The 72,089-nt window shown below is 42.4% G+C and overlaps 1 protein-coding gene and 1 long non-coding RNA gene across 21 annotated transcripts; both read right to left on the bottom strand.

Moving 5' to 3' along the window:
• Window positions 1-6,900: 6,900 nt before the first annotated feature.
• Window positions 6,901-15,840, bottom strand: LOC135526569 (uncharacterized). Of its 16 annotated transcripts, none has more exons than XR_010453311.1 (19): window positions 15,574-15,653; window positions 15,184-15,249; window positions 14,650-14,810; window positions 14,094-14,211; window positions 13,739-13,807; window positions 13,569-13,599; window positions 13,341-13,397; window positions 11,719-12,835; window positions 11,528-11,629; window positions 11,215-11,440; window positions 10,658-10,830; window positions 9,666-10,015; window positions 9,418-9,535; window positions 9,249-9,340; window positions 9,027-9,142; window positions 8,598-8,702; window positions 8,322-8,492; window positions 8,022-8,195; window positions 6,901-7,909 (listed from the first exon to the last, which is right to left on the bottom strand). It is a non-coding gene; the product is annotated as an uncharacterized LOC135526569 (long non-coding RNA). The 16 variants fall into 16 exon arrangements; XR_010453307.1 differs by having other exon boundaries at window positions 13,580-13,599; XR_010453317.1 differs by having other exon boundaries at window positions 11,719-12,113; window positions 13,580-13,599.
• A 15,199-nt stretch (window positions 15,841-31,039) lies between these two features.
• Window positions 31,040-63,955, bottom strand: LOC135526567 (NXPE family member 3-like). Of its 5 annotated transcripts, XM_064955065.1 has the most exons (7): window positions 63,622-63,955; window positions 59,557-59,699; window positions 46,396-46,472; window positions 43,666-44,438; window positions 39,087-39,154; window positions 38,413-38,619; window positions 31,040-34,678 (listed from the first exon to the last, which is right to left on the bottom strand). In XM_064955065.1, exons 3-7 carry the CDS (start codon window positions 46,459-46,461, stop codon window positions 34,146-34,148), a joined length of 1,647 nt encoding a protein of 548 aa, XP_064811137.1. In that variant the 5' UTR covers window positions 46,462-46,472; window positions 59,557-59,699; window positions 63,622-63,955; the 3' UTR covers window positions 31,040-34,145. The 5 variants fall into 5 exon arrangements, with proteins under 5 accessions (XP_064811137.1, XP_064811136.1, XP_064811134.1 ...); XM_064955064.1 differs by lacking the exon at window positions 59,557-59,699; XM_064955062.1 differs by lacking the exons at window positions 59,557-59,699; window positions 63,622-63,955 and adding an exon at window positions 63,179-63,272.
• Between the last annotated feature and the right edge of the window lie 8,134 nt (window positions 63,956-72,089).

The raw sequence follows: 72,089 nt of genomic DNA, 5'->3' as shown, positions 1-72,089 counted from the left end.
GAGTGACCCAGACGAACTGCTGCATAAAATAAAAAGCGTTGCCCCCAACACTTTTAAACTAAAGTCACCGTCTTGGACAGACATCAGACAAAACTCATCCTTGGCCCTGGTTAAATTTAGTCTTTGTTTGCATCGGTGGAAGGGTCTATTGATTCCATAGAAACTCCTGCAGTATCCTTGCTAAACAACCCGGCGCTGAATTGTGTCTTGAGAGTGTCTTCGGAGTAGTTGAGTAAACACTCCATGATGGCCCTATACAGGTATGTGGCACTGATTTGACTGATTAGGCGTTAACCCAAAGTCACATCCTCTTGGGAGAAGATGGTGGCCAAGGGGTAATTACTGAGGCTCACTTTGGCATCGTTTGCAATATTAGTACCATCTCTTTTGGTCACTTTTAGACGTAAATGCAAGGTGTTGTTGAGGTCCAGATAGTTGTCACTGTGGCCTGGTATGAAAAATTCTATAGGACCGTTGTCTGAAATGGCAGAGAGTGGGGCATCTCCACATAACTGGACCTCTCTACTGAATGTTGGGTTAAGGGGGTCGTGAAAAGATCAAGCTCTGTCTTTATAGCTTCAGAGGACATGCGGTGTAAAAGAGCCATGTTGCTTGTTCTTTTAGAAAATACTTCCGAGTATTCTTTTTGTCCAGACTTCCTCACTTTACTACGTCTTTGACTTTTAACGGTTAACCTCAGCTTTTTAGGGGCTGGCCTGCTCCTTATACCCGGAGGTCTCTTTTTTGGTCTTCGAGACAACATCATAAGCCCCGAGCCTTCTTGATGCTCGGCACCTTTCTGGTCATAGCATTGGCTACAACCTCACTTACTATATTTTTAGCCGCTGATTTTAAATGTGGATTGGCTATGCTGAGGCCTCTCTTCATAAACGGTAAAACCATCCTTTTTATTTAACTAGGCAAGTCAGTTAAGAACAAATTCTTATTTTCAATGACAGCCTAGGAACAGTGCCTGTTCAGGGGTAGAATGACATATTTGTACCTTGTCAGCTCGGGGGTTTGAACTTGCAACCTTCCAGTTACTAGTCCAACGCTCTAACCACTAGGCTACCCTGCCGCATCCTAAAGAGGTTACGAAATATACCGCCTATCCCCGAAACGTACATGGTCGGGGATCCATAATAGCCGGGTAACCCATCACCCACTTGATCAACATAGTATGAAACATAACGGTTAGGGTCGAGATGGTGGTTGTGTTCCATAACCATTTTAATTTATTTGTATTATGTTTATAGAAAATAAAATATATAATACGAATAATATATTATATATGTAGAGAGGTTTTGGTGGGTCTAAAGTGGAGTTTTGCAATCGTTTTACCATAAGTAAATTTGATGTTTTCGTTCTGATTCTTTTTAAGCTCAACTAGAATGTTTTCAATATATTTCTTGTTTACAGGTACGTAGTGTGGCTTGTCGTAGTTAAGTGACTATATCGCCATCCTTTCCCTCTTTATAAACTGTTCTCAGGAGGGGCATACACCTGTCTCCTACCCTTTGATAGGATATGATGTCGGTATACACAAATATGTTGTAAAACCCTGCATGTATATTGTTACGGATACAGTTATCCTGTGTGTGTGTGTATCCTGTGTGTGTGTTTCTTTTCTCTCCTTCTCCCCTCTCAGGTGAAAATCATCACTCCCCAATCAGTCAACAATCAATCATCAATCAGAAGACACACCTCCTCCTATTTCCTGACCTATCACAGTTCCTTTCCCATGGTTTAAAAACCCCATCATTTGTTTGTTCTAGAGCTCAGCTCAATCTCTCTGTAAATGTCATGTCTGTAGGTCTCTGTGTTTCACTCTCGCTTTGTGTCTTAACCTCTCTTTTGTTTAAGCACCTCATAGCACTTTGTCATCACCTGTGAGTATTGTTTTTGGTTATGGTGTTTGTGTTTGATTGCTGGTGGGAAAAGGGGGAAACCAAGACAAGTCGCCCATGGGCATACACTACCCGTAGGTGAACTTTGTTAAATACACTAGTTAGAACTGGGCGGACCACCCACTGTATTTTTGGTTAGTTAGCTGTTGTTAAAGTAGGCTAGTCTAGCTTAGGGGTGTTTTTGAATACTTATTGTTTCTTTCCTTGGGTCCAGCTCAGCCCCTTTTCCTGCTCCCCCCATTTACCGTGTTTTTATAAATAAACCTAGAGTTTGACGGTAGATTTCTGTTGTCGTGGTTATTTCGTTCACACTTTTCCTTTGTCACAATAATAATCTGCATGAGTTATGTTACGGGTCTCATTACCATCCCCCCTAGACTGTCGGGCCAAAAGGGATTCGTAACATATATATAATTTTTCACATACGTCCCATTTATTAGGACCCATCCCCAACATGTAGGCTAAATTACCGCTGGTCTTTATACCCCATCAGCATTCCCTGAGATTTGTACATGTTTATGTATAGGGTTGTAGATCAAGAGTATTTCCATATTGTTCAGGGTTAGGAGTTCATTCAACTCTGAGACAATCCTGTCGACGGTTCTATAGAACCCTTTTTTAAGCTTAACTTCTTGACGCTACCCATCCCGTTAGCGGGATCATTTTCGTCAGCAGCCACTGAATAGCATAGCACCACAGTCAAATAATATTACTAAAAAAAGATTCATATTCATGAAATCACAAGTTCAATATTGCAAAACACAGCTTAGCCTTTTGTTAATACACCTGTCGTCTCAGATTTAGAAATGATGCTTTACAGCGAAAGCAATTCAAGCGTTTGTAAGTTTATCGATAGCATATCATAACATTATGTACACTAAGCATTAAGTAGCTAGCTCATGAAAATCAGAAAAGCAATCAAATTAATTGTTTACCTTTGATCTTTGGATGTTTTCACTCACGAGACTCCCAGGTACACATCAAATGTTCCTTTTGTTCCATAAAGATTATTTTTATACCCAAAATACCTCCGTTTGTTTATCGCGTTATGTTCAGAAATCCACAGGAAAGAGCGGTCACCACAACGCAGACGTATATTCCAAATAATATCCGTAATGTCCACAGAAACATGTCAAACGTTTTTTATAATCAATCCTCAGGTTGTTTTTAAAATATATATTCGATAATATATCAACCAGGTGTGTAGGTTTTTCAGTAACACCGGGAGAAACAATGGCCGCTTTACTTGCTCACAATTACATATTGAATGATTTATGATCTATTTCTGCTTAAAAACATGACATTCCTTATCTTTTCTTTCTTGTCTTACAGTGGCAAGAAATGGGACGATGACTGGATCAAGGCCGAGGACCGCGTTTCTCCAGTTTAACCTACTTTATGCACAAATGTATTCCTCACTCTCCCTCACATGTATCACTGTCAATCATAAGTGGTTGGCCAACTTCACCATGATTTACCATTGAAGCATTCATGGAGCATCAGAATGCCAACCATTTGATCTTAATCAGTTTCATGACAATGTGCATTTAGATATTCTTCATATAAAGTGAGCTACAAACGTATTGCAACTGTGAGACATTTGTTGCTGTTTTGGCTCTGTACTCCAGCACCGTGCTTCTACACCTGCATTGCTTAATGTTTGGGGTTTTAGGCTGGGTTTCTGTACAGCACTTTGAGATATCAGCTGATGTACGAAGGGCTATATAAATACATTTGATTTGATTTTGGATTTGAAATGATATAATTACTATGATGCTGAAGTGCAGACTATCAGTTTTAATTTAAGGGTATTTTCTTCCATATCTGGTGAACTGTTTAGCAATTACAGCACATTTTGTACATAACCCCCCCATTTTGGGGGACCAAATGTATTGTGATAAATTCACTTATGTGTATTAATGTAGTCAGAAGTTGAGTATTTTTGTCGTTTATGTTTGTACTGATTCATTTTACTATGTTATTAAATATTTGCGTTTAATTTCACTCATTTTTTACCTTTAGTCTGCCTATTTCTATAACACAATGCACATAGCTGATTATCTTATGGAGTAGATAGTTCATTTTCATGTTTAATAGTCTATTTTTCTCCAGATCAAATGTGTTGGTCTTTCATTCAAAGCACCCCATACAGAAGCAATCAGTTGATATAATAAAGAACAAACATAAAAAATCAGGCTATATGATTTGAAATGCCAATGTTTACAGTAAGTAAAAATCATTTTGTGGTCTTCATTTTTGTTGTGAGTGACACTCTCCAGTCTCCACTGCCGTGGTTCTGAACTCGCCACGGCATACCCTGCATTTCTGCCGCACTAGCTAACAGTAGCTGTCTGTGGTGCTGAAATAAAACGCAGACGCACTATTAGAAAAGGCGCACAGGTTAACATACACAGTTTTTCATTTTACGTGGGCCATTTCCAATATGGTAAAGCTACAACATTCTGTTTGGAACAAATTAATGCAAATCTGAGATTTAAAGGTCACTTGTTTCCTTCTGTCTTTCTACTGGAAGAATGCTAGTTCAATGGATAAAGGAACTGGATCATTTCTTTCCAAATGCCACCCTATTCCCTTGAAAGTGCATTACTTTTGACCAGAGGCCTTGGCACATAGTACAATGTTGGGCCTAGGCACATAGTACAATGTTGATACATTAGATATGAGCAGTGGATTGGGCTGATCAACTTTAGTACTTAGTGAATGTCTCAGTAATTGAGAAAAGAATCATCAAAAGTGATGAGAATGTTGCATTTTGGCCGACTGACGATGAACTTCACAATTCATATCCAAGTTTGTTATAGGCCCATATGCTAGGCTATATATATATATATATATATAATACATAGGCCTACGTGTAAATCAACATTGATTACATATATAAAGATTATATATACAGTATATATAATCATATTACATATATTACTTTACCTGCATTGAATGGGGCGGCAGGGTAGCCTAGTGGTTAGAGCATTGGGCTCGTAACCGGAAGGTTGAAAGTTCAAACCCCTGAGCTGCCAAGGTACAAATCTGTTGTTCTGCCCCTGAACAGGCAGTTAACCCACTGTTCCTAGGCTTCATTGAAAATAAGAATTTGTTCTTAACTGACTTGCCTAGTTAAATAAAGGTAAAAAAAAACATGTTGGATATAGGCCTATGCAACATGTTTAGTGCATGGAGGCAGAGTGTTTATCTGCTCTGTCTCTAGGCTAGTTGTTAATGGAAAACATTTAATGCACCCTTTCTTCATCCCCACTGGTTAAGAGTAGGTGATAACAGCATACTCAGAGTTTTGCTCATCTTCCTTGAGAATTCTCGGGGCTGAACATGCAGTCTGTCAGCTGAGCGGGAGACCTGCAGGTGGTATCCAATTTGTAAGTCGCTCTGGATAAGAGCGTCTGCTAAATGACTTAAATGTAAATGTAAATGTGAAAGCCAAATAATTTCACAACTGCTTTTTTTGAATAGGCAGGAATATGCTGTGCCAAGGACCATGGCAATAGAGGTGCGGTTATGCGGCCTTGTGGGTATCGGGGTTGAAAGGCCACATATAGAATGTTGAATGTCTATTTTTGAACTTCTGGAAGCGTCAATATCGATGTAGCAATGTTTAAGCATTTCTATACATACACTTGTTTTCTTCCATGAAACTTTATACATCCCTAGGAAACCTTTGGAAGAGTTCAACTGGTCATAGAGTCCCCCCCCCCCCCCCCCAATTATTATTATTTTTTTTTTAATTTTGTAGCTTAGATTTATGGCTTGGCACAAATAATCCTATGCATGAACTAAACATATTTATGCAATCCCATACCCCATGGCCATGGGGTGCTCAGTAGCGCCACCAACAGTTGACTTTTCTCCAAACTTTTATGATTTATTTGATCAACAATAGATTAACATATCCGAACGTTATTTGACATGATGGTTTAGTAAGGGGTCCTTATTAAATCAAAAGAATCACACGTCAAACTTAAATAGTTATGACGAAAAACATATTTCAGAAAGTGCACTACTTCAGACATTGAATTGGCATGTGCTGATGCAGTACAGCGTTATGCATGTCCTAATGAATGTATAGATCATTCTACACACCAATTGGAATGATATTGGCGAAGATATGGATAAAAACAAACTGGTTAGGGTTAGTAAAAAACTACAAAATGGCGCCACATTTGGTTTCTGTAACGTAATAATTTATCTGTTACATCAACTATTTAATAGAATCCTACAATGTTTACGACATTCAAATGAAAGTGACATTGCGCAAGAATAATTTATGAATAGTTTAAAAATGTAATCAGAAAATTTAGAAACATAGTCTATTACGTCACGGGCATTGCGACGCACATAACAAAAACAAACTCTGACCGAACGACCAAACCGAAGACGTGGCCAAACGCTGTGACAAAACAGATATATTTACGTGCATGTTCACAATTCTCCCACTATGCCAGACCTGCCTGCATAAGTTTCATTTTTTCACCTAATTTCAATAATACGGTGTTGCTAATAGTAGCGTTAAGAGTATGTCACTTGCAACTGGCCTGTTCAGGATGGGACAACCCCCATTTCAATAGGAACATTCCCAAGTTTGCAGCTTAACAGACAAGGGCTATGCATTATTCTTCCCAAAATATGTAATGGGTCATAATTGGGTCAGCATAATAAAATACAATAATCACTTCAATCATTCTGAGTTCACACTTTTGATGATTCATTGTGAGTGCCTGTAGATTCTAGGAAACATTTTTCAACTAACCGGTTTCATCTGCAGCTGATGGGAGTCAGTTCTTGTACTCAAGTACAAGTCAAGTAGCCCCCTCGAAAACTCCTTGAGAGTAAAGAAGTTACTGGTCAAAGTACTCAGTACTAGTTAAGCATTTGTACATCTCATACATACATAAGGAATCATTGACTTAAAAGCCCACGACTAATGTAGCTCCATCAAGATGCACACGATTACTTGAAGACAAACCTTTTTTAGTTTTTTATTAACTAATAAACACACACAAGCACAGTACATTACAGTTTAACAATGTTTAAATCGGAAATCACCAGGTGAAACAATAAATCCTTCTCCCTGCCAATGGTTCTGTAAAAAGCAGAGGGATGGGGCTGGAGAAATGGAACAATAGTTTAAACCATGTTTTGAGGCTATAGTCCAGTGGTGCCAATCTCATTCCACGGAGAGTCTTGTGTCTGCTGGTTTTTGTTTTTTCCTTTCAATTAAGACCTAGACAACCAGGTGAGGGGAGTTCCTTACTAATTAGTGACTTTAAGTCATCAATTATGGGAGGAGCGAAAACCCAGACAGACACTTGGCTCACCCATGTGGAATGAGTTTGACACATGCGAGTGTATGTTTACATTAACTTTGTTTACAAACAGAGTAGAACAAAAATATATACTTTGGGGTCTGATGGGGTACGGCAGGTGAACTATATTCATGAGGCATTTATAAATTATATTCTTCAAGCATCCAAAAGTGAATGTCTCAACTGCAGATTGGCCATTTTAAAGGGGTGCATCGGACCTGGTCATGTAACCGGGCAAAAGCTGGAATAGCGCCCTTCTCAAATCTGTGCCACATGATCACATTGTCAACAAGGAAGAAAAATAAAAGTTTATTTTCCAAAAAATGCTCAAACTATTTTTCCTTACGAAGGCAGATAAAACACACATGCAAAACAAATGGAATCACTTTTTACCCAGTGCAAACTGCACCCACCCAAACAAACACCTTCAGTCTGTGATAGATTCCTCGTCATCAGAGCTGTAGTGGATGCTGTCATAGATGTCATCTAGGTCCTCTTCCAGGAGGTCATCTATGAAGTTATTTTCTAGGAGGGAGGTGTCTTGGCCCATAGCTTTGCTGTATATCAGTTTGACAGAGTCCTGGTAACTTCTGAGGCTGCTGACTCTCCTCTGAAGCATGGAGAAGAGACCTCTGCTCCCAGCTACTGACTGATTCAATTGCCAGCCTAAAACCAACAATTATAATGTGTAGTGTAAATACAATGAAGTATTCCTTAAATACAATAGCAATTACAGGGTACCAACATCAATTGTACATATTGATGAACGTTCCCCTACTTTGCCTGCTTAGGTCAAGTGCCACATGTGAAGCAAGGTCTTGCACATTCTCCGATTCCCTCTTTAGGCTTTCCCAGTGCTGCTAGACTTCCTTTAGGACAATTAACTCTTCGTCCTCCAGCTGTCTCAGGAGCATCACCCGGTCAAAGGCTATTGTCTTTGTGAGTAGATCAGCTGTAAATTCATAAGAATGCAATGTGGATTTGTAACTTTGGCAGTGCTGTCTGTGTTTGCGCAACTGAACAAACACAGATAGCAAACAGAAACATAGTTATTGTGACACACAAACATACTACTTACTTTGTCCATGCAGCTCCCAAGGCCATGCATGAAGGTCTGCGGAAAGGATCTCATCTGCAGATGGTATTGCTGAATCTGGTACAAGGGTGTTGTACTCCTCTATGGCAGCTGTCAATTTGGCCTTTTCTTCCAATATCTTTCTGCACCGAGGGTGTCTTTTCTTGTGTCCTTCTGTCATCAAAACAAAAGGAGAATGGAATTATTTGTTAAATTGCATGGCTTTGAAATGAAAGAAATGAAATGTGTGTAATTCAATATTCATGAAATATAACAAACCTGTCTGACAGTAGAGGTTCTGTTTCCTTTGTTTGATGCTAAGAAACAGGACTTCAATTGTTCTATGTAGTACCTGATGACCATCCATGCTCTCATTTGTTTCCTCTGAAATACAATAAATCTATAAATGAACAACGTATCTCCAACGGTGCGTAGTTGCACTCACTTCTTGGAGGAACATAGGGCCTGTGAAGATTTCTGGATCAAATTACTGGTTACGTGGGCGGTGAGTGAGCCCCAACCTGGAGAACCAGGGAATGTTTAGTCTGCCTCCTACCCTTCCACCTGTCCGGCTTGATTGCACCTGCCGATGGAAAACACCCTCTGAGGGTTAGCTCTCAGGGTCATTGGAGTACATGCAAGCCTCTCCACTACGTCAAGGAGACAGTCCAGGAGAGCTACATTTACATTTTTTTTAAATTAATTTACCTGTATTAGCCCATTGCAGAACTTCCGTTGTCCAGTTGTACAGAGTCTCATCACCTACACCCAAATCACTCCTAAACTTTTCGAGTCTGGGTCTACTCCTGGATTTTTGCTGTTGTCTGAATATTATGACAAAAACAAAACAGAATAATTAATTGTTTTAAAATAAATTAAATGCATAGATATAATACTTCTAAAATAAATGTATTGATCCACACAATACACCTTCAAGTATCTTCTGGACAATACTCTGTGCAGGTTCTTTTTCTTCCTTCTGTTCCACCCCATAGCCTGGATGGTTAGCATGTTTGTTCTTGCTAGAATAGCCAAACAGAACTCCTTATTCCAGATAAGTAACATAACTGAATAGAACAACCTTAAACAAAATGTTTACCTCCTTTGGACATTTGCTTGGAACAGATTGCAGCCCTCGACAAGAAGCTGTTGCCTTGTTCCACTTCCTCCCCTAGAGTTGTGTCAGCTCCTTCCTGATTCCGACCTCCCCACTTAATCTTCATTTACATTTAAAAAAATATTGACTTAATATTGCAATTATGTGAATAACAAACATCTAAATGGGAAGCCTTGTAAAGGACTGAAGCTAGAAATTCTCTTTGACCAGTTTAATAAAGAAACACTTACCTCACATTTCAAACGATGTGCCTTTGCATGCATGACAGAAAGAAGTGGCTTCATGTCTAGAAGAGTGGCGAGCTCTGGACAATGAAGGGCAACTTTGGTCAGGTATGGCCAAAATTTGCAGATCACATCCGTACACATGAATTGTATGTTCAGGTTGCCAGACAATTCCTTCTGCAAGAACAATGGGTACGCAAATATCTCTCCACGCATCGTGTTGAGGCTCCTTAGAAGTATTCCGTGGCGGCAGACGGCAACTTCGAGTCCCTCTTCAACAAGTTTGCTGTTTGTTTTCCTTGACGACTCTTTAGCTGCTGACCACTGGGATGCTCCACATACCCCTTTTCCATAACCTTAGACAATGAAGTAGAACAGTATAGGTCGAAATAATGTTTTCGGGGGGGGAAGTGTTAACGGGACAGTGGTTAGGTTTTTAAAATCTAGCTGGGGCGCTGAGGTACCCCCTGTGTTCGCTACAATGGAGATCAGAAGTTGGAAATTGACTGTCAAAAAGAAGCACTTGTAAAGTGTATTGCATTTCTGAACAGAGGGAGTGGTGTAACGACCCTGGATTTGAAGAGAGAGGATTACCATCTCTCCAAAATGATGTGTTTTTATTGGAATAGTGTATAACGAGTCTGCCTTTGAGGCCAGTCCTATTTCACAGATTAGACGATACACAGGAAACGTACATGTTTAGTCTTTGTATGGACATAGTTCACAAAGTCAGACACATCCTCATCCTTGCAAATAAATACGTAAAATACATTAAATATATGACATATGAAATAGCAATCAACCTCAGTAACTGATTGTGGGACACTTGACAATGTTGATAATTCATTTCATTACAAACTCAAAACATTTAAGGCAAAAATGACCTCAACTGCATTTGAAAACGTTCACACTAGACAAAGAAAAGGCAAACCTTGTTTGGATTGTTTAAATGATATAGAGTACGTGTTATTTGATAAATTATGAATAGTTTTACATACCCTTTTTTGAATCGATACAGCTTCTTGTTCCCGTCCACTGACACTACAAGCATGCTGGGTGAACAGGCTGGGCAGTCAAAGTACTGTATATCACAGACCTGATCAATTTCAGAGCGGCAGTACGTCCACTCAAAGAAGCTTTTTTGAAAAGTGTCCCCACAGATCATTCCGTTCTGGTAAGGGAAAAATACATAAAGCAAATATATTAAATAACTTACAACAATAGTATAAACAAAACATACTATAATTCACTATGGCTGACTGGACTTGAGTTAAAGTAGGGCCAGTACATAGTGTTGACAGCAAAGCAGGTGAAAGTCAATGCAAAAGTAAGACGAGTACTTATGTTGTAAACAGCAGGAAATATTGGATGCAAGAGGGGCACAGATAAGGTGCATGGCAGGACAGTGGTGCAGGAGGCTAACACATACTGTAGCAAGAGACCTGAAGTTTAAACATAGTTATAGTACTGGAATTAAAGTTATGTTACACAAAGTGTTGTAACATAGTTAACCTGAAGTCATACATTGGTAAAGCTGAGTATAATTGATTGTTACCCTGCCAAAGTAGTCAGTTCGCTGCTCCAAAATCCGCATAAACGCTAGACGGGACATTCATGGGGCTGACACTTTCAGCTACTCAAAAGGGCTGAACAGGTCTACATGGTGTCACAGTTGACAGTGGCAGGCCAGTACTCATTCTTTATCAGATCTGCCAAGTTTGCTGTCCAGGTGCTAAGACAAGTTGTGCAGGTAGGCACAGGCACTGTGACATTGTAGCGACCTTGAGGAAAAAAATGTAGTCTGAATTAATGTTGTTTTACATTGCATTGCTACATCACTGTTCGGTTCTTGTAGATATTGCACATACCATTTATTCCTACGAGTATTATATGTTTCCCAGGGCCAACATGGATGGTGCTCGTCAGTCAACCACATATCACCTCTGGTACGTCCAATGGTAAGAAACAATCTAGGGACAATATTTATATACAACAATAAACAAGAATACATTTGAACTTTGATTTAATACATTCAGCCACAAAAAAAATTAAAACACACCCTGTTCATGAAGTGCATATTTGCCATCACTGTGGAGAGATATGGCTGTAGTTGGAGGAAGGGGTGTGTAGAACCCCTCGATCATGAACTCTCTGTTGTGCAGGGGGAACTTTGCATGTGTAGAGACATCACAGTCTTCGCAGTAAAGCTGTTTCGGCAGACAGTCTCTACATCGCAGAATAGCCCTTTTCACATTGCATGACTGACAGATCTTCTGAGAAGCATGTTCTGCAGCCAGCAGAGAATCTACAATCTCAGGCCTGGACTCCCCCACCTATCCTGTGAGAGTTCCTTCCTCACACTCCAACTCTGTGATGCACCAGGCACAGCAGGATTTGAACACTCAGGGTCTTCTAAGTCAGCTAGGAGGATGTTAATTTCTCTATGAAGTATTGCTTTTTTGAAAACACAAAAATGGGAAAATGATTAAATTAAGAATATTATATAATTAATCTATTAAAACACACATAGGGCTGTAAGTAGGTGACATCAAATATATCTCTGCACAATCTATGGTGTGACAAGCCAAAAACATCAGCTTTGATTCTACAGTAAATTCAATTACATGGCAGACCAAAATGTTGAGTAAAGTCTAAATTGGAATATCAAACAATATAACTTGATCCCATCATCGAATAGAAATTCTGAATGTTCTGAAAACAGCAACAACACACTGAGTACAAAACATTCTCTTTCCCTGACAGACTGACCAGGTGAAAGCTATGATCCCTTATTAATGTCACCTGTTAAATCCACCAGTGTAGATAAAGGGGAGGAGACAGGTTTAAGAAGGATGTTTAAGCATTGAGACAATTGAGACATGGATTGTGTATGTGTGCCATTCAGAGGGTGACTGGGCAAGACAAAATATTTAAGTGCCTTTGAAAGGGGTATGGTAGTAGGTGCCAGGTCCAACGGTTTGTGTCAAGAACTGCAACGCTGCTGGGTTTTTCACAATCCACATTTACCCGTGTGTATCAAGAATGGTCCACCACCCAAAGGACATCCAGCCAAATTGACACAACTGTGGGAAGCATTTGAGTCAACATGGGCCAGCATCCCTGTGGAACGCTTTCGACACCTTGTAGAGGCCATGCCCTGACGAATTGAGGCTGTCCTGAGAGCAAAAGAGAGTACAACTCAATATTAGGAATATTTTGTACACTCAGTGTATTTTGACTATAGAGTAAATTCTCCTCAAAGGCAAATGCTTCCCGCTTTCACAATTACAGACAGTGGTTACAAAAGGAAAGACACTGTGTAAACATTCCAATAGTGGATTTGAATGAATTCAACGAAGACTAATTCCATAATGTGGAATGGCAGATTGCTTCATATTAAAGGAAATGTGGAGGAAAAAGCTCTGCCAGGATGTTGTTATTGCCCTCCCCTACAGAAGTACCAGGATGTTGTTATTGCACTCCCCTACGGAAGTAAAAATACCCTGAAATAAAAGGTGACATTCTGTACTGTAACCTCATATCAAACATTTGATCTCAAATCCGAAATTCTGGAAACACATTTAAAAATGTTGCATCACTGTCAAAATAAAGATGTCGTGCTTTATAATTCAGTTACACCAAGATGACCCCAATTTTGAAAGTAAAACAATTTAAACATACCTATTTATTCATCAATGTTTAAAACTGGAGTGGATTCCAATCTACTGGTCCTCATCTCTAAAATAAGATATGCAAAAAAGGAAAGGATTAGACTTAAAGGGACATTCGGAAGTTGATAAAGCCATTTTTGGATTTATATTAATGCTATATGGTTAAAACTATTATTTTAATAACATTGATGGTAAGTTATTGCAATAATAACTCTGTCAATAAATTGAAAGTGGTTACATTTCGCCAACCTCATCACTCAGCTTTTAACCTAAACAGGGGAAGGGAGTGTGCTTTGTTATTGTTTCAACTATCAATTACAGATTTAATAAAAATACAATCAATTAATTACAAGGCCACTGAATAACATGGAATGGTATAGATTAATATATTCAATCGCTCATCAATACCTGATTCTTCCTCAGTGACTGGCCCAAAATGTTGCACTAGTCTGGCTCTTGATGTATTGGCCCTTGGAGCTGAAAAAAAATTGGTAATAAAAAGGTTTTTAATTCAAAGGGTTTGCTGGAATTCTGACTCTCCTTTTGTTAAATATATATTTTCATCAGAGACAGACAACAGTTAGAGACAGGGAAAGGTGGGATCAGACTTGCATGTAATATATTATGTGCTGTGGGTAGATGTTACTAGACTGGCCTATGGCACGGCAACAAATGTTTGATATGCTATGATACAGTATGTTTGAAAGGAAAAAGTCAGATCAGGGATCAATAAAATTAAACACCTAGACGGGATGAAACTTACCAACAGAAGTGGATGTAGTTGCCTTCCTGGTTTGAGAAACAATCTGTCCTCTCTCATCCCTTTGTCTCCATCTGAACCTAATCCCTGGAGGCTTGTTTGTCTTTTTCTTCTTCTTTTCCTAAAAAGTGCATTTCAATTATCATGGCTGGCCCACTAATAAAAGTCTCCCACAAGCATGGCTTGCTTGTGCACATATGGAGCACAAGCAACAATTTTATTTTCACATAAGGTGAAGTGATTTGTCAGCTGAGGAAAGGCACCTGCAGTAGAACCATGTTCTGGCTCACTCACACTGCTAACATGTGTAGAAGTTCACAAGGATGCTAACAAGTGCACCCTTGTGCCTCATGCTCAATGGGCAATATCATTGATGCCCGTGTTTCAGTCATATCACGGAGTCTATGTTTACATTTGCGGCATGTGGGGTCTGCTTTGACAAACAAAAAGCAATGATAAATCATAACGCTGTGGTGCTGGAGGTGTGTTGGGAATATTTATGCACGTATGGGAGCTGTAGGGGTTACTTTAACCGGTAATGTACGACTTGTTACATTACCCGTTTTGGGTTGAGCTCCTCAGCCAGTCTTTTTGCCTCGTTAACGGCCTCGTCCAGTTGGGCTTGTGGGTCCTTCTCTTGGTTGAGCTCCTCAGCAAGGCGTTCTGCCTTTTTAATAGCCTCATCCAGTTGGTCTTAGGGGTCCTCAGAGGCCATACCATCTCAAAAGAAACATAAAGAGAAAACTTCCAATCCTAACACATTCCTTCACATAGTAACCTCCCCCGTCTATGAGAAAAGCTGCATGTCATTGATAGCGTGTGTGTTTTACTATGTCCTGCACGTCACTAAAGGTTGTCATCCTCCTCCACACACAGACGGACTGATCTACAAATCACTTTGCATAACAAATACATATCTATTGTTACTTGCAGATCAGTCAGTCTGTCACCATTTACCAACAATGCACTATTATTCTGTCACTTCCTTGTTCATGTTGTTCTATGGCCTGTGTGCAACTCCTGTCCTTAAAGGCTACAGTGTCTACATGTTTTGATCAATGTAGATCATTGACTAGTTAGGACCTCTTCTCACCTGATTGTCTGTCTTAACAGGATTTCATCAACTCCTTTACGTCCCTCCTAGGGCCCCTCTCTCCTTCTTCCAAGGAGAAGTCACAAGAAGAATACAGATTAAGTGGCAATGTGTATTTCTTTGAAGATGCAAAGAGGAAAAAGGGGAATATATAGCCTAATGTATAGGTGGCTAAAATAATAAGTGAGAATGATATCCAAATATACGCAAGTAATGCAACAAAAATATCCACACATTCTATGTTGTGAATGCAACTTTCTTTATTCACCTTAGTTACGTAACCTTCCTTACTGATTTAACACGTTTTTTAAACCAAACACTTTAACAAACACAAAACAAATGTGTATGCATGCTGTATTTCTGACAACAAGGGACGAACTGGCGACCTACTTGTTATCTGTCCAGGGTCCAGACATCTGGTGTGAGCGATAAATCTATAAACAACAAGTGTCACATGGCCGGATAAGGTAACTAACCTTGTTCCTCTTGTAACTTTCCTGCAGGCTTGAAGCTTTCCGGTGTTTTGCTGCTCGACAAAGGCCGACGCAGGTATTGCACATGATGTATCGTTCTCGTAACCGTAGGTACAGCCAAGTGGAAATACGAAAGCTTTCTAGCTATTTCGCACTGACGGTATTTTGAACAAAAAAAGTTTATAGTGAAAAGGTGCTTACACTGTTAGAGTTGCGTAAATTCGAATCTGGTATCAGGATAAATATAACAATGAGTCACCGATTTTATACTATGTATTTTTTATTAGCTAAGTAATAAAGGGCAAATGCAACTTTCGTATATACGGGCTCACTGTAATACCACGCAGGGCAGAACAGAGAACTGACAAGATGTATGTAAACAGTATTCTTATACTGTGATAGACATTGTCCCAACCCGTCTGTTGGCCTATCACAGTAGAGACTGGGCCTATTTTGACTGTTGTCGTATGCGCCGGTACCAGCCCCCGGGCGCTCCAGTTGATAGATGTAACTTGCTGTGAAGAATATCTATGCGCTCATGCTCGATACCGTTATCTCGCACCTGGCTCCTGTTATCTAACAAAAGACCGCTTGTTCTCGCAACACCCCGCTTTGAATGTCCCCCCCCCCCCCCCAACTCATTGAACAGTTCCTGTCTTCATGCTACTCTGTAATTTTCCATCATGAGAAAGTACCATGGCCCTGAAACTGTTAACAATGTTTCAAATCAGCTATGTTGCATAACACATACATACATCCACACAAGCCAACAGCAGATAATATTCAATCATATATATGGTAATGGCTATAATGTAAAACACAGAATCCAACAATCCCCATTTTTCACACCTCCAAGGGTGTGAACAAAAAGTCAGCAATTAATCATATAACAGTTACAAAGTTCCTCCATTCGATCCCACTATGTACTAGATTGGCTACCAGCCACCTAGGAACTTAAAACCCTCATGTCAAAAGAGAACAACAGCTCATTTAAAAACAGAATAAAAGAAAATGGTGTTAAATTTAAGTCCCCCTTTTGACACCCGCCAGAAAAATCATCCAAGAAAAAATACAAATCAACAAGTGATATATGCTTTTGTCTCCCCTTTTTGACAAAAACAGGATAAGAGTTTACTGTTTATTGACATGTAAGATACAACTTTGGTCATGGAAAACAGAGTAAAGCAGAGCAAAGCATTATTATAAACCATCTGGTCCTCTCAGCACCAGGTGGGCACCATGCCACCCAGGGACTCCAAACCTTCACAACAGGGAGAACAAACATACTGGAAAGAAACCTTATCATAAAATAATGTAAAACAAGGAACTGTGGTGGTGTAATATTTATTCTACTACCTCACCCACAGCATACCATGGGTCATCCTCAGTCAGTCCCATCCTCCCCTGAAAGCATGATTCAGTATCAGCATCTCCAACTGGAGCATCAAGCAAAGGCATCATGCCTGAAGCCTTCACCACATCTGTAACAGACTTCTTAAAACACGGTATGATGCAAGCAGCACAACACATCAATAATAAAAATACAAGAATTAGGGTCAGAAATCCAGTAACCACCATACCAGTGTACTTACCAAACCAGGCTCCCAACCAGGAGAACAGTCCAGACTCCTCCACCCCCGCCATGGTCCTCATCTCAGCAGATAGTACATCAAGCCCACTAAGGGCCTTAGATATACTACCATCTGGACTGGTGTTATTAGGAATATACGTGCAACATTGTTCACCGAACATCTTGCAGACACCCCCCTGACTGGCAAGAAGCATATCCAAAGCAAGTCTATTCTGTCTGGCAACCCTAGATGTGGCCTCAAGCTGTTCAGACAGACCAGTGAGTGCATCACGGGAGTAATTCACAAAACGCTGTTGATTATAGTAGATATAATTAATCCATGTAGTCTGTCTTACATCCACTACGGCTGGACCTATAATAGGTAGTAAGTGCCAGAGTCCATCATTCCTACCCAAGGCCTGAAACTCATGAGGAACCCCCACTGGCACCCCCAACAGGTTAGTGTGTATGTCAACTACATCCTCTGTCCATGGAGTACTACAGCTACAGTATGTCTCCCATGGGATGGAATGTTTTCAGGTCCCCTGGATACAGAGCCCAACAGCTGTTCAGCAGTAACATCAACAATGGTCAGTGGAATTATCAAACTGGTCAGAGACATTTACATTTAAGTCATTTAGCAGACGCTCTTATCCAGAGCGACTTACAAATTGGTGAATTCACCTTCTGACATCCAGTGGAACAGCCACTTTACAATAGTGCATCTAAATCATTTAAGGGGGGTGAGAAGGATTACTTTATCCTATCCTAGGTATTCCTTGAAGAGGTGGGGTTTCAGGTGTCTCCGGAAGGTGGTGATTGACTCCGCTGTCCTGGCGTCGTGAGGGAGTTTGTTCCACCATTGGAGGGCCAGAGCAGCGAACAGTTTTGACTGGGCTGAGCGGGAACTGTACTTCCTCAGTGGTAGGGAGGCGAGCAGGCCAGAGGTGGATGAATGCAGTGCCCTTGTTTGGGTGTAGGGCCTGATCAGAGCCTGGAGGTACTGGGGTGCCGTTCCCCTCACAGCTCCGTAGGCAAGCACCATGGTCTTGTAGCGGATGCGAGCTTCAACTGGAAGCCAGTGGAGAGAGCGGAGGAGTGGGGTGACGTGAGAGAACTTGGGAAGGTTGAACACCAGACGGGCTGCGGCGTTCTGGATGAGTTGTAGGGGTTTAATGGCACAGGCAGGGAGCCCAGCCAACAGCGAGTTGCAGTAATCCAGACGGGAGATGACAAGTGCCTGGATTAGGACCTGTGCCGCTTCCTGTGTGAGGCAGGGTCGTACTCTGCGGATGTTGTAGAGCATGAACCTACAGGAACGGGCCACCGCCTTGATGTTAGTTGAGAACGACAGGGTGTTGTCCAGGATCACGCCAAGGTTCTTAGCGCTCTGGGAGGAGGACACAATGGAGTTGTCAACCGTGATGGCGAGATCATGGAACGGGCAGTCCTTCCCCGGGAGGAGGAGCAGCACCGTCTTGTCGAGGTTCAGCTTGAGGTGGTGATCCGTCATCCACACTGATATGTCTGCCAGACATGCAGAGATGCGATTCGCCACCTGGTCATCAGAAGGGGGAAAGGAGAAGATTAATTGTGTGTCGTCTGCATAGCAATGATAGGAGAGACCATGTGAGGTTATGACAGAGCCAAGTGACTTGGTGTATAGCGAGAATAGGAGAGGGCCTAGAACAGAGCCCTGGGGGACCCCAGTGGTGAGAGCGCGTGGCGAGGAGACAGATTCTCGCCACGCCACCTGGTAGGAGCGACCTGTCAGGTAGGACGCAATCAAGCGTGGGCCGCGCCGGAGATGCCCAACTCGGAGAGGGTGGAGAGGAGGATCTGATGGTTCACAGTATCGAAGGCAGCCGATAGGTCTAGAAGGATGAGAGCAGAGGAGAGAGAGTTAGCTTTAGCAGTGCGGAGCGCCTCCGTGATACAGAGAAGAGCAGTCTCAGTTGAATGACTAGTCTTGAAACCTGACTGATTTGGATCAAGAAGGTCATTCTGAGAGAGATAGCGGGAGAGCTGGCCAAGGACGGCACGTTCAAGAGTTTTGGAGAGAAAAGAAAGAAGGGATACTGGTCTGTAGTTGTTGACATCGGAGGGATCGAGTGTAGGTTTTTTCAGAAGGGGTGCAACTCTCGCTCTCTTGAAGACGGCAGGGACGTAGCCAGCGGTCAGGGATGAGTTGATGAGCGAGGTGAGGTAAGGGAGAAGGTCTCCGGAAATGGTCTGGAGAAGAGAGGAGGGGATAGGGTCAAGCGGGCAGGTTGTTGGGCGGCCGGCCGTCACAAGAAGCGAGATTTCATCTGGAGAGAGAGGGGAGAAAGAGGTCAGAGCACAGGGTAGGGCAGTGTGAGCAGAACCAGCGGTATCGTTTGACTTAGCAAACGAGGATCGGATGTCGTCGACCTTCTTTTCAAAATGGTTGACGAAGTCATCTGCAGAGAGGGAGGAGGGGGGGAGGATTCAGGAGGGAGGAGAAGGTGGCAAAGAGCTTCCTAGGGTTAGAGGCAGATGCTTGGAATTTAGAGTGGTAGAAAGTGGCTTTAGCAGCAGAGACAGAGGAGGAAAATGTAGAGAGGAGGGAGTGAAAGGATGCCAGGTCCGCAGGGAGGCGAGTTTTCCTCCATTTCCGCTCGGCTGCCCGGAGCACTGTTCTGTGAGCTCGCAATGAGTCGTCGAGCCACGGAGCGGGAGGGGAGGACCGAGCCGGCCTGGAGGATAGGGGACATAGAGAGTCAAAGGATGCAGAAAGGGAAGAGAGGAGGGTTGAGGAGGCAGAATCAGGAGATAGGTTGGAGAAGGTATGAGCAGAGGGAAGAGATGATAGGATGGAAGAGGAGAGAGTAGCGGGGGAGAGAGAGCGAAGGTTGGGACGGCGCGATACCATCCGAGTAGGGGCAGTGTGGGAAGTGTTGGATGAGAGCGAGAGGGAAAATGATACAAGGTAGTGGTCGGAGACTTGGAGGGGAGTTGCAATGAGGTTAGTGGAAGAACAGCATCTAGTAAAGATGAGGTCGAGCGTATATTGCCTGCCTTGTGAGTAGGGGGGGAAGGTGAGAGGGTGAGGTCAAAAGAGGAGAGGAGTGGAAAGAAGGAGGCAGAGAGGAATGAGTCAACTGGTCAGAGTACACATACCTTGCCAGTCTCCTCTAAGAATGGGTCTCAGCACTCTTTTGGGTCCACAGATCCACCACACATCAGCCAGACCACTAGTTTGGTTTAGGCCTGCAACTGGCCAAGTGGCATTGATGGTTATGTTACTACTGTAATCAGCTTCAGGCAATCTCTCATAATCAATGCCATTACCTGTACCCGTGATGCAACTGTAATTGCCCCCATATGCCTTAACACCCCAAGGGGCCCGATGAGGAGGTACTATAGGAAACACAAGGCTCAAAGAGGAACAGAGAGTTGAATTGGGCTGAACCTGGTAAAAACCTCTCAGAATACACAACCACCCCTCTCCTTCTCCTATAGCAAATGGGTGTGTAGCCAGAACAGGTCTAGCATTACCACAGATAATGCAGTCCTTTCTTTTCAGGGTCTTAGCTGTATACCTCATATAAGACAGCCACAAATTGTCCCTTCCATCAAAACCAGTCTCAGTGCCTAATTGATCAATAGCTGAATAGTCTCTAACGTTAATTACCTGAATGAGATTTGACACAGTGGTGGTGGGTGGTAGGCTCGGTCCAAGGGTGGTAGAGGAGAGTGTCTAGCTCTGGTTCGTCTAGGACCTCTGTGGTTTTGGCAGCACCTTAATAGAAAACACACCCATCGTGTCTGTCCCGGTCCTTTGTAGTCCGAGGGTGTAAGTGCCTGCATCAGAGAGCTTAATGGTTTTGATGGTTAGTAGGATTTCATCACCTTTACAGAGTTCAACAGTGCTCCCAGATTTCCCCATAACATGGGGAAATCTATCCACCTTTGTGGGATCCCCTATGCTACAAGGATACCCTCTTCTCCAATCCCAGAACTGTCCCAAGTTGGCTATCATGCAATCCCCATACGGACACCCTCCCCCATTACACAGGTACACTGGCACTCCTGTACACAGGTGTTAAAACCAAACACAAATATCTCAATTTCTTCCCTGCCCTGTTGGCTCAAAATATGTCCCAAATAGTTAACATGAGTCTACCATCATTAAAACGTATCCTAGCTAATTTTCACACCACATTCATCAGAGAAAATATAATGACACTATAATGTAAATTTCACTGCCGTTTTGTATTAAATTACCTTAATATCAGTATTACAAATGACCCTAGATTCTCCATCCAAAATGGCTTTCCAATGAGGCTGATCAGACCACAAAGGAAAGTTACAATGGAGGTCATAAGTCATACTGTAATATTTGTGTTGTGGAGGAATGACCAGGCAGGAGACGGGAGTACAGTTAGTTTTCGTTTAGTCAAAACCCCTCGTGCTCTACAGTTCCCGGCACCCCAGTGAGCATGTGCATTTCCTATTAGGTGTAGTAACGTAACACTGCCGTAATGCATTACTGCTTAGTAACAGCACCGTAACTAATATAAACAGATGTAGATCCCAGATACTACACTTCCTCCCCCATAGTGTTTAACTCCCAGAGAACAAGGTAAATATGTTAGGTAACTACTAATGCAATATCTGAACATTTTTCAACTACTGGGTTGAAGCAGACTTTTCAGAACCCAGCACAAATCCAGGGGATTATTCTGCCCCGAAGATGGAGTTTGTGTCCTAATAACTAACCCAGGTAATGTCCTTTTTCTTTCCTTTTATCTAGGACATATTAAAATGTTTGTTTTACTGTCTGTTACCTCCTTAACCAGCTCAACTCACAGGTCAAGCTTTTGAGGTGCCCTTCGCTGTCGAATAGGATATCTCCGCTCCTCCTGGGCTTCCTGTGGTGGGCCAGGTTCGGGTGGAAGTTCAGGCTCTGTCTCTCCCGTACGTCCACAGTCAGGAGAATAGACCTGGGGGTCGTTATTGTTCTTGTTCTCTCGGCATGTCTCTGCTGGGGCGTTGGACCGTAGCAGATGATCCACATGAACGTTGACCTGGCGATGACCAATTTGGACTTGGTAAGTCAAAGGTACTCTGCGTTGTAAGATCACACCTGAGTTCCGCAGGTTCTTAGGGTGTCTGAAATCACGTACCATCACCCTCTCTTCCTCTTTGAATTCTCTGACATTCTTTGAGTGTCTGTCATGAGCTTTCTTCTGCTGTAGCTGGTGCTTTGCCACAGTGCTTGACAAGTCTGGTTTCAACAATGTCAGACGGGTACGTGGTTGGCGTTTCAGAAACAGTTCAGCTGGTGTACGTTCCGTTACTGTGTGTGGTGTGTTACGGTAAGTAAACAGGAACTGAGGAAGCCTTTGGTGGGTGGGCACAGACTGAACCTCGAGTCTAGTCCAGGCCTTCTTAAAGGTTTGCATGGCTCTCTCCGCTGCTCCGTTTGATTGCGGATGGTAAGGTGGTGACAGGATGTGCCTTACTCTGTTGTTCTTGAGAAACATTTCAAAATCGTTTGACGTGAACGGAGGGCCATTGTCCGGTACGAGCTCCTTGACTAGTCCAAAGGATGCAAACAGGTGTCTGAGAAGATTGATGGTCTTCTCAGCTGTGGTCAGTTGAGTAGGGAACACTTCCATCCACTTGGAATGGACATCGACGACAACAAGGAAATGTTGCTTGTTAATTTCAACGTAATCCACATGGATGCGTTCCCAAGGTGTAGCAGCCCTGGACCATGGATGAAGAGGTGCAGCAGCAAGCTTGTTGCGAACAGCTTCACAAGGTGAGCAGTGGCCTACATGCTGTTGAATGTCCTGATCCAGTCCAGGCCACCACAGATAACTGCGAGCGAGTGCTTTCATTCGAGTGATCCCTGGATGTCCCCCATGCAGGTCAGATAGCAGTCTCCTCTGGAATTTGTGAGGTACCACCACCCTTGATCCCCACAGAACACACCCTTGATCAGTGGACAATTGGTCTTTCTTGTCGATGAGTGGACAAAGGTTATCGTCATTTACGAAGGTTGGCCAACCGCCTAATGTTAAGTCCAAGACTTTGGAAAGCACTGGGTCTTTCCTTGTTTCCTCTGCTATGTCAGAAGCATATATGGGCAGTTCATCAATGAGAGAGATCTGGAAGACTGCTCTATCATCTTCACTGTCAGAGTCACTATTGCATGGTAGTCTCGATAGTGCATCGGCATTTGCGTGATCACTGGATCGTCTGTACTCAATCTTGTAGTCGTAGGCTGACAATATCAGAGCCCAACGTTGCATTCGAAGTGCAGCAAGGGTTGGTATAGCCTTGGTCCAAGGATGGCCAACAGAGGCTTGTGATCTGTCAGCAGTTGGAACTTCCTTCAGTAGAGGTATTTGTGAAACTTCTTCACTCCGAATATTATGCTCAGGGCTTCCTTCTCAATTTGAGCATAATTTTTCTCACTTGGTGACAGAGTCTGTGATGCATATGCAGTAGGGTGTTCTTCACCTGACGGTAGAACATGTGAGATGACGGCTCCTACTCCGTATGGAGATGCATCACACGCGAGTCTCAGCTTCATCTCTGTGTTGTAGTGGGCAAGCCACTTGCTCTTTAGCAGACGCTGTTTGCAAGTCTTGAATGCTTCTTCGCATTGTGGGGACCAATTCCACTTTGTATCGGCCTGCAGCAGTTGGTGAAGCAGATGCAACAATGTGGACAAGTTTGCCACAAACTTTCCGTAATAGTTCAGGAGCCCCAAAAATGACCTCAGCTCTGAGATATTTGTGGGTGCTGGTGCGTTTACGATTGCTTCCACCTTGCTGTTGGTTGGGTGCAGGCCTTGTGCATCAATCTTGTATCCGAGATACTCCACTGAGTCCTGGAGGAACTCACACTCACTCCATATTTCTCCAGTCTTGACATCACTTTGTCCAGTACTACAAGGTGCTCTCCAATGGTTGGTGCTGTCATGAGGATGTTGTCCATGAAGCACACAACATGGTCTATACTGTCCAAGATCTGATCCATTGTGTGTTGGAATATCACTGGAGCTGTCGAGATTCCATAGGCCAAGTGATTGAATCTGAATAGCCCCTTGTGTGTATTGATGGTCAGATACTGTTCTGACTCCGGATCCAGCTTCAGTTGCTGATAAGCGAATGCCAGGTCCAGCTTACTGAAAACCTTCCCACCTGTAACGGCTTTCTTGGTGTGAAGGAGAGTCGGACCAAAATGCGGCGTGGCTATTGAGATTCATGTTTAATAAAACAAAGGAAACACGAATACCACAAAACAAGAACCGTAACACGAAAAGCGAAACAGCCTATACTGGTGCAAAGTAACACAGAGACAGAAACAAGGACAATCACCCACGACACACTCAAAGAATATGGCTGCCTAAATATGGTTCCCAATCAGAGACAACGATAAACACCTGCCTCTGATTGAGAACCACTTCAGACAGCCATAGACTTTGCTAGCAAACCCCACTAAGCCACAATCCCAATACCCAAGACAAAACATACCAAAACCCATGTCACACCCTGGCCTGACCAAATGAATAAAGAAAACACAAAATACTAAGGCTAGGGCGTGACAGAACCCCCCCCCCCCATGGTGCGGACTCCCGGCCGCACACCAAAACCCATAGGGGAGGGTCCGGGTGGGCGTCTGTCCACGGTGGTGGCTCCGGCGCGGGACGTGGACCCCACTCCAACAAAGTCTTAGTCCATCTTCCTCGCGTCCTTAGATAGGCGACCCTCGCCGCCGACTTTGACTGGCGGATCTGGAAGAGTCTGGCTGACTGGCGGATCTGGAAGATCCTGGCTGACTGGCGGATCCTGGCTGACTGGCGGATCTGGAAGATCCTGGCTGACTGGCGGATCCTGGCAGACTGACGGCTCTGGCTGCTCCATGCTGACTGACGGCTCTGGCTGCTCCATGCTGACTGACGGCTCTGGCTGCTCCATGCTGACTGATGGCTCTGGCGGCTTCTTGCAGACTGGCAGCTCTGTCGGCTTCTGGCAGACTGGCAGCTCTGGCGGCTTCTTGCAGACTGGCAGCTCTGGCTGCTCCATGCAGACTGGCAGCTCTGGCAGCTCCTTGCAGACAGGCAGCTCCTTGCAGACTGGCAGCTCCTTGCAGACTGGCAGCTCCTTGCAGACTGGCAGCTCTGGCTGCTCCATGCAGACTGGCAGCTCTGGCTGCTCCATGCAGACTGGCAGCTCTGGCTGCTCCATATATATCCCATTTAATAATATATCCCATTTAGCAGACGCTTTTGTCCAAAGCGACTTACAAGTCGGCTGGGGCCACTACTTTTACATATGGGTGGCCCTAGCGGGAATCGAACCCACGACGCTTGGCGTTGCAAGCGCCATGCTCTACCGACTGAGCCACACAGGACCTTGCAGACATACTCCATGCAGACTGGCAGCTCCTTGCAGACTAGCAGCTCTGGCTGCTCCTTGCAGACTGGCAGCTCTGAACAGGCGGGAGACTCCGGCAGCGCTGTAGAGGCGGAAGGCTCTGGCAGCGCTAAACAGGCGGGAGACGCCGGCAGCGCTGGAGAGGAGGAAGGCTCTGGCAGCGCTAAACAGGCTGGATACTCCGGCAGCGCTGTAGAGGCGGAAGGCTTTGGCAGCGCTGAACAGGCGGGAGACTCCGGCAGCGCTGGAGAGGAGGAAGGCTCTGGCAGCGCTGGACAGGCGAAGCGCACTGAAGGCCTGGTGCGTGGTGCTGGCACTGGTGGTACTGGGCCGAGAACACGCACAGGAAGCCTGGTGCGGGGAGCTGCCACCGGAGGGCTGGTGCTTGGAGGTGGTACTGGGTAGACCGGACCGTGCAGGCGCACTGGAGCTCTTGAGCACCGAGCCTGCCCAACCTTACCTGGTTGAATACTCCCGATCGCCCTGCCAGTGCGGCGAGGTGGAATAGCCCGCACTGGGCTATGCAGGCGAACCGGGGACACCGTGCTCAAGGCTGGTGCCATGTAAGCCGGCCCAAGGAGATGCACTGGTGCGTAGAGCCGGCTTCATGGCACTTGGCTCGACGCTCAATCTTGCCCGGCCGATACGCAGAGCTGGAATGTACCGCACCGGGCTAAGCACCCGCACTGGGGACACCGTGCTCTCCACCGCATAACACGGTGCCTGCCCGGTCTCTCTCGCCCCCCGGTAAGTTCAGGAAGTTGGCGCAGGTCTCCTACCTGGCTTCGCCACACTTCCTGTCTGCCACCCCCCAAGAAATTTTTGTGGCTGACTCTCGGGCTTCCAAATGCGTCGCCGTGCTGCCTCCTCATACCAGCGCCTCACCGCTTTCCCCGCCTCCAGTTCTTCTTTGGGGCGGCGATATTCTCCAGGCTGTACCCAGGGTCCTTTACCGTCCAACTCATCCTCCCATGTCCAGTTTTCCAAATAATGCAGCCTCTCCCACTGCTGCTGCTGCTGCCTCTGTTGCTGCTGCTGTTGCACCTGCTGCCAATCACCACGCCGCTTGGTCCTGTTGTGGTGGGTGATTCTGTAACGGCTTTCTTGGTGTGTAGGAGAGTCGGACCAAAATGTGGCATGGCTATTGAGATTCATGTTTAATAAAACAAAGGAAACACGAATACTACAAAACAAAACAACACATTCTGACGGTCTTGTCTTTCTTTGGGACTACAACAATCGGAGCGGCCCAGTCGCTCCTCGCTACTTTCGTGATTATGTTATTCTTCTGTAGGCGGTCCAGTTCCTTCTCTACTGCTTCCTTTAGAGCATAGGGAACTGGACGTGGTTTGTGAAAGATAGGCTTGGTTCCTTCTCGCACTCTGACTTTTGCTGTGAAGTCTTGTATTTCACCGTAGCCATCTTTGAAAAGTTCTTTGTGCTTCTCCAGCATGTTAGTGAGTGTAGCCTGACTTACTTGTTTTGTCATTTCTGAGACTGAAGATTTCTCCCCAGTTCAACTTGATCTTTTGTAGCCAGTTTCTGCCTAGCAAGGCTGATTTTTCTCCTTTAACAATGACAAGCGGTAGCGTCCACTCCTTCCCCTCTGGTACTGGTACCTGGATCTGCCCTAACACAGGAATAGTGTCACCAGTGTATGAAGAAAGGCAGATGGACATGGGCTGAAGAGGACACTCTTTCAGGTTTTCTTTGTAGAGTCTCTCTGGAACCAGAGATACAGACCCTCCGGTGTCCAGCTGCATTTTTACTGGTTTTCCCGCTAACTCCATGTTGAGATAGATACCACCATTTAGTTGTTGAGCTGTGTACACTGTGAACAGTTCCAATACTGTTTCAGTTGTACCTTCCTCTTCTTGTACTGCGTCTGACACTTTGTGCGCTCTTGCTGTGCGTTTCGAGGCTTTACCCACTCTCTGTAAATGTCCAACCTTTCCACAATTGTGGCACTTTTCATTTTGGAATCGACATTCACTGTGCTGATGATTATCTCCCCCACATCTGTAGCAACTTGGCTTAAACCTTTGAGATGTGGGCTGCTTTGTTCTTGTGTAACCTTGAGGACGGGACTGAAAAAAGTGTGACTTTTGTGAGCTTTTTTCACCACGTGCATCACTGACCTTGTGAACACCTTTCTGACGTTCTGCATGTCCCGATAACTCAATAGTATCCCTGTGGGCAAGCTAGAGTCCAAGTGCTATATCACAGGTTTTCTTAGAGGTCAGGTCCTTCTCTGACAGGAGCCTTCTGTGATATGCTTCACCTGTGAGACCACATTCAAACTTGTCTCGGAGAGCATCATCAAGAAATCGTGCAAACTCACATGTACTTGCCAGCCTTTTCAAAGCAACGATGTAGTCAGCCACGGTTTCCCCTTGACTCTGGTGACGTTGGTAAAATCTGAAACATTCTGCAATGAGAATTGGCTTAGGCTTGAAATACCTTGAAAGCGTTTCAGTCAGTTCTGCATAGTTCAAATCCACTGCTTTCATTGGTTCAATGAGACCTTTCAGCAATCCATACTCAGTTGGACCCAAAACACTGAGAAATACGTTTGAGTTTGAGTTTATTTTTATTTTTACAGGGACAGTGCACATTAATCAACGTTTCAGTAAAAGTGCCGGTTTTAGCCAGCCGGCTAATTTTCAACCGCAGTCCCTGGGCAGGTTATTAAAAACAATTACAATATAGACAATAGCAACATAGAACAAGCAAGACATAGCAACATAGGACAAGCAAGACGTAGCATACAGACAGAGCAACATAGAGCAAAAAGCAGCAAGACAAAATTCATAAAAGCAACAAAGTGTTTCCACACCTCACAAGCTACAGACAACAGACAACATGGAAAGCGGCAACACACAGCTAGGGACCATGTTCACAAATCTGATTGACCTTTAGCCATGTCTTCAAGCATTTTGTGAAAGTGTGATATGTGGTGCGGTTATGTGTGTCTGATGGCAGTGTATTCCAGACATGGGAAGCTCTCACAGAGATTGCAGATTTACTAAAGGTGCTTTTCCTTAGGGGAACTATACAGTCACCTCTCATGGCAGACCTTGTGGATTTGCTGCCATATGTCTGGGTTTTCTGTTTAACAAAAATATTGAGTGGAGGGGGAGCCAGGCCATTAAGGATCTTGAATACAAGACATGCGTCGGTGTATTGCACAAGATTTTTCCAACTCAAGAGCTCATGCTTTCTAAGGATGTGACAATGATGATGGCTATTGGGCTTCCTATCAAGCACTTTGAGAGCCTTTTTGTAGACAGACTGAATAGGTTTTAATGTTGTACAGCAAGCTTGGGCCCAACTAGTCAAGCAGTATGTTAAGTGGGGGAGTATCATAGAGTTGAAGTACAGTTTTGCTACCTCTGTAGTCAAACAATTTCGTATAAATCGGAAATTAGCTAGGTTGAATTTAGTTATTTGAATTACCTTTTTCACATGCTTTTTAAAAGAGAGGTTGGAATCAAGTATGATGCCAAGGTACTCAGTACACCCAATTATGTTTCACATAACAAGAAAAGTGTTGAGTCAGATTTGAGGGCTGCCCATTCTACACATGCATAGCTATGCAAATTGTTTTCTTCTGTGTGAATGCTATTCCACCTGGAGCTTCTCCCCTGACACATATACATCTGGCTTAGTAGTATCTATTGCCCTTTTTGTGCAGAACATGCAAACAGTTTTTTTCACATTGAGATGCAAACACGAGTCACTGAGCCACTTCTGCTTTCTTTCCATCTTTGATTTCATTTGCAGCCAGCCAACGCTCAAAACGCTCCAAATAGGAATCAAAATCCTCTTTTGTAGCCTCAAACTCTGGTACTCGACCAATGGTTGCCATTTTCACAGTTAATTGTTCAGTTTCCTTATATATATTTTTTATTTTTTATTTCACCTTTATTTAACCAGGTAGGCTAGTTGAGAACAAGTTCTCATTTGCAACTGCGACCTGGCCAAGATAAAGCATAGCAGTGTGAACAGACAACACAGAGTTACACATGGAGTAAACAATTAACAAGTCAATAACACAGTAGAAAAAAAGGGGAGTCTATATACATTGTGTGCAAAAGGCATGAGGAGGTAGGCGAATAATTACAATATTGCAGATTAACACTGGAGTGATAAATGATCAGATGGTCATGTACAGGTAGAGATATTGGTGTGCAAAAGAGCAGAAAAGTAAATACATAAAAACAGTATGGGGATGAGGTAGGTGAAAATGGGTGGGCTATTTACCAGTAGACTATGTACAGCTGCAGCGATCGGTTAGCTGCTCAGATAGCAGATGTTTGAAGTTGGTGAGGGAGATAAAAGTCTCCAACTTCAGGGATTTTTGCAATTCGTTCCAGTCACAGGCAGCAGAGTACTGGAATGAAAGGCGGCCAAATGAGGTGTTGGCTTTAGGGATGATCAGTGAGATACACCTGCTGGAGCGCGTGCTACGGATGGGTGTTGCCATCGTGACCAGTGAACTGAGATAAGGCGGAGCTTTACCTAGCATGGACTTGTAGATGACCTGGAGCCAGTGGGTCTAGCGACGAATATGTAGCGAGGGCCAGCCGACGAGAGCATACAAGTCGCAGTGGTGGGTGGTATAAGGTGCTTTAGTGACAACACGGATGGCACTGTGGTAAACTGCATCCAGTTTGCTGAGTAGAGTGTTGGAAGCAATTTTGTAGATGACATCGCCGAAGTCGAGGATCGGTAGGATAGTCAGTTTTACTAGGGTAAGTTTGGCGGCGTGAGTGAAGGAGGCTTTGTTGCAGAATAGAAAGCCGACTCTTGATTTGATTTTCGATTGGAGATGTTTGATATGAGTCTGGAAGGAGAGTTTACAGTCTAGCCAGACACCTAGGTACTTATAGATGTCCACATATTCAAGGTCGGAACCATCCAGGGTGGTGATGCTCGTATTCCTTAATTTTCTGAATTTTCATCTAATTCTTCACTTCAGAAGTTTCTGCAATTACTTCATTCACTGCACTCATTTGTAATAATGTACACACCGTGTTATGTTCCTTCTTTTTTTTTTTCTTGACAATATTTCTCCACTGAGATCGCCTAATTTCAATGGGTTCAATGACAGTTTTGTATTTATTTAACCACCAGAGGGCAGTGTCGTTATTCTGGACTCCAATAGTCTTGCTACTTGGCAGCTCCTGAATACTGTACTAGCAGTGCTAGCAGTGGTTAGCCTTCTATATTGGTGAAAGAAAATAAAAAATAACTGACGAATTAGATAATTATTTTGAGTTTCATTACTCACGCAACATTCTTCCCTTCAAGCAATGTCCGTTTATGTAGTTTAATCACCTCATCGCCACTGTAATATTTGTGTTGTGGAGAAATGACCAGGCAGGAGACGGGAGTACAGTTAGTTTTCGTTTAGTCAAAACCCCTCGTGCTCTACAGTTCCCAGCACCCCAGTGAGCATGTGCATTTCCTATTAGGTGTAGTAACGTAACACTGCCGTAATGCATTACTGCGTAGTAACAGCACCGTAACTAATATAAACAGATGTAGATCCCAGATACTACACATACCACCCCTCCAAAGAAGTGTTCCTTACTATATTAAACAACATTCCTTTATCAAAAGATTTCACCTATTTAATTAAGACTCAGAAAATAAAAACATATAATATTTCATATGTGAGTGTAAGATATCATGTCTCTCGGAACATGGAAATCCCCTTAATCCAAAAAACATTTACTACAAAAACAAAACCTAATAATTATGATAATCCCCTCAAACTCAAATAATTTGTCTGGATGTTTCATGTCTTACATTCGTGTTTCTCCAAATTGTCTCCCCAAAATATTTCTTAAATACCCTGCCAAAAGATACACACACACAACTGTGATAAATGTACACTGACCCTTTAACATAAAATAAAATTAGCCTGTGTGGATGTATGTGTTATGCAACATAGCTGACTTGAGACATTGTTAACAGTTTCAGGGCCATGGCCTTTCTCATGATGGAAAAATACAGAATAACATGAAGACAGGACCTGTGCAATGAGTTGGGGGAGGCACATTGCACATTGCTTAGCTAATAAAAAATACATAGCATAAAATCGGTGACTCATTGTCATATTTATCCTGATACCAGAGGGACAAGAGCCATGAGAAAACTGTTTTTTGATCAGTATTGGAAATAAAAGTGCTGAAAACAAATTGTCTCCCTATTTAAAAAGAAGATGGAGAACAAACTATGAAGGCAAAATACTGGAGCTTTGGTGCAGGTATAGCCAACAGCGCAAAAATAATATTGCGATAGTCAAAACGATACGATATGATATATCGTCAAAATAATATTATGAAATGCAACTGTATAGATTCTTCCCCTATCACTATAATCTAATATGTTAAGACAAGCTAAGACCATGGTATTCATTTAAAGGCCCAGTGATTTACTGCGACAATTATGATAACACCCTTTTAGTGTATGTAAGATGCTATTTGAAAGTCAGAGCAAAATTATTGCTTGAAAAATTGCTCATTGTTCAGATGTAATTTTTTTAATCACAGGATTAATTGTTATCCAGAAATTATTTGATATTGAGATAAAAATGGCTGCATTGGCATTTTGGGATTTTAATAGGATCCCCATTAGTTGATGCAAAAGCAGCAGCTACTCTTCTTGGGGTCCACACAAAACATGAAACATGACATAATACAGAACATTAATAGACAAGAACAGCTCAAGAACAGAACTACATAATTAATTTATACCAAAGGCACACGTAGCCTACATATCAATACATACACACACAATCTAGGTCAAATAGGGGGAGAGGCGTTGTGCCGCGAGGTATTGCTTTATCTGGTTTTTGACACAAGGTTTGCTGTTCACTTGAGCAATATGAGATGGAAGGGAGTTCCATGCAATAGTGGTTCTATATAATACTCTACGCTTTATTGAATTTGTTCTGGACCTGGGAACTGTGAAAAGACCCCTGGTGGCATGTCTGGTGGGTAAAGTGTGTGTGTCAGAGCTGTGTGTAAGTTGGCTATGCAAACAATTTGTGATTTTCAACACATTCATTTTCTTATAAAAAGAAGAAGAGATGCAGTCAGTCTCTCAACCCTTAACCAAGAGAGACTGGCATGCATAGTATTTATATCAGCCCTCAGATTACAATGAAGAGTAATACTTTAAAGCATTACTCCTTAAGTACTTTACACCACTGCTTTGTGGAGTTTTTGTACCAAAGATATTGGGCCTTTAAACAAACATTCTCTTTGGCATACAGAGGAAGTGGTCTGAGAAAGTGAGAAAGAAAAGGAAGGAGTGAGAAAGAAAACCATCAAAAATAGTTGTCGCCAAACGTCTAAGTAACTTCCAAAATTACTGAAGTTGTACTTTAAAGCATTTCTCCTTAAGTACTTTACACCACTGCTTTGTGGAGTTTTTGTACCAAATATATTGGGCCGTTAAACAAACAATTTCTCTTTGGCGTACAGAGGAAGTTGTCTGCTGAGAAAGATAACAGTCAAAAATGGTTGCAGCCAAACTTTTAAGGAACTGCCTTTATTTGACCACAAACAAGTCCATGTTGTGTTGTCCATGTGTGGTTGCTTAGAAGAAAAATTATTGACAAAGACAAGCCAAGACATAGAAACTGTTCTTGTTTTTAATAAAAGTTCCTTCCTGTTGAATGTTTAAGTTGAGGGACTCTTATTAGAGAATAAGAACTGGTCCCTATTCAACCTGACAAGAGCTTGAGAGGCTCTGCAGAGAAGATTGGGAGAAAATCCCCAAATACAGGTGTGCCAAGCTTGTAGCGCCATACCCAAGAATATTTAAGACTAATCAGTGCCAAAGGTGCTTCAACAAAGTACTGAGTAAACAAACAATAGATTGTGTCACTTTTCTATAATCTGTGGATAAAAATAAAAGGTATTCGTGACATCACTGGGTAAGATTAAAAGTAAAACACTGATTTTCAAAACCTGCAACGAGTTTCTTACTGCAAATCTCATGTGTCCTTCTCAATTGCACATAATGTATTTAAAAGTAAATTCACATAATCTGTAGTAAGTGTCAATAATAATCTATTAAATAAAATTTAAATTAAAATCTCATTAAATGCTTAAAATACAACTAGGAGCACTGGGTATCAGCACTTCTCTTGAATCGATTCTCTGTGGATATTAATAGTTATGCTATTCTCAGAAATGTGTGAGAAACAGAAATGATAAAGGTTGAGGGGATTTTGGTTGTAAAGAAAACTTTGAGCTCTGTGGTTTGCCATAGTTTTGACAAGTGTTCAAAGTTAAAGTAGTTTTTTATTTTAAAATAAGGCCAGTTAGAAAAGCTTTACATTCATTTTGAATAAGGCAAAGTTTTTAAAGGAATTATTTTCCAAAAATTAAAATCCCCTTTCCAATATACTGTAGATTCCTTTCGGAGACAGCATTTTGTATACAGGAAGGCACAATGTTATTACAGGCATGACTACAACATTTTTCACTGTGGACAAACAAAGGACAGGAAGAGATCCACTTCATTTTGGATCACCACAGAGGGCGGGTGAATGTTGTCCGGAGAATAGTGGCAGGAGGTCATCTGCCAAACGTCGATGAGGACCACTGGCAAGTCCCTGAATATTTCCCTGAGTGCCATGTCGAGCTGCCAGGAGAGCCAGTCGCTGCCATACACATCCTTGTAGCCCGTGTTGGCTGACTTGATCACTACCAGAGTAGTGGGAGATCGACTAAGGAGCGACGCCACAGCCCTGCGGATGACGACCAGACGGTGTGCGTACATAGCCAGTGGGTACGTGGTGAAATGAGCCCAGATGGTGAAGACCACTACAGAGTGTGCACCCCCTGCCATACCCTCCACCTCCCTGGCGATGTAGTGAAGGTCAGCCCAGGGGGTCTTGCTTGTCCGTATAGGTATCCCATGGGCCCGCCAGATAATACGGGTGTTGGACTGGGTGTCGACTGCCTCAAAGGGGCCCGATTTGCTTGATGTGTGAAGGTTCAGGCGTTTCAATGCTGCAGAAGGATCATAAGTTTAATGCAAATATATGAATTCAGACAAACAATGTGCTGGGATACGGATTAAAGAAAGATGTTATAAAAGTTATTATTACACTTTTGCCATATACCATGACTTACATGGGTGTCTTTGCATTCAACAATACTACTAGATCGTAGCTAGCTAGCTACATAGCCGTCTTTGTATCTAAGACAATTGTGTAGTCTAGAGCGATTCTCTAGGTTAGCTAGCCAGCTATTGTCGTTCTTTTAACGTAACGTAACGTAATCAACACTGCTAGCTAGCCAGCTAGCCCCCGAATAGCAGCACTGTAGAAACTATTACACTCGACGGAACGACTTGATTAGTGTAGTGTCAACAACGCAGCCACTGCCAGCTAGCCTACTCCAGCAGTACTGTATCATTTCAATCATTTTAGTCAATAAGATTCTTGCTACGTAAGCTTAACTTTCTGAACATTTGAGACGTGTAGTCCACTTGTCATTCCAATTTCCTTTGCATTAGCGTAGCCTCTTCTGTAGCCTGTCAACTATGTGTCTATCTATCCCTGTTCTCTCCTCTCTGCACAGACCATACAAACGCTCCACACCGCGTGGCCGCGGCCAACCTAATCTGGTGGTCCCAGCGCGCACGACCCACGTGGAGTTCCAGGTCTCCGGTAGCCTCTGGAACTGCCGATCTGCGGCCAACAAGGCAGAGTTCATCTCAGCCTATGCCTCCCTCCAGTCCCTCGACTTCTTGGCACTGACGGAAACATGGATCACCACAGATAACACTGCTACTCCCACTGCTCTCTCTTCGTCCGCCCACGTGTTCTCGCACACCCCGAGAGCTTCTGGTCAGCGGGGTGGTGGCACCGGGATCCTCATCTCTCCCAAGTGGTCATTCTCTCTTTCTCCCCTTACCCATCTGTCTATCGCCTCCTTTGAATTCCATGCTGTCATGGAATTCCAGCCCTTTCAAGCTTAACATCCTTATCATTTATCGCCCTCCAGGTTCCCTCGGAGAGTTCATCAATGAGCTTGATGCCTTGATAAGCTCCTTTCCTGAGGACGGCTCACCTCTCACAGTCCTGGGCGACTTTAACCTCCCCACGTCTACCTTTGACTCATTCCTCTCTGCCTCCTTCTTTCCACTCCTCTCCTCTTTTGACCTCACCCTCTCACCTTCCCCCCCTACTCACAAGGCAGGCAATACGCTCGACCTCATCTTTACTAGATGCTGTTCTTCCACTAACCTCATTGCAACTCCCCTCCAAGTCTCCGACCACTACCTTGTATCCTTTTCCCTCTCGCTCTCATCCAACACTTCCCACACTGCCCCTACTCAGATGGTATCGCGCCGTCCCAACCTTCGCTCTCTCTCCCCCGCTACTCTCTCCTCTTCCATCCTATCATCTCTTCCCTCTGCTCAAACCTTCTCCAACCTATCTCCTGATTCTGCCTCCTCAACCCTCCTCTCTTCCCTTTCTGCATCCTTTGACTCTCTATGTCCCCTATCCTCCAGGCCGGCTCGGTCCTCCCCTCCCGCTCCGTGGCTTGACGACTCCTTGCTAGCTCACAGAACAGTGCTCCGGGCAGCCGAGCGGAAATGGAGGAAAACTCGCCTCCCTGCGGACCTGGCATCCTTTCACTCCCTCCTCTCTACATTTTCCTCCTCTGTCTCTGCTGCTAAAGCCACTTTCTACCACTCTAAATTCCAAGCATCTGCCTCTAACCCTAGGAAGCTCTTTGCCACCTTCTCCTCCTACCTGAATCCTCCTCCCCCCCCTCCTCCCTCTCTGCAGATGACTTCGTCAACCATTTTGAAAAGAAGGTCGACGACATCCGATCCTCGTTTGCTAAGTCAAACGACACCGCTGGTTCTGCTCACACTGCCCTACCCTGTGCTCTGACCTCTTTCTCCCCTCTCTCTCCAGATGAAATCTCGCTTCTTGTGACGGCCGGCCGCCCAACAACCTGCCCGCTTGACCCTATCCCCTCCTCTCTTCTCCAGACCATTTCCGGAGACCTTCTCCCTTACCTCACCTCGCTCATCAACTCATCCCTGACCGCTGGCTACGTCCCTTCCGTCTTCAAGAGAGCGAGAGTTGCACCCCTTCTGAAAAAACCTACAATCGACCCCTCCGATGTCAACAACTACAGACCAGTATCCCTTCTTTCTTTTCTCTCCAAAACTCTTGAACGTGCCGTCCTTGGCCAGCTCTCCCGCTATCTCTCTCAGAATGACCTTCTTGATCCAAATCAGTCAGGTTTCAAGACTAGTCATTCAACTGAGACTGCTCTTCTCTGTATCACAGAGGCGCTCCGCACTGCTAAAGCTAACTCTCTCTCCTCTGCTCTCATCCTTCTAGACCTATCGGCTGCCTTCGATACTGTGAACCATCAGATCCTCCTCTCCACCCTCTCCGGGTTGGGCATCTCCGGCGCGGCCCACGCTTGGATTGCGTCCTACCTGACAGGTCGCTCCTACCAGGTGGCGTGGCGAGAATCTGTCTCCTCGCCACGCGCTCTCACCACTGGGGTCCCCCAGGGCTCTGTTCTAGGCCCTCTCCTATTCTCGCTATACACCAAGTCACTTGGCTCTGTCATAACCTCACATGGTCTCTCCTATCATTGCTATGCAGACGACACACAATTAATCTTCTCCTTTCCCCCTTCTGATGACCAGGTGGCGAATCGCATCTCTGCATGTCTGGCAGACATATCAGTGTGGATGACGGATCACCACCTCAAGCTGAACCTCGACAAGACGGAGCTGCTCTTCCTCCCGGGGAAGGACTGCCCGTTCCATGATCTCGCCATCACGTTTGACAACTCCATTGTGTCCTCCTCCCAGAGCGCTAAGAACCTTGGCGTGATCCTGGACAACACCCTGTTGTTCTCAACTAACATCATGGCGGTGGCCCGTTCCTGTAGGTTCATGCTCTACAACATCCACAGAGTACGACCCTGCCTCACACAGGAAGCGGCGCAGGTCCTAATCCAGGCACTTGTCATCTCCCGTCTGGATTACTGCAACTCGCTGTTGGCTGGGCTCCCTGCCTGTGCCATTAAACCCCTACAACTCATCCAGAACGCCGCAGCCCGTCTGGTGTTCAACCTTCCCAAGTTCTCTCACGTCACCCCGCTCCTCCGCTCTCTCCACTGGCTTCCAATTGAAGCTCGCATCCGCTACAAGACCATGGTGCTTGCCTACGGAGCTGTGAGGGGAACGGCACCGCAGTACCTCCAGGCTCTGATCAGGCCCTACACCCAAACAAGGGCACTGCGTTCATCCACCTCTGGCCTGCTCGCCTCCCTACCACTGAGGAAGTACAGTTCCCGCTCAGCCCAGTCAAAACTGTTCGCTGCTCTGGACCCCCAATGGTGGAACAAACTCCCTCACGACGCCAGGACAGCGGAGTCAATCACCACCTTCCGGAGACACCTGAAACCCCACCTCTTCAAGGAATACCTAGGATAGGATAAAGTAATCCTTCTCACCCCCCCCCTTAAATGATTTAGATGCACTATTGTAAAGTGGCTGTTCCACTGGATGTCAGAAGGTGAATTCACCAATTTGTAAGTCGCTCTGGATAAGAGCGTCTGCTAAATGACTTAAATGTACTGTAAATGTAGTTACATAATTGCCTGGCCAAAGCTTTATTAACCCATGTAAACCCATTTGAACACATGGACTTGACTACAAACATATTAACATAATAAACTGATTACAAACTATATCATACTTGGCACAGTTTCCTCCAGGTAGTCGAACCACTGACGGAGAGTGGAGTCACCCATCATAAGGATCTGTTTGTCCTTCAGGCATCCAGATATCAGTTTAGCTGAGGGAAAGGATTTTGAGTCACACACCAGGGATGTCCAGTGATCCTGGAGGTAGAATCCAGCTGGTACTGAGGTGTGCAAACCAGGACGACATTTTGTTTGTGATCCTAGAGAGAGACAAATACTTTCAGGCCTATGTTAGAACAACATGGGGTTAATAGATAACAGTGGGTTAATAATTAATCATATGCGTTAGGCTAAAGCATGTGATTCATTTGAAATGTTTTTATATATTCTCATTTTGACATTCATTGTGATAATCCCACAACTAATCATGTGATTAATTTAAATGTTTTTAATATCATCTATGAATATAAATTATTCAAATGAGATAGATTAAACAAGTAATGTAACGTCGTCAAAACAAATTGTACTGGCAAAGGACTTTCATCACCTTGAAGCAACCATTGTGGTTATGTTTTTATAAAAAAGACATCTGAAAGTCGAAGCTGTGAGAAACACACGGATGTCTCTGCAAAAGTCTTGTGAGTTGCAGTCAATTAGCTAGGCCTATGTCAGACTTGGCTGTTGGGTCATAAGTTTATCAAAGGAGAAGTAGTTTGGAACAACTTACGGATTTCAGTGTCCTGTTGCTGGACATCGATAGCTGAATCGTCACCTGGTACAATAATGTTTGTGGAACTGCAGAGAAGAAGGAAGTTTACAATCATTTCAAATGTTGTTAACAAATAACCAAAAGTGTTTTGCGTTTTTGTTCTTAGTACTGTTTACAAAATGGCTGCTGTGCCATATGTGTGCCATATGTTTCAACATCTTTGCTGCAAGAAACTTTTCATGTTTCACACCAGGGCCTCTTCCAAATAAAAGAGTTCCACATGCAATACTCAACCTGAGACAGCCATCAATACTACACACCGAATTACAGAACAATTCAATAGTTACGATGTTTAAGTTCAATGTACTCTCACCTAAAGTCCTCTCTATCATCAGTAATGGTTCAATTAATTAATTCGGTAAGAAAAGCACCACTTATTTTTAAAATTAGGAATCCAATGTGCCATTTGTTTATTTCTGTGTTTACGTGACTAATGCTACTACTGTTTGGAAAATGTGTTGTATAATATATAGATATAAATGTAAATATTGGGGAAAATGTATCTTAAGGGAATTAGGTCAGACCAGCCCACATTCAACCGTTAGTGATTGAAAGCAGCAGCATTATTATTATTATATATATATATATATATATAATAATGCTTTTAATCACTAACGGTTGAATGTGGGCTGGTCTGACCTAATTCCCTTAAGATACATTTTCCCCAATATTTACATTTTGTGTTGTTCCTAAAAGTATTGAGATATTTCCTACACATTCCCAGTCTCATTTTATGCCATGCTTATATGACTGTACAGCAGTGAGCAAAATGGGACGTGCAATTAAATGACGCCATCACATTGTATTCCTGAGATGATTAAAAGATAATTCTACATAGTCATTTTCGTCATCAAATGGGAAACCGTCCAAGCAAATCAGACTGTAATACATTACAAATGATCATTCAAACCTCTACAGGATTGATGGTCCCCCTCGTGACGGTTGAGATAACGTAGGCTAATGCGATTAGCATGAGATTGTAAGTAACAAGAATATTTCCCAGGACATAGACATATCTGATATTGGCAGAAAGCTTAAATTATTGTTAATCTAACTGCACTGTCCAATTTATAGTAGCTATTACAGTGAAATAATACCATGCTATTGTTTGCGGAGAGTGCAGTTAGGAACTTAAAAAGTTATTAATAAACCAATTAGGCACATCTGGGCAGTATTGATACCCCATTTTGAACATAAATGCAAAGGTTCATTGGATCAGTCTAAAACTTTGCACATACACTGCTGCCATCTTCTCTTGCATTTCAAAGATGGTAAAAAAAAGCGCATGATCTTTTCTTTGTATTATCTTTTATGAAATCTAATGTGTTATAATCTAATATTACATTCATTTCACATTTCCACAAATTTCAAAATGTTTCCTTTCAAATGGTGTCAATAATATGCATATCCTTGCTGCAGGTCCTGAGCTACAAGGCAGTTAGATTTGGGTATGTCATTTTAGGCGAAAATTGGGGGAAAAAAGGGTCCGATCCTTAAGAGGCTTTTAAGCAAAGGGCCTTGGTAACTACATTCCATTCACCTCATATCAGTCCACATACAGTAATACACTACCGTTCAAAAGTTAGGGGTCACTTAGAAATGTCCTTGTTTTTGAAAGAAATGCACATTGTTTGTCCATTAAAATAACATCAAATTGATCAGAAATACAGTGTAGACATTGTTAATGTTGTAAAGGACTATTGTAGCTGGAAACAGCTGATTTTTTAATGGAATATCTACATAGGTGTACAGAGGCCCATTATCAGCAACCATCACTCCTGTGTTCCAATGGCACTCTGTGTTAGCTAATCCATGTTTATCATTTTAAAAGGCTAATTGATCATTAGAAAACCCTTTTGCAATTATGTTAGCACAGCTGAAAACTCTTGTGCTGATTAAATAAGTAATAAAACTGGCCTTCTTGAAAAGAAGTTGAGTATCTGGAGCATCAGCATTTGTGTGTTCAGATGAGGCATAAGGACAGTGTTTAAATCTTAAGAAGTTTGACGTTAAGACTTTGACACCTCATCAGTATCATGTTGTATTTCTTTGTGCAAACAAGAAAACAGGCTCTAAATGGCCAGAAACAAAGAACTTTCTTCTGAAACTCATCAGTCTATTCTTGTTCAGAGAAATGAAGGCTATTCAATGCGAGAAATTGCCAAGAAACTGAAGATCTCATACAACGCTGTGTACTACTCCCTTCACAGAACAGCACTAACTGGCTCTAACCAGAATATAAAGAAGAGTGGGAGGCCCCGGTGCGCAATTGAGCAAGAGGACAAGTACATTAGAGTGTCTAGTTTGAGAAACAGACACCTCGCAAGTCCTCAACTGGCAGCTTCATTAAATAGTACCCGCAAAACACCAGTCTCACGGTGACTCCGGGATGCTGGCCTTCTAGGCAGATTTGCAAAGAAGAACATCCGTGAGACGCAGAACAAATGAAAAGATGCTGGAGGAGTGCTTGACGCCATCTGGACACCTAAGGCCAGCTAATTGTTTTTGGTCCGAGATGTGCATTGCACAAAACTAAGCTTGGAGTGAAGGCTATATTTTGCCCTCTACGCGTAGACCCACTAATCTACCAGCTCAGTTTGTGGTTAACATAATTATTATATGGATTGTATTGTGTATAATTGCATATAAACCCTGTGAGTTGTACAAATTTCTACATACATTGCCTTTAGAAAGAATTCACACTCTGACCTTTCCATATTTTGTTTTATAGCTTGAATTTATAATGTATTAAATTCAGATTTTGTCATCACTGGCCTACACACTATTCCCCATAATAAAGTGAAATCATGTTTTTAAAATTAACTAAGTATTCAGCCCCTTTGTGTTGACAAGTCTTAATAAGTTCAGGAGCAGAAATCCACTTAACAAGTCACATAATAAGTTGCATGGACTCACTCTGTATGCAATAATAGTGTTTAACATGATTATTGAATGACTACCTCATCTCTGTACCCCACACATACAAATATCTTTAAGGTCCCTCTGTCGAGCAGTGAATTTCAAACACAGATTCAACCACAAAGACCATGGAGGTTTTCCAATGCCTCTTAAAGTAGGGCACCTAATGGTAGATGGGTAATAAAAAAATGCATGGTCCATGGTGAAGTTAATAATTACACTTTGGATGGTGTATCAATACACCCAGTCATTACAAAGATACAGTTGTCCTTCATGCCAATGGTGACTTTAAAACAGTTAGAGTTTAATGGCTGTGATAGGACAAAACTGAGGATGGATCAACAACATTGTAGTTGCTCCACAATACCAACCTAATTGACAGAGTGAAAATAAGGAAGCATGTACATTAAATATTCCCAAACATTCATCCTGTTTGCAACAAGGCACTAAAGTAATACTGCAAAGCAATTACATTTTTGTCCTGAATACAAAGTGTTATGTATAGGTAAAATCCCAAACATTACTGAGTACCACTCTCCATATTTTCAAACATAGCGGTGGCTGCATCATGTTATGGGTTTGCTCTTAATCATTAATCCCTGGAGAGCAGTGGTGAAAAAAGTAACGAAATGTCATACTTAAGTAAAAGTAAAGATGCCTTAATAGAAGTAAAAGTAAAATTCAATAAGTAAAACATTAATTGATTAAGAGTCTAAACGTTTTGTTTTAAATATCAAAAGTAAGTGTAATTGCTCAAATATATTTAAGTATCAAAAGGTAAAGTATAAATCATTTAAATTAACTTATATTAAACAAACCAGACGACACCAGACGACATCTTGTTTAAAAAAAATGTACGGATAGCCAGGGGCACACTCCAACACTCAGATATAATTTACAAGTGAAGAATTTGTGTTTAGTGAGTCCACCAGATCAGAGGCAATAGGGATGACCAGGGATGTTCTCTTGAGAAGTGCATGAATTGGACCATTTTCCTGTCCTGCTAAGGACAGGAAAATGGGTGTCAGGTAAAATGTATGGAGTAAAAAGCACATTATTTTCTTCAGGAATGTCAACAACATATATCGTAAAAATAACTGCTGGAGAGTCCTTAACAAAACAGAATGGATCTGAGCACAAGAAAAATCCTAGAGGTAAACCTGGTTCAGTCTGCTTTCCAACAGACACTGGGAAATTCACCTTTCAGCAGGACAATAACCTAAAAAGCAAGGCCAAATATATACTGGAGTTGCTTACCAAGAAGACAGTGAATGTTCCTGAGTGGCCGAGTTACAGTTTTGACTTAAATCTGCTTTAAAATCTATGGCAAGACTTTTAAAGGGTTATCTAGCAATGATAAACAACCAATTTGACAGCTTGAAGAATTCTGAAAATAATAATGGGCAAATGTTGCACAATTCAGGTGTGGAAAGCTTACCCAGAACGGGTGTGAATCTTACATAAATTACATTTCATGTTTTCACTTTGTCATTATGGGGTATTGTGTGTAGACGGGTCAGAAAACAAATCCATTTCATCCATTTTGAATTTAGGCTGTAACAAAAAAAAATGGAATAAGTCAAGGGGTATGAATATTTTCTGAAGACACTGTATCTACCTCTTTAGAAGGGTCGTTTCCACCTTGGAGAGTACTGCCTGGTAACCGCCCATGCTGTGGTAGGTCAAAGCATGGCAAGGCAGGGAAGATGGCCGACGACAGAACCAGGTCTCCCCAGTGACTGGCTCTCTGTACTCACAGCAACACTGTGTGTCATTCCCCACCAGCCGAGGACTTCTCTGGGCATTGCACATCACCGTTTCCTGCTTGCCACCCTCCTCAAAGTAGCCATGGAAGTAGACCTTATCTGGGTCCTGTTCCCTTTGCCTACACAGTACCTGCACGGCCTCGCTAGAGTGCACTAGGCGGATGGACACCTTGGCAGGTCCAGGCCAAAGCAGGGCCAGACGGGCAGTGTAGGTGCCATTAAAGTGGTCTGTTACAGCTCCATAAGTACTGGCCTTAAGTTCTGAGTTAAACAACTTGGCCTGAAAAAAGTCCCCTCCATAGGTTTTGATCCTGTTTTTAGTATCTCTAGCTATCAAAATCACATCTATAAACCCTCCAACTGTGTGGGTTGAATTGGGGTTGACAACAGAGAATGAGCACTTAGTGGGGTTTGTGGCCTCATCTGTGGATAAGAGGACAACAGGCGGTAATGACCATTGTAGCTTTGTGAGCAGAGATTCCCATTCCTCTTTACTTATTAAGGAGTCATTGGTTGGTGTAAATGTCCTGTTGGTGATTCCACTATGACTTGTGAAGCTAGTGTGGTTGTATTTGAGATGATTGGAGGGTGACACATTCAGTAGGCACCTGTTGAATTGACATACCTACAGTGAGACAAAGAGACAATCTGTTTATCACCAAAGAAAATATTGACCTAAACATTATGTTGACTAAAGCCTAGAGGCACATAGAAAGTGTACCTTAATACCTCTTGAGCTTAGTAAAACTGTCTTACCCCCATCAAAACCCCTAACACAGTGCATTCGGGAAAGTATTCAGACGTCTGGACCTTTTCCACATTTTGAGCCTTCTAAAATTGATTAAATTGTTATATTCCCTCAATCTACACACACAATACCCCATATTGACAAAGCAAAAACAGGTTTAGAGATTTTAGCAAATGTATTAAAATAAAAAACTGAAATATACATAATAAGTTTTAAGTTCATAAGTTTTCAGACACTTTATACTCAGTACTTTTGGTGGAGCACCTTTGGCAGGGATTACAGCCTCAAGTCTTCTTGAGTATGTTGCTAGAAGCTTGGCACACCTGTATTTGGGGAGTTTATCCCATTCTTCTCTGCAGATTCTCTCAAGCTCTGTCAGGTTGTATGGGGAGCGTTGCTGCACAGATATTTTCAGGTCTCTCCAGAGATGTTCATTTGGGTTCAAGTCCGGGCTCTGGCTCCTCAAGGACACTCAGAGACTTGTCCCAAAGCCACTCCTGTGTTGTCTTGGCTGTGTGCTTAGGGTCATTGTCCAGTTGGAAGGTGAACCTCTACCCCAGTCTGAGGTCCTGAGTGCTCTAGAGCAGGTTTTCATCAAGGATCTCTTTACTTTGCTCCGTTCATCTTTCCCTCAATACTGACTAGTCTCCCAGTCCCTGCAGCTGAAAAACATCCCCACATCACGATGCTGCCACCACGCTTTAATTGAACCTTTATTTAGCTAGGAAAGTCAGTTAAGAACAAATTATTTTTTACAATGATGGCCGACCGGGGAACAATGGGTTAACTGCCTTGTTGAGGGGCAGAATGACCTATTTTTACCTTGACAGCTCGGGGATTCAATCCAGAAACCTTTCGGTTACTGGCCCAACAGGCTACCTGTAACCACTAGGCTACCTGCCACCTTAGGGATGGTGCCAAGTTTCCTCCAGACTTGGCATTGCTTGGCATTCAGGCCAAAGAGTTCAAAGAGTTCAATCTTGATTTCATCAGACCAGAGAATCTGTTTCTCCTGGTCGGAGAGTCTTTAAGTGCCTTATGGTCAACTCCAAACTGGCTGTCATGCCTTTTATTGAGGAGTGGCTTCCATCTGGCCAATTTATCATAAGGGCCCGAATGGTGGTGTGCTGCAAAACTGGCGCTCTGTCAGAGTGACCATCGGGTTCTTGGTCATCTCCCTGACCAAGGCTCTTCTCCCCCGATTGCTCAGTTTGGCCGGGCTGACAGCTCTAGGAAGAGTCTTGATGGTTCCAAACTTCTTCCATTTAAGAATGAAGGAGGCCACTGTGTTCTTGAGGACCTTCAATGCTGCAGATATTTTTTTGTAAGCTTCCCCAGATCTTTGCCTCAAAACAATCCTGTCTCGGAGCTCTACGGACAATTCCTTCGACCTCATGGCTGGGTTTTTGCTCTGACAGACTGTCAACTGTGGGACCTTATAAAGACAGGTGTGTGCCTTTCTAAATCATGTCCAATCAATTGAATTTACCACAGGTGGACTCCAATCAAGTTGTAGAAACATCTCAAGGATGATCGACGGAAACAGGATACACCCAAGCTCAATTTCGAGTCTCATAGCAAAGGGTCTGAATACATAAGGTGTTTCTGTGATTTATTTTTTATCAATATTCTAAAATGTTACGAGGCATTATGTGTAGATTGATGAGGATTTTCTTTATTTAATCAATTTTAGAATAAGGCTGTAATATAAAATGTGAAAAAAGGGGAAGGATATGAATGCATTGTATAATCTTGCATCAACAATGCTGTCGTAAACAATGTATAGCTTCAAAATGACTAAAACATAATAAATGTTTACAATTTTAGAACTTACAAATAATACATAAATGCAGATCAATAGTATCAAAGCCAATATCAGTAGTTGAAGCAGTCTTCCCATCCTCCATATATCTGTTGGTAAATTAAAGAGAACATCAAAGTGAACTTGAGTACAGTAATAATAAACAGTCACAATTATACAAATATGAATGAAAATGTGTAAATTAATAGAGGTCTGGTTTATTCTCAGAGGGGAAGCTGAATTTATCAAGTTCTCAGCAGGATTGATTGGGCAAATCAACAATATGCTTTGCTTTGTACTTGGACTCTGGAGAGAACTTCACTGCTAGAGAGAAACACATGAGGATGGTGGACGCCAAAGTTAGCCATCTAGCTGACTGCATGCATTGTTTTGTCAACTTGCTGCTTGTCTGGTCACATTTTCAGTTCTGTTTGGTAAAGTCTACCACGAAATATTCTTGATGAAAATAGAGAGCTGCTAATTCAATGGTTGTTGCTAGCCTGCATGAAGCTATACACTGCAGCTCGTGCTCGCACTGGAGGAGACGCAGATGGGCACCGTCTGGAGGCTCGATAGAGAGCAATAGTAATTGCATCTTTTAGTTGGCACTAACTCCGCCATAGCTCGTTGGCCAAAGCCAATTGGGAAATGAATTGTTTGGATGGTAAACACAGATTTAGGAGATCATCAGCTAACGTAAGTTTTTGTAAATCTTGACGCATTTATGCAATCCAAAAATCACTTAAAGCAGAAAGGTTTCATAATTCATAAAGGTCATGTTAACTGACTGATATTATTGTTGTTAATTTTCTCAAAATATAAAGGCAAAACCTAGATTTGAGCCAATATCATAATAGCTGAAACTTTAATTACTACAACCTTGTGAAAGTGACAAAGTGGGCCTCCCGAGTGGTGCAGCGGTACTTAGTCACTGCATCGCAGTGCTTGAGGCATCACTACATACCCAGGTTCGATTCCAGGCTGTGTCACAGCCAGCCGTGACCGTGTGACCCAACGAGGTTTGGCTCGCTGTATTTCCTTGTCCTAGCGACTCCCTGTGGCGGGTCGGGTGCCTGCAAGAAGACTTTGCTCGCCAGGTGTATGGTGTTTCCTCCGACACATTGGTGCGGCTGGATTCCAGGTTAAGCGAGCAGTGTGTCAAGAAGCAGCGTTGCTTGGAAGGGTCATGTTTCAGAGGATGCATAGCTCTCAACCTTTGCCTCTTCTGAGTCCGTACGGGAGTTGCAGTGATGGGACAAGACTGAAACTACCAATTGGATATCGCGAAAAATGGGTAAAAGCACAGAAGTGACAGGTTTTTATTTGATCAAAACAACTTTATATTGAAGGCTACTATTTGTTTTGTAACAAGGGGGGTTAATATAAGCCTTGCTGTCTGGCTGTCAGACCTCATCAACATCATTATGGATATATCCAAGTAAATACCAATAGAACAAAGCTCAAACAAACAGAAATGCAGCTAGTGTGTCATTCCAGGTGCAATGTTTGACATGACTGTGGTAGCTGAAGTTTGCTAGCTAGCTTGCTAGCAAGTGACAAGAACATTAGCAAAGATACTGGCAACTAACCCAAGATATCTCAACAGTGTCATATCCAATGGGAGCAAAAGAAGCATAGTGTGCAGAACAAGCAAGGAGGTGGGCAGAGCCAAGCAAGAGAGCGAGATCCTATTGGCTCGTTTTAGCATATTTCCATCAGGGAACGCCTTCTCTGTGAAGTGCACAAGTGCAATAAATACATTCGCCCATGTACTCCTTTTAAACAACAAAAAAGTCCACAAAACTTAGTTCACACTGTTCGTAACAGAAAAGAAAACTAAATTGAGATATAATGTTCCATTGGCAAAAAAAATGTGTAGAACGTTGGCCAAGTTTCATCTACCTCCACCTTCTCCCTCTTCCCATCGCTGGACTTCCTCTTATTACCCCATTTGGTGGTGAGTTCTAAAGGGACATTTCTGATTTATACATCCTGTGAGATATCGGGCTCCTTGCAAAGACTTATAGATGACCTGTTGCCAGTGGGTTTAACGACAAATATGAAGCGAGGGTCAGCCAACGAGAGCATACAGGTCGCAGTGGTGGGTAGTATATGGGGATTTGGTGACAAAACGGATGGCACTGGGATAGACTGCATCCAAATTGCTGAGTCGAGTGTTGGAGGCTATTTTGTAAATGACATCGACGAAGTCAAGGATCGGTAGGATAGTCAGTTTCACGAGGGTATGTTTGGCAGGATGAGTGAAGGATGCTTTGTTGCAAAATAGGAAACCAATTCTAGATTTCATTTTGGAATGGAGATGTTTAATGTGAGGCTGTAAGGAGAGTTTACAGTCTAACCAGATACCTAGGTACTTGTATTTGTCCACATATTCTAAGTCAGAACCACCAGTAATGATGCTGGATGGGCGGGTGGGCAGGTGGTTTAGGTGCATGCATTTAGTTTTACTTGCATTTAAGAGCAGTTGGAGGCCACAGGAGAGTCGTATGACATTGAAGCTTGTCTCGAGTATAGTTAACAGTGTCCAAAGAATGGCCAGAAGAATGGTGTTGTCTGCTTAGAGGTGGAACAGAGAATCACCAGCAGCAAGAGCGGCATCATTGATGTGTACAAAGAAAAGAGTCGGCCCGAGGATTGAACCCTGTGGCACCCCCATAGAGGCTGCCAGAGGTCCGGAAAAGAGGCCCTCCGATTTGACACACTGAACTATGTCTGAGAAGTAGCTGGTGAACCAGGCGAGCCAGTCATTTGAGAAACCAAGGCTGTTGAGTCTGCCGATAAGAATGTGGTGATTGACAGAGTCGAAAGCCTTGGCCAGGTAGATGAATACAGCTGCACAGTATTGCCTCTTATCGATGGCGGTTATGATACCGTTTAGGACCTTGAGCGTGGCTGAGGTGCACCCATGACCAGCCTGGAAACCAGATTGCATTACGGAGAAGGTGTGGCTGGATTCAAAATAGTTGGTCATCTGTTTGTTAACTTGGCTTTCAAAGACCTTAGAAAGGCAGGGTAGAATAGATATAGGTCTGTAGCAGTTTGGGTCTAGATTGTCTCCCCCTTTGAAGAGGGGGATAACTGTGGCAGCTTTCCAATCTTTGGGGATCTCAGATGATATGAAAGAGGTTGAACAGGCTAGTAATAGGGGTTGCAACAATATAGACAGATAATTGTAGGGTCCAGATTGTCTAGCCCGGCTGATTTGTAGGGGTCCAGATTTTGCAGCTCTTTCAGAACATCAGCTATCTGGATTTGGGTGAAGGAGAAATGGGTGAGGCTTCGGCAAGTTGCTGTGTTGGGTGTAGGGCCGTTGACCGAGGTAGGGGTAGCCAGGTGGAAAGCATGGCCAGCCGTAGAAAAATGCTTATTCAAATTCTCAATTATCGCAGATTTATCGGTGGTGACAGTGTTTCCAAGCCTCAGTGCAGTGGGCAGCTGGGAGGAGGTGCTCTTTTTCTCCATGGACTTTACAGTGTCCCAGAACTTTTTGGAGTTTGTGCTACAGGATGAACATTTTTGTTTGAAAAAGCTAGCCTTAGCTTTCCTAACTGCCTGTGTATATTGGTTCCTAACTTCCCTAAAAAGTTGCATATCGCGGGGGCTATTCGATGCTAATGCAGTACGCCACAGGATGTTTTTGTGCTGGTCAAGGGCAGTCAGGGCTGGAGTAAACCAAGGGCTATATCTGTTCCTGGTTAAAAAAATAATAATGGGGCATGCTTATTTAAGATGGTGAGGAAAGCACTTTTAAAGAATAACCAGGCATCCTCTGACAGAATGAGGTCCATATCCTTCCAGGATACCCGTGCCAGGTCGATTAGAAAGACTTGCTCGCTGAAGTGTTTTAGGGAGTCTTTGACAGTGATGATGGGTGGTCGTTTGACCGCAGGCCCATTACGGACACAGGCGATGAGGCAGTGATCGCTAAGATCCTGGTTGAAGACAGCATAGGTGTATTTGGAGGGCAGGTTGGTTAGGATTGATATCCATGAGGGTGCCCGTGTTTACGGCTTTTGGGTTGTACCTGGTAGGTTCATTGATATTTGTGTGACATTGAGGGCATCAAACTTAGATTGTAGGATGGCCGGTGTGTTAAGCATGTCCCAGTTTAGGTCACCTAACAGCACAAGCTCTGAAGATAGATGGGGGGCAATCAATTCACATATGGTGTCCAAGGCACAGCTGGGGGCAGAAGGTGGTCTATAGCAAGCGGCAACGGTGAGAGACTAGTTGCTGGAAAGGTGGATTTTTAAAAGTAGAATCTCAAATTGTTTTGGCACAGACCTGGATTGTAAGACAGAACTCTGCAGGCTTTGTCTGCAGTAGATTGCAACTCCACCCCCTTTGGCAGTTCTATCTTGTCGGAAAATGTTATAGTTAGGGATGGAGATTTCAGGGGGTTTTGTGGTCTTCCTAAGCCAGGATTCAGACACAGCTACGACATCCGGATTGGCAGAGTGTGCTAAGGCAGTGAATAAACAAACTTAGGGAGGAGGCTTCTAATGTTAACATGCATCAAACCAAGGCTTTTATGGTTACAGAAATCAACAGATGAGAGCGCCTTTGGAATGGGAGTGGAGCTCAGCACTGCAGGGTCTGGATTAACCTCTACATCACCAGAGGAACAGAGGAGTAGGATAAGTGTACAGCTAAAGGCTATAAGAATTGGTCATCTAGTTCGTTTGGAACAGAGAGTAAAAGGAGCAGGTTTCTGGGCATGGTAGAATAGATTCAAGGCATAATGTACGGACAAAGGTATGGTAAGATGTGAATACAGTGGAGGTAAACCTATGCATTGAGTGACGATGAGAGAGATATTGTCTCTAGAAACATCATTTAAACCAGGTGAGGTCACCGCATGTGTGGGAGGTGGAACTAAAGGGTTAACTAAGGTGTATTGAGCAGGGCTAGAGGCTCCACAGTGAAATAAGGCAATAATTACTAACCAAAACAGCAATGGACAAGGCATATTGACATTAGGGAGAGGCATGCATAGCCGAGTGATCATAGGGATTCAGTGAGTGGCTCGGCGGGTCGGAGCTAGCAAGCTAGCAAAAGGGCCTTCGAGGGACATCTCAAAACTACGAGATATGCAAGTCATAATTATGAGACACTGAATAATCATATCATGATACTCTAGTGGCCGTTCTAACAAGGAAAATAAATGTCTTCAAAAATAGAAGGCAGTCAGGAGGAGCCAAGATCAGGTGGGACAATTCTAGCCAATGAGAGGGCAGATACGCATGTGAACAACAGGCACAACCATTTCCACTAGTTACCACAGACAAAGTCAAAATTGGCTATATAATACAAATTCTGGATAGAAATGATATCCAGGTGGAGCAGTCGGCAGTGCTCATGCCAATGGAAGCTGCTCAGCGGAGGCGGAGAAAATAGGATTCTGCTCTATTTTTTAAGTGATGCTGTCGTTGTTGACCAATCACAGGTGACAGTAGGAGTGAAGTTTTTGGAAAAAGTGGACCCTTGTCTTTTGGCTTATCCATGTGTGGTTTAAGGGTGGGTGAAAACAGAGTTGGGTGGTATTGAATTGGTGAGGGTAACCAGAAGTGGTCTTGTGATAATTATTTGTGTTTCTGCTGGTTTGAGGGAGAAGGTACAGAGGCGGAGAAGGTTAAACGAATGGAGGCAAGAAATGTGAATGGTTTTGTTCTCAGGAAAAGGACGTCATTTAAAGGAGTGAATACTGGGGTAGCAGTAAATGTAAAAGTTGACCAACTGAAGGGGAAGACTCCCGGTGTTTGTGATTCTCGTCGTTTGGTGCGATGCAGACAGGGTTTTTTTTCACTCCGGACGCTTTATCTGGACACGATTCGTCAGGACCTCCAACACCCGAAGCTAAGTAGTAACATTAACATGATGCCTTCTAATTGCAGTCGCTGTACTCGCCTTACGGCGAGGATAGCTGTGCTACAAGCCCGGCTTCAGACGCAATCGTTAGGCAAGGGTAATTTCAGTGTAGGAAAGGATGAAACAGCGTCTGTGCCACCAGCAAGTACAGATAGTAGTATAAATCCCCTGGCACAGTCCCCGCAGCCGGACAACTTTCTCACGGTTTCTGGAAGGAAATGCTGTAGGAACGCTCAACCGGTGTCGCTCATTCAGCCGACAGAAACTTTCAACCGGTTTTCCCCATTAAGTAGCGAGTCGGAGTCAGAGGCCGAGCCTTCTCTGGTCTATACTCCTCCCGTTACGGGGTCTGAGACGCCGAAGCTTCCCACCATTAGCTCTGACAAATTGAAAACTCTAGTCATTGGCGACTCCATTACCCGCAGTATTAGACTTAAAACGAATCATCCAGCGATCATACACTGTTTACCGGGGGCAGGGCTACCGACGTTAAGGCTAATCTGAAGATGGTGCTGGCTAAAGCTAAAACTGGCGAGTGTAGAGAGTATAGAGATATTGTTATCCACGTCGGCACCAACGATGTTAGGATGAAACAGTCAGAGATCACCAAGCGCAACATAGCTTCTGCGTGTAAATCAGCTAGAAAGATGTGTCGGCATCGAGTAATTGTCTCTGGCCCCCTCCCAGTTAGGGGGAGTGATGAGCTCTACAGCAGAGTCTCACAACTCAATCGCTGGTTGAAAACTGTTTTCTGCCCCTCCGAAAAGTTAGAATTTGTAGATAATTGGCCCTCTTTTTGGGACTCACCCACAAACAGGACCAAGCCTGACCTGCTGAGGAGTGACGGACTCCATCCAAGCTGGAGGGGTGCTCTCATCTTATCTACCAACATAGACAGGGCTCTAACTCCTCTAGCTCCACAATGAAATAGTGTGCAGGCCAGGCAGCAGGCTGTTAGCCAGCCTGCCAGCATAGTGGAGTCTGCCACTAGCATAGTCAGTGTAGTCAGCTCAGCTATTACCATTGAGACCGTGTCTGTGCCTCGACCTAGGTTGCGCAAAACTAAACATGGCGGTGTTCGCCTTAGCAATCTCACTAGGATAAAGACCACCTCCATTCCTGTCATTATTGAAAGAGATCATGATACCTCACATCTCAAAATAGGGCTACTTAATGTTAGATCCCTTACTTCAAAGGCAATTATAGTCAATGAACTAATCACTGATCATAATCTTGATGTGATTGGCCTGACTGAAACATGGCTTAAGCCTGATGAATTTACTGTGTTAAATGAGGCCTCACCTCCTGGCTACACTAGTGACCATATCCCCGTGCATCCCGCAAAGGCGGAGGTGTTGCTAACATTTACGATAGCAAATTTCAATTTACAAAAGAAAAATGACGTTTTCGTCTTTTGAGCTTCTAGTCATGAAATCTATGCAGCCTACTCAATCACTTTTTATAGCTACTGTTTACAGGCCTCCTGGGTCATATACAGCGTTCCTCACTGAGTTCCCTGAATTCCTATCGGACCTTGTAGTCATAGCAGATAATATTCTAATCTTTGGTGACTTTAATATTCACATGGAAAAGTCCACAGACCCACTCCAAAAGGCTTTCGGAGCCATCATCGACTCAGTGGGTTTTGTCCAACATGTCTCTGGACCCACTCACTGTCACAGTCATACGCTGGACCTAGTTTTGTCCCATGGAATAAATGTTGTGGATCTTAATGTTTTTCCTCATAATCCAGGACTATCGGACCACCATTTTATTACGTTTGCAATTGCAACAAATAATCTGCTCAGACCCCAACCAAGGAACATCAAAAGTCGTGCTATAAATTCACAGACAACACAAAGATTCCTTGATGTCCTTCCAGATTCCCTCTGTCTACCCAATGACACCAGAGGACAAAAATCAGTTAACCACCTAACTGAGGAACTCAATTTAACCTTGCGCAATACCTTAGATGCAGTTGCACCCCTAAAAACTAAAAACATTTCTCATAAGAAACTAGCTCCCTGGTACACAGAAAATACCCGAGCTCTGAAGCAAGCTTCCAGAAAATTGGAACGGAAATGGCGCCACACCAAACTGGAAGTCTTCCGTCTAGCTTGGAAAGACAGTACCGTGCAGTACCGAAGAGCCCTTACTGCTGCTCGATCATCCTATTTTTCTAACTTAATTGAGGACAATAAGAACAATCCAAAATTCCTTTTTGATACGGTCGCAAAGCTAACTAAAAAGCAGCATTCCCCAAGAGAGGATGACTTTCACTTTAGCAGTGATAAATTCATGAACTTCTTTGAGGAAAAAATTATGATTATTAGAAAGCAAATTACAGACTCCTCTTTAAATCTGCGTATTCCTTCAAAGCTCAGTTGTCCTGAGTCTGCACAACTCTGCGTGGACCTAGGATCAAGAGAGACGCTCAAGTGTTTTAGTACTATATCTCTTGACACAATGATGAAAATAATCATGGCCTCTAAACCTTCAAGCTGCTTACTGGACCCTATTCCAACTAAACTACTGAAAGAGCTGCTTCCTGTGCTTGGCCCTCCTATGTTGAACATAATAAACGGCTCTCTATCCACCGGATGTGTACCAAACTCACTAAAAGTGGCAGTAATAAAGCCTCTCTTGAAAAAGCCAAACCTTGACCCAGAAAATATAAAAAACTATCGGCCTATATCGAATCTTCCATTCCTCTCAAAAATCTTAGAAAAGGCTGTTGCTCAGCAACTCACTGCCTTCCTGAAGACAAACAATGTATATGAAATGCTTCAGTCTGGTTTTAGACCCCATCATAGCACTGAGACGGCACTTGTGAAGGTGGTAAATGACATTTTAATGGCATCGGACCGAGGCTCTGCATCTGTCCTCGTGCTCCTAGACCTTAGTGCTGCTTTTGATACCATCGATCACCACATTCTTTTGGAGAGATTGGAAACCCAAATTGGTCTACACGGACAAGTTCTGGCCTGGTTTAGATCTTATCTGTCGGAAAGATATCAGTTTGTCTCTGTGGATGGTTTGTCCTCTGACAAATCAACTGTAAATTTCGGTGTTCCTCAAGGTTCCGTTTTAGGACCGCTGTTGTTTTCACTATATATTTTACCTCTTGGGGATGTTATTCGAAAACATAATGTTAACTTTCACTGCTATGCGGATGATACACAGCTGTACATTTCAATGAAACATGGTGAAGCCCCAAAATTGCCCTCGCTAGAAGCATGTGTTTCAGACATAAGGAAGTGGATGGCAGCAAACTTTCTACTTTTAAACTCGGATAAAACAGAGATGCTTGTTCTAGGTCCCAAGAAACAAAGAGATCTTCTGTTGAATCTGACAATTAATCTTAATGGTTGTACAGTCATCTCAAATAAAACTGTGAAGGACCTCGGCGTTACTCTGGACCCTGATCTCTCTTTTGAAGAACATATCAAGACCATTTCAAGGACAGCTTTTTTCCATCTACGTAACATTGCAAAAATCAGAAACTTTCTGTCCAAAAATGATGCAGAAAAATTAATCCATGCTTTTGTCACTTCTAGGTTAGACTACTGCAATGCTCTACTTTCCGGCTACCCGGATAAAGCACTAAATAAACTTCAGTTAGTGCTAAATACGGCTGCTAGAATCCTGACTAGAACCAAAAAATTTGATCATATTACTCCAGTGCTAGCCTCCCTACACTGGCTTCCTGTCAAAGCAAGGGCTGATTTCAAGGTTTTACTGCTAACCTACAAAGCATTGCATGGGCTTGCTCCTACCTATCTCTCTGATTTGGTCCTGCCGTACATACCTACACGTACGCTACGGTCACAAGACGCAGGCCTCCTAATTGTCCCTAGAATTTCTAAGCAAACAGCTGGAGGCAGGGCTTTCTCCTATAGAGCTCCATTTTTATGGAACGGTCTGCCTACCCATGTCAGAGACGCAAACTCGGTCTCAACCTTTAAGTCTTTACTGAAGACTCATCTCTTCAGTGGGTCATATGATTGAGTGTAGTCTGGCCCAGGAGTGGGAAGGTGAACGGAAAGGCTCTGGAGCAACGAACCACCCTTGCTGTCTCTGCCTGGCCGGTTCCCCTCTTTCCACTGGGATTCTCTGCCTCTAACCCTATTACAGGGGCTGAGTCACTGGCTTGCTGGGGCTCTCTCATGCCGTCCCTGGAGGGGGTGCGTCACCTGAGTGGGTTGATTCACTGATGTGGTCATCCTGTCTGGGTTGGCGCCCCCCCTTGGGTTGTGCCGTGGCGGAGATCTTTGCGGGCTATACTCAGCTTTGTCTCAGGATGGTAAGTTGGTGGTTGAAGATATCCCTCCAGTGGTGTGGGGGCTGTGCTTTGGCAAAGTGGGTGGGGTTATATCCTTCCTGTTTGGCCCTGTCCGGGGGTGTCCTCGGGTGGGGCCACAGTGTCTCCTGACCCCTCCTGTCTCAGCCTCCAGTATTTATGCTGCAGTAGTTTATGTGTCGGGGGGCTGGGGTCAGTTTGTTATATCTGGAGTACTTCTCCTGTCCAATTCGGTGTCCTGTGTGAATCTAAGTGTGCGTTCTCTAATTCTCTCCTTCTCTCTCTCGGAGGACCTGAGCCCTAGGACCATGCCCCAGGACTACCTGACATGATGACTCCTTGCTGTCCCCAGTCCACCTGGCCGTGCTGCTGCTCCAGTTTCAACTGTTCTGCCTTATTATTATTCGACCATGCTGGTCATTTATGAACATTTGAACATCTTGGCCATGTTCTGTTATAATCTCTACCCGGCACAGCCAGAAGAGGACTGGCCACCCCACATAGCCTGGTTCCTCTCTAGGTTTCTTCCTAGGTTTTGGCTTTTCTAGGGAGTTTTTCCTAGCCACCGTGCTTCTACACCTGCATTGCTTGCTGTTTGGGGTTTTAGGCTGGGTTTCTGTACAGCACTTTGAGATATCAGCTGATGTACGAAGGGCTATATAAATAAATTTGATTTGATTTTGATTTGAGGGTGGCGTGAGTGGTGAAACAGTCATTTTCTCTTCTTTTTTAGTTTTGATGTTGAGTCTTTGCCGGACAAAGTGATGTTAGGATATGTAAGTTATACTGTACGAGCTTTAGTGCCAAATACATTAAGTTGTTACAGGTGTCAATCTTATGAGCAGTGTGGCAGCAGTGTGTAGGAGGGAGGTTCTTAGGTGTGAGAAGTGTGCAGAAGGGCATGAGACAAAGGAATGTGTAGCATTGGGGAAAGTAGTGTTATGTGTCAATTGTAGGGGTGCCCAAGGGGATCTGTACCAGTACAGAAGGATAGGCCAACAACTGATATATGTTTCAGTAAGATTGGATTTTTAGCATTTATAACATTTATAGTACTGCAGGGATAGAACATAAGTCGCAACAAATTGTTGTGGTGGCAGCTGCAGAGAGATATTTGGGTGTACGAGAAATTCAATCAGAAGAGTTACAGGGTGTGTTAAGTGGTGGTGTCCAATCCTTTCCGGGTTGTTGGCCTGAAATAGGACTAAATAGATTTCAATAATGGAGTAGGGTAGGGTTGTTTTTTTATTTGTGAGTGTCGTGTTAGATGGTAGGGGATTTGCTTGTTTTTTTTTTTCAAGCAAAGTATAAGGGAGTCGTGTTCCAGTCTTGTAGGTGGCGGTAATGCAACATTTATTGGATGCCAACCACGTTAAACCTCACTGAAGAAGACTAATCACAGTCGAAAACGTTGCATGGGTGGTGATACGTCAGCACCTATGTCCATCAGCAGGACCAGCTAACTTGCCCACTCTAGCTAGCTGGCTAACACTATCAGTGTACATTGTCACATTTAACAATAAAAATCAATGTTTTGGATTAGTCATTTTGTTGCAGTTAAATACCTTTTTATGCATGCTTATGTTGTTAAAGTAATACTTTTTTGCATGTTGATTTGTTTGTTAATTTCGTGGATTTGGTCACCTAGACCTGGGAACTCGGTGATATTCCGCTGCCTGTCTGAAAAGGTTTACAGAAGGGCATTATCATCATTTTGACAATTGCACAGTAGGCTATTATTCCAAACACAAAGTGTGGAAATACAGTTTGCTTCAACACACAATCTAAGATGGCGTAGCAGTCGGATGTGTGTTTGTCTTATCCCGTGTAAATAGTCTGTTTTTCGTTTTTTTTCATACAATTGAAGCCAGAAGATTACATACTTAGGTTGGAGTCATTAAAACTTGTTTTTCAACCACTCCACAAATTTCTTCTTAACAAACTATAGTTTTGGCAAGTCGGTTAGGACATCTACTTTGTGCATGACACAAGTACATTTTCCAACAATTGTTTACAGACAGATTATTTCACTGTATCACATGTCGTAGCTGAATCAGAATTAGTTAGGTAACATTGATAAATAATATGTTTTATCTACTTTCATAATATGCTTCTCTAGGGAAAAGTCACTTGGGTCCCAGAGAGGAGAGAGGTCGGGCTTGTCCTTTACATGTCTGGTAATAGGCAGAATATCAGAAAGGGATAAGTCAGGTTTGAACATTGTCTTCATAATGAATATATCTGTGAAACCATGTGAAGGACTCCACTATGTCTGTACTCTAGTCACTCCCTCATTTTACCATTGGGGGGAGGAGTATGGCAGTGTCTGGAACCATTGTATGCCCCCTCTGATGTCGAAACTTGTCTTTCATAGTATATGACCTAGAGGCTCACTCCTCTCAGGGAGCTTGTTCAGGGGTGGGTTGTATTTGAGATTGGAGTATCTAGAATTGATAATTGATATATGCCATTGGATGAGGTAATGTTTTGGTAATAGGAAGTACCAAGAACGAGAAGTAGAACCTCGTCTTAGAGAGCTAAACGATAATTTAATGCTATCTGGCTATGGGATACTCCTCTCTCAAGTAAAAGGCCTTTGTGCAGTTGTCCTATTGTCTGTGGTTTGTCATGTCGACTAGGGGTGGATCTTTGTTATAAAAGATCTCAGTTTCCATTATGTTGACTCTCAGAATTCATTTATAGACACTGAATTCATCTGAGAGTCAAAGGGCTATGCTGAAGCTCATATTATTAAAAGATGAAGTTTAAAGTATAACTCTGTCTTGTGTGTGGTTTGTAAACTCTCCTTTCACTTAGTACTACAGGAAATTAACACGAAACACAATTCCAGTGGGTCAGAAGTTTACATATACTAAGTTGACTGTGCTTTTAAACAGCTTGGAAATTCCAGAAAATTATGTCATGGCTTTAGAAGAGTCTGATAGGCTAATTGACCTCATTTGAGTAAATTGGAGGTATACCTGTGGATGTATTTCAAGGCCTACCTTCAAACTCAGTGCCCCTTTGCTTGACATCATGGGAAAACCAAAAGATATCAGCCAAGATCTCAGAAGAAAAAGTGTAGACCTCCACAAGCCTGGTTCATCCTTGGGAGAAATTTCCAAATGCCTGAAGGTACCACGTTCATCTGTACAAACAATAGTATGCAAGAATAAACACCATTGAACCACACAGCCGTCATACCGCTCAGGAAGGAGACGCGTTCTGTCTCCTAGAGATTAACGTAATTTGGTGCGAAAAGTGCAACTCAATCCCAGAACAACAGCAAAGGACCTTGTGAAGATGCTGGAGGAAACAGGTACAAAAGTATCTGTATCCACAGTAAAATGAGTCCAAAATCTACATAATCTGAAAGGTCGTTCAGCAAGGAAGAAGCCACTGCTCCAAAACCACCATACGGTTTTCTGCACATGGGGACAAAGATCATACTTTTTGGAGAAATGTCCTCTGGTCTGATGAAACACAAATAGAACTGCTTGGCCATAATGACCATTATGACCGTTATGTTTGGAGGAAAAAGGGGGAGGCTTGCAGGCCAAAGAACACCATCCTAACCATGAGCACGGGGATGGCAGTATCATGTTGTGGGGGTGCTTTTGCTGCAGGAGGTACTGGTGCACTTCACAAAATAGATGGCATCATGAGGTAGGAAATGTATGTGTATACAGTATATTGAAGCAACATCTCAAGACATCAGTCAGGAAGTTAAAGCTTGGTCGCAAATGGGTCTTCCAAATGGACAATGACACCAAGCATACTTCCAAAGTTGTGGCAAAATGGCTTAAGGACAACAAAGTCAAGGTATTGGCCATCACAAAGCCCTGACGTTAAACCTATAGAAAATGTGTGGGCAGAACTGAAAAAGCATGTGCGAGCAAGGTGGCCTACAAACCTGATTCAGTTACACCAGCTCTGTCAGGAGGAATGGGCCAAAATTCACTCAACTGATTGTGGGAAGCTGGTGGAAGGCTACCTGAAATGTTTGACCCAAGTTACTATTTAAATGCAATGCTACCAAATACTAATTGAGTGTATGCAAACTTCTGACCCACTGGGAATGTGATGAAAGTAGTAAGAGCTGAAATAAACCATTCTCTCCGCTATTATTCTGACATTTTACATTCTTAAAATAAAGGAGTGATCCTAACTGACCTAAGACAGGGGATTTTTGCTAGGATTAAATATCAGGAATTGTGAAAAACTGAGTTTAAATGCATGTGGCTAAGTGTATGTAAAGTTCTGTCTTCAACTGTATACACTACCTTTCAAAAGTTTGGGATCACTTAGAAATGTCCTTGATTTTGAAAGAGAAGCACATTTTTTTGTCCATTTAAAATAACATTAAATTGATCAGAAATACAGTGTAGACATTGTTAATGTTGTAAATGACTATTGTAGGTGGAAACTGCTGAATTCTTATGGAATATCTACATAGGCGTATAGAGGCCCATTACAAGCAACAAACACTCCTGTGTTTCAATGGCACTCTGTGTTAGTTAATCCAATTTCATCATTTTAAAAGGGATAATTGATCATTAGAAAACCATTTTGCAATTATGTTAGCACAGCTGAAAACTGTTGTCCTGTTTAAAGAAGCAATATAACTGGCCTTCTTTAGACTAGTTGAGTATCTAGAGCATCAGCATTTGTGGGTGTGATTACAGGCTCAAAATAGCCAGAAACGTTAACAGTGAAAAGGCGACTCCAGGATGCTGGCCTTCTAGGCAGCATAAAACACTGAAAAATCTAGTTTGACTGCACTGGTCCTTTAAAGTAATCCAAAAAGAAATCATCTATTTTTTTCAAAAGTATCTATCACCTGATTACAATCTTTTTGCTGGTTAAGTAATTGATTCGTTTTAGGATTTTTGCAATCAAATTATACGTGTGTGTAATCAGTTACTCACCAACACTGTTGACAGGAATAAATACTCAGTCACGTCTACCTGAAGCAAGGAATGAGGTCTCTGTAAATGTAGCCTATTGGGCAGGCTGTGCTGCAGCTGGTGCATGTTGGGATATGTCCTTGCCACTCCAGCATAGCTGTAATGCATTTGCACTTCAAAAAGACTCGTTCAAACTTGCTTTCTAGTAGGCAACGACCATGTCATAATGAAAGATCATGTTCAAACACTTTATGCTGGATTTGTTTGAATACAGGCTATATGGATTGTATCTAAACATAAGTAAACTTTCCTGTAAAATACAGTAAACAGAGCAGTAAATCCCTCTGATGAATGCAATCTTGCACCACTATGGGGCTTTAACAAAGTTTGCTACAGCCAATGCTTCATACTTCTGACAGTCCAAAGCAGTCCTTAAATCAAACTAGAGTATCATCAATAGTCAACAATGAATCAAAAGGCGTTTATAGGCTATCCGAGAGTTTGTTCTTATTGGCCTTACTGGACAATAAAATACAAAGTGTACGAAATACCTTCAAAACTGTCACTGTTGGCTCTTATGCATATGGGCTGAACAACCATGATAGGCCTACTGAAGTAAATAATAATAAGGAAAACATAATCATGCATTAGATACATTAACCTTATATTCCTAAAGTTCTGATAATGACACTTCTTTTGTGAAGACTAAACCACCATAATTGTTATTTTACAGTCATGTACTTAAATTACTCAAAACATACATTAATCTTGTTTCCCATGCAGGAAATAGTAACACATCTCGACAATCGGGTACAAAAAAAGTAGAGTACTGAGTAGTCTACAAACTCGGAAAGGTTAAGTCACTCGCTAAGTTTCCATGAACTTGTCCAGTAATTTTCTTTGTTGACATATAGAAAAGTCGCATATAGAAAATAAACTCGACAATTGTACATTTCCATTTAACCATCTTGTGTCGCAATGGCTATCTTTTATCGGTGCAATAAAATACAATTAATTCATCAATGAAATTGTAGGTGAACATATAGGCCTATGTAGGACCAAAGTGACAAATATGGTGATTGAAAATAGTTGAAATGTTAGCTAGGCGGCTATTTCAGTGGCTGATTGACTGATGTGCTCTGTACAGCTCTGATATCATTACAGGCGAGACAGTTATTTCAAGGTAGGATTGCAACACTCTTGAATGATTACAAATGTAACACTTTCAGAGCCCTTATATTAGCAAAAACTATAGTGTCGAATAATAATGAGGTTATCGAAGTGTTTCCATTACCCATTTAGGCCAATTGCGCAGTTTCATGTCTCCAGTAGCCCGTAAAAGCACGAACAGATATAATGCAAGAATTGAGTAATGTTTGCCATATTCTAATAATTATAATGTGCCAAAGTATCGCCACGGTCCGTGGCATGCTGAAACGTGCACTCCAGTAGATCGGAAACAATTGGCGAAGCAATTCAGGCATTATTGAAGGTCTGTACAATCCTTGTCCTGCAAATAAACATTATTTGTATAGTTGAATGTTTATTTCGCAAGCAGTAGGCATTTAAAATTAAATGTGAAGTGGAACGTTAAAGTTACGGTGACATAACGTGCCCTACGTAGCTACCTTAAATGATTCGGCAATCACCATTTACTCGAAAACACCGTTTCCACCATCATTTGTCACAATAAAGAAAGTTCTACAAAACAAATATTCACCCCTGTGGAACGAATAAAAATGTTGTCTATCTTTAGAAGGTTTCTCCTGTATCTGCCGCTTCATTTAGACTTTTGTCGGATAAACCTGTGTCAATGGAAACATGTACAAGACCAACAAATAATGAAAATTGTAGGTATCAAAAAGGCCTACTGATTTCTATAATTCCATGCAAAAATTAGGCTATGGCGTATTTTGATAATTGATTAATCTGGGTGGTTAATAACAAGCCGAAACCTTTACAATACCTTCTTCAATAGATAAGCAGAGTGTAAATACTCAGACTAATCTTAGGAAAACGCTCCAGATCATATGTTAAATGTTACCATTTTTCATGAAGTCTAGTAGCCTAACCTACAAAATGGATATGAAATAATATTCTCCATACACTCTCTAAAGTCTCATTTACTCACCAGGTATTATTTTGAAAATATATTGTACTTACAAGTGCTACTCCACAAAAATACCCTCTTGACGCACTCGTAGACGGTGCTGGATGGTCAGACATTTATGATTATCTCCTATAATGGCTTTCGACCATCTCTCCCCACCCAAAAGAGTGTACCAACCTACAGCTATCCACCATATGACTGAAGCTGAATTTAAAAAGGTCCAATGAAGCCGTTTTAATCTCATTATCTAATCATTTCTGGGCAACAATTAAGTACCTTACTGTGATTGTTTTAAATTAAAATCGTTAAAAAATATATATACAAAAATAGATTCTTATCAAAGAGCAATTTCTCAAGTTTAAATTTTCTATTTTCTGTCTGTCTGGGCAGTATGCCAAAGAGAGAGTACGTTTTTTTTTTACTGGCCACGGCCACCAACTGCAAAAAAATTTTTTTTTTTTTAAACAGACACATTCAATAACGATGGAAGTCATCAAAAATTAAATGAGCCTTGATTTTACGAGTAATATAGATGGACATTTCATTGGATATCTTCCTCTGTATGCTTAAAGGAAAGGTTCACCCATTTTGCCCATTTTGAATGTTATATTGTTTTTGTGCATTTCTGAGTGATGGTCTATCGATTCCCTGGATCATTTTACTTTTTCATGTGTATCTTAGTTATTGGCATTCAATCAGGCAGAAAACTGTCCGGTATAATGTAGCACCGTGATAAAGTTGCTCTCACTACCCTGGAAGTTAATAGGAATACGACTTTTAGATCGCAAAAATTTATATCATACATGTCAGATTTTAGTACTGGCTGATGTCATATTTTGGGAGGATTTCTTCTCTCAAACGAGCCATTGATCATATTTTGAAGAAATTCCTACCTCTAAAAATGTGTAATTTAACTCAGGGTCTTGCACATTTTTTCTATTTGTCTGCCTCTTTAGTCCAGGGTGCATTGCATTGTGTCGTTGCCAGAGATATTATAGAAAGGGGGTAGGAATCCAATGAATGAAAGACCGTATAACGCCACACCCAGTAGACTGTCGATCAATTGCGTTCACGTTGTCAAAACACCTTTCTAGCTCCGTTACAAGTTATGTTGCACTTGGTGACGTCTGACTGTTGAATCCTAATGTTGTTGGTGCCGACGTGGATAACAATATCAAATCAAATCAAACCAAAACAACAACAATAACTTACAGTGAAATGCTTTTTAATTAATTAATTTATTTATTATTTATTACAAAAAACACAAGGAAGGCGTAACATTAAAGTATTAGAACATGAAGGACAAACAATACAGCATCAAGACACTATCAAACATGTACCAGTCTTTCCGCAACAGAGACATATCCTTATGTGTGAGGGTGATAGTGGGTGATAGTGCATGATAGTGATATAAAATATGTCAGTTTCCTTTCTCATGATCACAAACTTTTGAAACCCGAACCCTCCAAGTAAAAGACTGAAGAAAACAGCAAACAACAATTTAAAATATATTTAGAAAACATAATACATTTAAAGCAAAGGACATCAAAGACAACCAAAATCATAACAGCAATGCCAACTGTATATGTTTGTGTGCATGTCTGGTACTATTACATGTATGTGTGTGTTCTTGTATGTGTTTATTTGAATGAGAGTGTGTGTATATGAATGTGTATAAACACCTGCACGGCATCAGCCTCAGGCAAACCGGCATTAGTTGTAAAAACACTGCCACTTAGTGTCATTCAAATGTACTTTTATTATGTTTTATTGAGACTTTTTTCCCCTTTATCTTTTGACCATCATTCTCTCTCTCACACAGCAACTCCACTTCCACTTGTCTCCAATTCCACATACCAACCCTCAGCTTCCCTCAGCCCATCCCATCTATCTCTGCTGCCCACCCACTTCGTGTTTCTACGCAACTATGCTATGATGTTTAACGTACAATTTCAATTTATCTAATCTAATACAATCTACAGATTACGTGTTGAAGATAAATACACTTACTATATTAGTATATTAACAATTGACTGACCCGGTCTCTCCAGATCTCCTAACAGTACTATTTCTAGGGTCAATTTTAGATCAATGCATTTTCAGCCATTCCTGAACCTGAGACCAGAAACAGTCTACCTGAGGACAATACCAAAATAAATGGTCTATTGATTATGTATCCTCACAACAAAATCTGCAGAGCTTCGATGATTTCATGCCCCAAATATACAACATTTTGTTGGTGGATAGAATTCTATATAATAATTTTAGCTGAAAAGCATGAAGTCTTGAATCTTGCGTTGTTTTATATATCAACTCAGACACCCTGTACCATGGAATCGGTACATCAAAACCTCTTCAGAACTATTTTGCAAACTGTATGGCACAGTTGTCAACATCCTGGTCCTCAAATGAAACTGGTATACTTTCCTATTTATGTTATTTTTATTCCTCCGCCAGTTTTGATCCTTTATATTGGGCAGACGGACCAGATCCCTACCTCCTCCCGCTGCCACCCGCCTCCTCCATTTTTGGGGTAATGCTGTAATCAATTGGTTGTTCTCTTGGATAAAGCAGACCTTCCCGTACAATTCTGATAACTCCATGAAGAACAAAACTCTACCAAATACAATTTAAGAACAAAATATCCATTTCAAACATCTTTCCCATAAATACAGGTATTTTATCAACCAGCACATTTGATTTCAGCCATAATATTTGTTCTATCTTTTCATGGGGATGAAATTGAAATTTTAGCCAGCTCTGCAAAAAGACAGATACTTTGATAAAAGTTTAATTTTCAATTATTTGAAAATGAGACATGGCAATCTGTACAAAGGCAAAAAGGCTATTTTTAAACATTGGATGAGATTTTCTTATTATTCTACTTGAGAACCATTTAGGGTTCAAATAACACTTTTGAATGAATGAAGCTTTAAGAGAAAGGTTTAGTGCTTTTATAGTTAATAATCTCAACCCACCCAATTCATATTCAGTATATAGATAAGCTCGTTTTATTTTGTTTGGTTTAGTGTCCCAGATAAAGAAAATATTTTTGCTCATATGATTTGAAAAAGGATTCATCAGGAGTCGGCAGCGCCATAAGTGAGTAAACTGATATATGACTAAGGAGTTAATCAGGGCAATTTTTCCATAAATAGACAGGTATTTACCTCTCCATGGTTGCAGGATCTTGTCTATTTTTACAAGTTTTCTATTGAAATTCATTGTGGAGAGCTAATTTATATCTTTTGTGATATGTCTGTCTATTTCACCGTCAGCCCATTTTATAGGTAAGCTGCAGGGTAATGTAAAAGTTGTATTTTTTAAGGATCCAATAAGTAATATTGTACACTTATAATAATTAGGTTTTAGTCCCGAGAGTACAGAAAAGTTATCTAGATCTTCAATGAGACATTGCAGGGATCTAGCTTGTGGACTTAACTTAAAACTTGAGTCATCGACATAAATGGACACCTTTGTTTTTAAGCCTTGGATTTCTAATCCTCTCATGTTGTTAATGGATCTGATTTTAATACCTAGCATTTCGATGGCCATAACGAATAGATATGGTGACAGAGGAGACCCTTGTTTAACTCTTCTTGACAATTCAAAACTCTCTGAGAAGTAGCCGCTATTTACTATTTTACACCTGGGGTTGCTATACATTATTTTGACCCATTTTATAAGACAAAATTCAGGCATTTATAAATAAAATCCAGTCTTACTTTATCAAATGCCTTTTCAAAATCTGCTATAAATACCATTCCTGGATTCTTATATTGGGCGGCAGCGTAGCCTAGTGGTTAGAAGGTTGCAAGGAAGGTTGCAAGTTCAAACCCCCGAGCTGACAAGGTACAAATCTGTTGTTCTGCCCCTGAACAGGCAGTTAACCCACTGTTCGTAGGCCGTCATTAAAAATAAAAAATTGTTCTTAACTGACTTGCCTAGTTAAATAGAGGTAAATAATATGTTTCATGATGTTCTATTATTTCTAGTAGTTGTATATTTGTATATTATCTCCAATGTATCATCCATGTAAAAACCTGTCTGATCAGGATGAACAATACCTGGTAAAACCCCTTTAATTCTGAGTGCTATGCATTTTGCTAGTATTTTTGCATCACAACACTGAAGTGTAAGGGGCCTCCAGTTTTTTAGATAGACTGGGTCTTTATAGTTACCATCTGGGTCTTGTTTTAATAATAGAGAAATCAGACCTTCCTGCTGAGTACCTGACAGACTACCGTTTCTATATGAGTAGTTAAAATAATCTAACAATGGAGCTTTTAGTATTTAAAAAAAAACTTGATATACCTCTACCGGTATGCCATCAAGCCCTGGGGTTTTTCCGGACTGAAAGGATTTAATAGCCTCAAAAACTTATTCCTCTGTAATTTGGCCTTCACACTGATCCTTCTGTACATTTGTTAAATTTCCATTTTTTGTATTATTTCGAAAGAATTCCTTACCGTAATCTTCATTCAGTGGGAGAGGATGAGACGGAAAAGAGAACATCTGCCTAAAATAATTAGCTTCCTCTTTAAAAATACAATGTTTAAAGAATCATAGAAGACTCCATCTTCAGTAATGAGTTTCTGCAAATTATTTTTTTAACATTCCTGTATTGGAGATTCAGGAATAATTTTGTGCATTTTTCTCCATATTACATCCAGTTTGCTTTATTTTTGTAATAGATTACATTGGATTGTTCTTGAATAAATTCGTCAAGTTCTTTTTCGTTTTCCTCTAACTTATTTTGTCTCTGTATTATCGTTATCTACCTGTACCGTACAGTGAAATGCTTACTTACGAGCCCTTAACCGACAGTGCAGTTTCAAAAAATGTGGATAAGAATATGCGATAAAAGTAACAAGTAATTAAAGAGGAGCAGTAAAAGAATAACAATATATACAGGGTCAATGTGTGGGGGCACCGGTTAGTTGAGGTATTATGTACATGTACTGTAGGTAGAGTTAATTAAAGTGACTATGCATAGATGACAACAGAGAGTGGCGGTGGTGTGTGTGGGTGTGTGTGTGGGGGGGGGGGCGGGGTGCGCAATGTAAATAATCTGGGTAGCCATTTGCAGAGGGAGGTGTTCAGTCCCAGGGTCCTTTAGCTTATTGATGAGCTTTGAGGGCACTATGGTGTTGAACACTGAGCTCTAGTCAATGAATAGCATTCTCACATAGGTGTCCCTTCTGTCCAGGTGGGAAAGGGCAGTGTGGAGTGCAATAGAGACGGCATCATCTGTGGATCTGTTGGGGCGGTATGCAAATTGAGTGGGTCTAGGGTTTCTGGGATGATAGTGTCGATGTGAGCCATGACCAGCCTTTCAAAGCACTTCCTGGCTTCAGACATGAGTGCTACGGGTCTGTAGTCATTTAGGCAGGTTACCTAGGTGTTCTTGGGCACAGGCACTATGGTGGTCTGCTAAAAACATGTTGGTATTACAGACTCGGACAGGGAGAGAGTGAAGACTCTTGCTAGTTGGTCAGCGCATACTCGCAGTACACTTCCTGGCAATCCATCTGGCCCTGCGGCCTTGTGAATGTTGACCTGTCTAAAGGTCTTACTCACATCGGCTGCGGAGAGCGTGATCACACAGTCTTCCGGTACAGCTGGTGCTCTCATGCATATTTCAGTGTTATTTGCCTCGAAGCGAGCAAAGAAGTCATTTAGCTCGTCCGGTAGGCTCGTGTCACTGGGCAGCTCTCGGCTGTGCTTCCCTTTGTAGTCTGTGATCCCAATCAAAGGTGTTATCACATACTCCACTAAGGCAGTTATTCATCTTATAATTTGTCCTTGTGGTTAAAAATTATGTGGATAAAACAAAGTGTGAATTAAAAGTACGTATCTCGGCGCATCGTAGCACCATTAGGTGCAAGAACTCGACTTACCCAGTTGAGGCCCACTTTTTGGAAGCAAATCACTCTATTTCGTCTCTACGTTATATTGGCATCGAACATGTTACCCTCCCGAGGAGAGGAGGTAACCTCGGCAATATATTGTTAAAATGAGAGGCTGTCTGGATCTTTAATTTAAAGACCCTTGCTCCCTTCGGTCTCAACGTAGACTTTAATCTGAAGCCATTCTTGTGATTATTGTGATTTTGCTATTGTAAATGTTTGTAGGCTTATGTAGCCAAATTGTATCTTTAAGCGTACGCTATCCATTTATGTTTTTTGTATGCTATTTTAATATATGAGAATTAACCAATGATATCAGGCCATACCCGACCATGATTACAGACACTGTGTGTCTTTTGACAAAATATAAATGAGTCACTCGGCAGTGTTTGTCATTATACCCTGATGAAGACAGCTTATCTGTCGAAACGTTGGACATAACATTTTTGCATCTGAGTTTCTAGAGTGTGCGGCTCTCTATTAAAAAAAATGGTTTGCAGGCCCTGCCACATCCATCAAGCGTCAGAGCCGGTGTAGTGCGACTCGATCTTAGTCCTGTATTGACGCTTTGCCTGTTTGATGGATCGTCGGAGGACATAGAGGGATTTCTTATGAGCTTCCAGGTTAGAGTCCCGCTCATTGAAAACGGCAGTTCTAGCCTTTAGCTCAATGTGGATGCTGCCTGTAATCCATGATTTCTGGTTGGGGTATGTACGTACGTATGTACGTACGGTCACTGTGGGGACGACGTCATCAATGCACTTATTGATGAAGCCAATGACAGATGTGGTGTACTCCTCAATTCCATTGGAGGAATCCCAGAACATATTCCAGTCTGTGCTAGCAAAACAGTCCTGTAGCTTAGCATCTGCTTCATCTGACCACTTTTTTTTATTGATCTAGTCACTGGTACTTCATGCTTTAATTTGTGCTTGTAAGCAGGAATCAGGAGGATAGAATTATGGTCAGATTTGCCAAATGGATGGCGATGGAGGGCTTTGTATGCATCTCTGTGTGTGGAGTATAGGGGATACAGTTCTTTTCCCTCTGGTTGCACATTTTAAGTTTCCCTGCATTAAAGTCCCCGGCTACTAGGAGCGCCGCCTCTGGGTGAGTTAAAGTCCCCGGCTACTAGGAGCGCTGCCTCTGGGTGAGTTAAAGTCATCGGCTACTAGGAGCGCCGCCTCTGGGTGAGCGTTTTCTTGTTTGCTTATATACAGCTCATTCAATGCTATCTTGGTGCCAGCTTCTGACTGTGGTGGTCAGTGTTGCCAACTAATTTTCAGTGTAAGTTGCTAGAGGCAGTTGTTGCTAAATGACGTTGTGATGTCATTGCGTAATAACGTAAAACTGCGTCATTACGTAGAATACACAATAGCGTTACTCAAATTGACTGGCCATCTCGGCAAAAAATATGATTTGATATTTGTTCAGGTACAGACTCCCACTCTTTTCTGTACTTCTGGCTGTACAATTTTGATTGAGACATGTTGATTGATGTTGTAAGTTCTGTTCAAGATCAAACATTCGTGACCAACTATATTCATTGGGTTTGGCTTGTCGAACCCGTACTACTGCTGCTGCAGTCAGCCAACAATGATTTGCAATTTGCTGAAATTTACCGCTGGCTTGCTGCTGTCTGTGCACGAACTGAGCGCCTGCTGCTGACTCACTCACAATGCACTTTTGCAGCCAGGCACGTGTGTTGTGACTGAGTGTGTGACAGAGAAAATTGTTTTTGTGTCATTTAGAGGGACAATGTGTGCATTTGAGCCTTTGAGTCACTTTTCAAAAGTTGCTAAAAGTTCCAAATACATTTTTAAAAGTAGCTAAATTTGTTGCTAGGTGCTGTTTGAAAAAAAAGTTGCCAGGGTAGTCTGAAAAGTTGCTAAATCTAGCACCAAGATTGTTAAGTTGGCATCACTGGTCTCAGTTACATGGTCTCAGCTTGGAGAGAAGAGGCCTTGTGAGGTATTGGTCGTTCACATGCATCAACCAAACATTAATGATGAATTAGTTATGAATAATGAATAAGCTAAATCATGCAAATATAACGTGTCTCGGTAAACAGTACATAAGAAGACTAACGGGACTGCCCCGACATAGCTTCTGATCTGAGCTTGCTGATTTAAAAATTATGATTAATTTAAGTTTGACTTCAGTTGTCCCTGGTGGTAATTTCCACGACAAAATGCTTGCGGCATGCTCAACCAGTATCGCTCATTCAGCCGATATGAACTTTTAACTGGTTTTCCCCACTAAGCAACCAGTCTGAATTTCAGGTCTGTCCTCCACCTGTTACGGGGTCTGAGACTCCGAAGCCTCCCACCATTAGCTCTGACAAATTAGCTCTGACAAATATTAGACTTCAAAAGAATCACCCAGCAATCATACATTGTTTACCAGTGGGCAGGGCTAACGACATAAAGGTGAATTTTAAGATAGTGCTTAACCTGTTGATGCTCTGGGGGCGCTATTTCATTTCTGGATGAAAAACGTTCCCGTTTTAAACAAGATATTTTGTCACTAAAAGATGCTCGACTATGCATATAATTGATAGCTTTCGAAAGAAAACACTCTGACGTGTCCAGAACTACCAAGATATTTTCTGT

This window comes from Oncorhynchus masou, chromosome 32 (genome assembly GCF_036934945.1).
Source record: "Oncorhynchus masou masou isolate Uvic2021 chromosome 32, UVic_Omas_1.1, whole genome shotgun sequence".
Taxonomy (NCBI): domain Eukaryota; kingdom Metazoa; phylum Chordata; class Actinopteri; order Salmoniformes; family Salmonidae; genus Oncorhynchus; species Oncorhynchus masou.
This window is presented reverse-complemented; position numbering and strand designations above follow the sequence as displayed.

What these genes read in the sequence shown, in the direction of transcription:
- LOC135526567 (XM_064955062.1), bottom strand. Translation starts at nt 63,242, where the DNA reads ATGAAGCGGCAGATACAGGAGAAACCTTCTAAAGATAGACAACATTTT. An exon ending in GCAACAGGACACTGAAATCC is followed by an intron (nt 38,620 to 39,086) that starts GTAAGTTGTTCC and finishes GTCTCTCTCTAG; the next exon opens with GATCACAAACAAAATGTCGT. An exon ending in CCTGGAGGAAACTGTGCCAA is followed by an intron (nt 34,679 to 38,412) that starts GTATGATATAGT and finishes ATCCTTCTGCAG; the next exon opens with CATTGAAACGCCTGAACCTT.